The sequence below is a fragment of the Taudactylus pleione genome, unplaced genomic scaffold (assembly GCF_031769625.1).
Source record: "Taudactylus pleione unplaced genomic scaffold, aTauple2 ptg000268l, whole genome shotgun sequence".
In the NCBI taxonomy this organism is placed as follows: domain Eukaryota; kingdom Metazoa; phylum Chordata; class Amphibia; order Anura; family Myobatrachidae; genus Taudactylus; species Taudactylus pleione.
Window position 1 is genome coordinate 2401463 of NW_028284670.1, and position 72089 is coordinate 2473551.

Here is a 72089-nt window from a genome sequence, read left to right on the forward strand (position 1 = left end):
ATTTCCAAATTTTCACAGCTTCAACTTTTTATTATTCTTGTTCCTGATCATAATTTACTGTGTCACCATATGTGGTAATATTATTATCATTGCTTTGGTTTCAATTAGCAAAATACTTCACTCTCCAATGTATTTCTTCATCACACAAGTGTCTGTACTGGACATTCTGATGACCACAGACATTCTCCCTTACTTGCTTTAGATTGTCCTATATGAAGGGGTCATTACAGCTTGGTCATTAAGTTCCTTGTTGTCATTGAAGAAGTAAATAGATATATTTAAATTTTACTTTTGTGGACCAAATGTTATCGATCATTTCTTCTGTAATTTATCTCCTATTCTTGAGACTTCTTGTTCTGATACTTCACTTATTCGAACTCAGACAACCATTTTTGGCATTATTTTGATAATATGTCCATTTTCAATAATCATTGTTTCCTATATGTATATTGTCGCCACCATCCTAAACATCTGCTCCATCAGTGAGAGACAGAAAGCCTTCTCCACCTGCAGCTCCCACCTTGATGTAGTGTGTATATTTTTTGGCACTCTGGTTTCTGTGTATCTGGTTCCAGCCAAAGGACATTTATTCGCCACCAGTAAAGTATTATTACTGCTTTACACTGTGGTGACACCTATGGTTAACCCATGTATATACAGCCTATGGAATAATTACTTCAAGGAAACTTTTGAAAAATGTTAACTTAATTTAATTTCATTAAAATTCAAATCCATTCAGAGAATATCATTAATGTGAATAGAGTAAAAAATATTTCCTTTTTTTTTTTTTGCAAATACCCAAATGTAAACTTAAAATAAACTGTTCAGAATAACTCTAGGTATACCTTGTAATGTAATAATCTTTTGTTCTGTGTTTTTTTCTTAAGTTTTTTTCTGATAGTCTAGCACAAGTCCATAGGGAGAATCTGAAATAAATTATGCAATAGGCTTGTGTGTGCAATACAGTAAAATAGAATCCATTAAAAAATTATTAAAACCACATTAAAAAAACATGTAACAAAAAACATGTAACAAATAACCAATTTTAAAATATGATAATGAAACGGCTGGAGGTTTGATCTTACTAAGTAACCCATTAACAAAAGTACAAATAAAGCACGTTTGCCCTGTGCTGAATGTACAAAGAAGTACATCTTTGTACAGTATATGGTTAGTCCAAAATATTTAAACACTGTGATCTCAGTAGTTCTATAAAATTAGACAATATAGTCCTTATAAGCAAGGAAAAGAGAACAGGTGTCTTGATAGCTGGTCCAAAAGAAATGAAGCTGTTGCATAAGAGAAAGTCATATTCTCAATAGGGGTGATTTACTAAACAGCAGGATTAAAATGACAGTGGGTTTTATTGAACTCATAACTAAATTTGCCATCAATATTTTTACCACTAAAAGTATAGAGACAAAAGATTTACTAAGCATCAGGTTTAGAGCTTGCCACAATCCCGCCCCAAAACTAACAGAAACCATCATTATTAACATGGGGGATCTGGTCAATATTCCGGCAAAGTGGATGCCGACACTTAGAATTCTGGTGCTGAAATCCTGACACCTTTCATAATACTGGTACCGGTATTCTGACAGCAGGCATACTAAAGATAAGTAGCGGAGTTAGGGGGTGATTAGGGATAGGATAGAATTAGGTACTAGGGGAAGGGTTAAGGTTAGGCACTGGGGGAGTATCAGGCTTAGGGTGCATGGATGGGGAGGTTAGGTATAGGCACTAGGGGAAGGTTAAGTTTAGGCACCAAGGAGGGGGTGGTTAGGGGTAGGGATAAGAGAAGGGTTAGGGTATCTACCAACAGGTGTCAGTATCCTAACCCTGTTGGATGCCAGCATCAGGATTGTGACCACAAAGATCCTGAGCACCAAGATCTTGTACTCAACCCTAACCAGGGACCTGTGCAGGCTTGTATATTTAAAACATACACAAATTCACAAACAGTTTTTCTTATCTCTTCTACTAAGGTGGGTCTGGTACAATTAGGCAGCAGTTTTATCCAGTTACACAGTGTCTTTTCTGACTGTTGCTTCAATCATGCAAATAATAACCCCTCTCTTCATCAGATGCCATGTGTTGTGTTCACACTGAGTGCCTTTCTCACTCACCTATCCTTGTGTATCAATGCCTATTTCCCTATAGACTGTAAGCTTGCAAGCAGGGCCCTCTTACCTCTATGATTGTCTGGTATTACCCTGTTCTGTTCTATAAATGTTTCCAATTGTAAAATGCAACGGAATATGCTGCGCTATATAAGATACTGTTAATAAATAAATAAAATGTGAGTCTTATTCACATTATCAAAAACACACGAGTCACTAGTAAAGAAGGGGCTTAATACAGTGACTTGGCTTCACACCAAAGTGCAAAAATAGTTAAAGCTTATCTAATAATAACTGCTAAGGGCCATTTTCCAGATTACAATAGTCATGTTAAAACAGTTTAAAGTGTATGCCTCGAGATGAAGGAGGGCAAGTATGGTGTATTTTGTTCACAAACACTTCTGTTATACAATTAATAATGCAGACATATAACAAGAAGACTCAAATTAGCTTATCTGATAAAATGTGGATTTCATCACACAGGACAATGTAGCATCATGCACAGTAGAGACATGACCATAAATAGCAAACTGGGTTTAGTAACATTGGAAAATATAAATTACAATCTGTATAAACAATAATAGCTATTTAGAATACACCAGGGGGTAAACAAAAAGATACATTTACCTGGTTTAAATACAGTATTTTGTAAATTAATTTCATCATTAGTTACATGTGAAGAAAATGGAAATACATTGACCTAAAACATGATGATCTAAACCCTGCTAGAGTGGCACCAGACCTGACTTGTAACAGTCTAGTGTTGGTAATAGAAATTTCAGGAGAATTTTAGGCTCATTGTCATCCAAAATTGACCAATACCAGCCCCGGCTGATGGTTTGACATGAATGTGACTCTACAAATTTTCCCATTATTTATTTATTTGCAAAAACTTTCAAGAAACATGTGATAATTATGTTGATGTTTGGATTTTTAACCCAAGACACATCACCAGAATCTTGGCTCACAGACTCCAAATGCCAATGTTAAGGCTAAATTGAGTTTTTGTTACTTAAAAGTCACCTGAAATATGTAAAACTGTAGGCATTTATCATAATTTTAATTATATTTTTACTTTTCAAAAACAAATCCAGAAATATATTCTCGATTTATATTTTCTGTGTTTAAACTCATTCCCATAGTTTAAATGAATTCATACACTGAAACAAATGATCATTTCTACACCATGATCATGTCCTCTATATATCTTTAAAAAAATATGATAACTAAATTGTTATTTGTATATATTTTATTATTTTCCAATATAATTAATAAAAAATTGGCAAAGCTGGGCAAAAAAGCCACACATAGCAGTATCACATACAATAGGTGGGATGCAGTAAAGCAAGAAATGCTGTCAAACTCCAAAAATGTGAGTTTGACTGGATTTCTCATATGCACCAAGCCACAGAATGTGAGGCTTGGTTGCGGTAAGTAATGCCATCTTCCTGATGGCATTGCCATATAGAAGCCTATGCGCTTCTATCTGGAGAGTGCTGTGGGAGGGATCCAATCAGATAATTCCCAGCACCTCCACAGCACATGCATCCTTCTGCTCATGAGCAGATGGATGCCAGAGGGGCTTCTTGGTCATAGATCTGGAAGTCCCTCCTTCGCAAAGGGCCACACTTATCAAGAGAGCCATCCTTTACGGTGTTCATCATGCATACTGGCATTGCTAATGCCAGCATACATGTGAAGGGTAGCAGAATACATCACATCCCAAACCCAATTTATGCATATTAAATGTTGTTTAAAATAAAATTAATAAAGATAATTAATTTACATAAAAAATCTCAAAAACCATTTTTGATTAACGAGTAAATTTAATAAATAATTTCCAGAACTCTTTTATCCACTTACTGTACTATATTTTATTGATTTGAATAGAGTGTGTACATCAATTGTAACCCATTATAATTTGAAAAATATCTTTAAAGCTAAGGTGATATATTTTAGGTAGGATGGAAGCTACCAGGGTATACATAGGAATTATATTAACACATATATATCCTGGGTAAGTGGTAAAAAAATTAAAATTGAGATGAAATCGAATAATTATTTTCTACTCATTCTATTTGTCTTCTTTTATTTCATAAAAGCTGTAGGTGACACACAAAATCTTATGTAGGGTAATGTTATATGTCCATATAAGATTGTATCCTGTATCATTCAATAATCCAGTTGCTTTATTAATTTAATCATACTTAATTTTTCAACACTATCCAGACCCTTTTTGCCACTTCTTTCATAACTAGATCATTTGTTTCTTATGTTTTTAGTTCCTTATATGTAGATTTATATACTATGTCTTGTAGATCTTTCGGTACCAGTTCATAATTTCAATACAATTTATTAACCATTGATTAGTAGGGATACAACTTTGTACCTGGTCCCAAGGCCAATTCAGATGTATTTAATATTTTATATAATGACTGTGTCTTTTTTTAGCAGCTCCACTTCAGTGTTATTTTCCTTATGAAGATAATTAGGTCTAAAACTTCCCTCAAATATATTGGGTAATCTAGAGGGTGGAAAGAAGAATCCCTTACCAATTACTGTACTTTCTATACTTATTATCACTTGTTTTGTAATATTTAGAATGATTTGTGCAGTCTTGTTCACCGTACTCAATGTACAATTTTCATTTTTGTATAGTTCATGTTATACCCTTTATTTACTTTATATTTTGTAATCCTTTCTTTTTAGAGGGAGGCTATCTATTTTTCACTTTCTTGATATAAAAATATCAATAACTATCACTATTACTATCTTCTGTTTCACTCAGTGAAGTTGTAAATCTTCTTTTATTGTATATGAGTAGATATGATGCCATTTTTTATCCAAGATATTTCTTTCTTTTAGAATATTTTAAAGGATCTGAGATCTTCTCTCTGCAATTGTTCTTGTTATACTATTGACTTCTAGATCATACATGCCTATTAAAACTTTCAAACCTATTTTAATTTGTAATCACATAACAACTCTCTCAGGTGTTACCACTAACCTCCAACACTGATGACTCATGTGGAGATTTACCCATCAGTCAGTCACTATATTAAACTGCTCAGTGCATTTCTCCAGTGCCTGAGAATAAATTGTGTTCTACATAGGAGCTCCCACTCCAGAACTATAATCTCCAGTAAAGTTTCCTTCCAGTGTTGTTTAAACACGTGTCTGAGTTTCTTGACAGCAGCACATCATTCCATCTGCATTGTTTCTAGGCAAAGTCTTCATACCAGCTAAGTACTTTGTTGATTTCAAAGTGGGAACCTACAGTACTACCAAGAATTAGGCCTTAACTGAGTAAAGTCCAGGTCATCTTGCAGGGATTCCTGGTGAAGTGGAGTGAGGGTCTTAGATTATTTAGTCATGCTAATTTCACCTTTTTGCATTTATCAAATTTGTTAACATTGAGGCCATATGTACATTCCTGTCTCAAGATCCTACTATGTCTATTGAAAGAACTGACTTTATTTGTTAGTTTTTGAGATTTGTTCTCAAGTATTATTACTTTTAATTCTTAGATGAGTTGTTCCTTCAAGTGTGGGGGACCACTATGGACAAAATTTGTGCACCTAGTCTGGCGAACTTGTATATGTGCAAATGGCAGTCTTGCACTTTATATAGTGATAGACTAATACATATCCTCTTGTCTAAATGTTACATTGACAATATTTTGATAATTTGTGAGGGCAAAGAGATAGAGTTTGATGATCTTGTTAAAGATCTTAATATCAACTCGTATAATTTAACTTTTTCAACCAATCTTCAAAAGAAGTGTTGAAAATCTCCCTGTTATATACCATATAGAGACATCCACTTATTTTAGTAATAGTTATTTGGATTATGCTAGTTTCCATATTCCTCCTTGGAAAGATAATATCCTGCATTCTGATATTTTCCGGTATTATCCTTCTTTAAGGCTACATTTGCATGCGTTGTTATGTGTAATGGTAAAAATAATTTTTTTTATTTGTTTTTTTTTCTTTAAATACCTTTATGTACTGTTATTGTTAACAGATTACTTTGGGCATATGGATCCCAGGATTTGTGTCATGCAGAGACGAGCAGCATTCCTATAAATCTATGGACAATCATGTGATTGCAGTTACATTCTATAATAAGTGTTGATGAGCTGGACTATTTTAGTGCCCACAACAGTGGTAAAAGTACCATCCATCAATTTTGTGTATATATACAATAAAATACTGTGTCCTTATCCCTCAACACTTAACCCAATACTGTACCCTTATGCCCTAACCCTGCTACCAATATTGTACCCTTACCCATAACCCTGCACCCAATATTGTATCTTTACCACCAACCCTTCACTCACTATTCAAATAGGGGAGCCACAACAACTGCCAGTAATGTTTGGGAGCAATTGGGATGACAGCTGTTGTTTGAATATTAACTGTATTAGAGCCACAATAAGACAGTCAGGAAGGACATTGCATAGAGGTAGAAAATATCTAATACATCCTTCTTAGTGGGCACCTACTATATATCATGGAATAAAAGTTTGAGCTGGGCATTGATGTGTCAGTGAGTCAGGGCATATTATTATATAAAACCATACAAAATAAATACACTGCACTACTTTATATCCTGCTATTATTTATTTCCAAAAATACTTAATCTATTCTAACAATATATTTATATATACTGTATATAATAACAATATGGTTTAAATTATGTATAGTTTAGTGTATTTATTTTTTTAAGGTTTTGGGGCTGCTGAAGGTTATGAATCTGTATTTTTCAGGAAAGTGATAAATAAGCTCATCAAATGTATCTGTATGGTTCCTGAGTAATGCAACCGGAATTCTCAAAAGGGACTGTAGTAAGTAAATTTATATTCAGTAGCTGGTTTATGTACTGTACCTCTAAGTCATATAACAATCACTATGGTGCAATACTGTATATATAATTATACACAGTATACTTCTAACACAATATTAAATGCCAGTAAAGACAGTGGAAAGATAAGGCCATATTCCGATGTTAGCACTCGTCACATTTCATCATATAATATCATTAATTTTTTTACTCATTCTAACATGTCAAAAGTAAATAACCCAAATGGCCAAAAAGTGTTTTTATTGAATTTTCAAGAAAGGGAAACAAATGCAAACATTATTTATTACAAATAAATATTTTGTGATTCTTATTTTGTCAATAATATACCTCTCCAAAATAGTAAAATGCAGGATTGCATTTGTAGGATTTAAAAATGGAGAAAAATAGCCTTAGCACAGTATGAGAAAACACTTAGCTGTAAAGGAGTTAAACATGCTAGCAGTTTGAAAGGTTTGTGCAGCTTTGAAAACACCTCACAATTACATTTTTAACCCTCCTATCCCTAATACAAAAAATCTGTTGTCTTTGAGAACATAATTGCCCGGTGCTGTATAGCAATATGCAGTGGTTTTAAACCAGCTTAGAACAGCTCCTGATTGATACATCTACACCTATGTGTTACTTATGTTACACAGAGGTCGACAAACTCAAGAAAAGTTAAAAAGTTGTTAAGTTACAAAATAAAATATATAATCTATATCATAACTAATACATGATTCTAAATATATTATAGTTAATGTTGATTACAAAACTTGCTCTCATTCATGGTTACAGGACTTTTTTCAGGCTGCACCCAATCTGTGGACTGCCCTCCCACACAAAATAATTTCCTCTAGTCTCCAAACATTCAAGCATTCCCTGAAAACTCATCTCTTTAGACAAGCTTATTAAATCCAAAAACCACCCTCATAACCTCCATAAACTTACCTCCCCCATACACAGTCCATACATAACTCTACATACTTTCTCTTTCTTCACTTTCACATCATCTTGACCCTAGGCCAAGAATCAATTGTGACTATATCATATAGCCCATCTGCAATTGGCTGGGCCAATATGAAATAGGTAGCACCTATCCTTGTGTATCAAGGCCTGTTTCCCTATATAATGTAAGCTAGCAAGCAGGGCCCTTTTTACCCAGACTTGTTCTATTAGTGTTTGTTCCCAATTGTAAAGTGCAGCAAAATATGCTGGCGATATATAAGTAACTGATAATAAATTATATTGCCAAACTTCATTAATAATTTGTCCTCCATAGTTAGTATTGTTTCAATTGATCATTATTTAAGTCTCAAAACATTTCTACAATCATTGTATTCTCTAAAGATTACTTTCTGTACATCACCCACAAGAGGTTCACGTTGAGGTCTCCACAGATTATTCTGTAACTAAAAATAGTACCAGCAGTGTATAAGAGAAAGCTGCAGCAATGTGCTATGAATTGAGCCTCATTTCTGCTTCAGCATTATTACACTTCTTTATAGGAAATTCCATGTCTAATATAGAAGAATTTTCTTACAGTTTACCAGGTGAGTCAGTAAAGCCTAATATAGTAGGGATATGATATTTTCAATATCATTATACTTCAGAGTGTTGAATAGAATCTGATATTTTGAATAACATATTTATTTATTTAGTTCTCACAGTATTTTCAAGTTTAAATTATTTTATTATTTTATTTTTCCTTCTTTTTTTACAATATTCCAAAGTACATAATAGGTACAGAAAAAAAGAGAAGTAATGTAGGTAGGGAAAGGTGTACAAAGGGGAAATTGCAGACTTATAATACTTTAAACTTTCAACACTGTATAATAATATTTATTATTTTAAATAATATTAATTTTATGTATTAAAGTTATACATTGAATATTTAAAATAAAAACTATGAACATTATATGTTCTTGTCCATGGAATATTTATTTTTTCTATACTATTTTTTAAGTTGTGGATTTTTTAATCACTTCTCTTGTTGCTATAAACATCTCACTTGCTCCATTTTTGGTGATGATTATGGTGATTTTTTTGGTTTCCATTTCAAAACTCTTCTGCTAATATTTGTGCTACATAATGTTTTTCAATGTTATGATGTCCAGTTATAGTACATACTTTTCATATACTGTAAAAATATGTAAATTTGCTTCAATTTCATTGTACAGTATCACATGTAAAAATCCTGAGAATGTGAATAAAATTTATATACAATAAATCAAATTATGTGCCCATTTTAAAGCTAGTTATTTTAATAATTATATTATTACATCAATAATTTAAAATTAGATTCTAAATCAGTTTAGCCAAACCTAATACTGAGAGACTGAGGACCTGATTCAGAGTCGCTCGTAAGCGGCCGCTCATTTGCTCCGAGCGATGTTCGCACATCTGCGCATGCATATGGGTTGTAATGCGCATGCGCCAACCAGTCAGTGCGGTCGGAAATTGTGTGCTCACAAAATAGCGAGTGCCTGCTAATATGAGTAACAGGATGAGGCGTTTGTGGGTGGTAACAGGGGAAGGTGCTTGAAAACGGGGAGTGGAGATCCGAACGCAGGCGTGCCAAACGGTCAAAACGGGTGTTTTAAGGGTGTGCATAATTAACAAAGCAGCATCATCGACCACGTCACTTGGTTGTCTTTTAGCCTGAACTGCTCGCATGATTGCGGTAGGAAAATGCTACCACAAGAATAGCGAGCAGTTCATACGCCTTTCGATGTACTCAATTAATCTAATAAATAGCAGAGATGATGTATGATTCGAGCGGCCAGGGGGCGTCTTTACAAAATAGCGAGCGCATGTTTTGTTCGCTCGTTCAGACATAGAGGCGTCAACAGACTGCAAAGAGCGAGCGCTCTATTTAAATATCCGGCCCCTTTTTCAGAACGACTGTCCACAAATAGCGTCCGGCTCTGAATCAGGCCCTGAGTTCATATGTAAAGTTTATATTATTTTATGCTGGTAGCAAATTTACCTTGGGGTATGTTTCTTAATTTATCTTTCTTTAGCAAGGATCCAGAGTAAGGGGTGCAATACTAATGTTCGATTTGGAGTTTTGTGTGATTTGACATTCGATTGCATGTGGTTTAATTCGATTTTGCCTTTGGAGATTTACTAAAGACAAAATCAAAAGTCAAATCGAACACACACTGAATTCCAGTCAAATCCCACAGAAAATCGAATATCGGCACAACATTGGTACTTTTACATAGACCAACATACAAATCCCATGTTTACTAATATTCAATTTGAAAAGGAACTTCAAATCCACAAAATTATAGACCTGCTTCATGCTGGTGATTTTAATATGAGCAGGTATGAATTACACAGATGCATGCACAGCTCAGTGAGATACATGCATGCTTCTGTGTATGAAAAGTTTGTAAAGTGTTAAAATCACTTCAATGGTGAGAATCACTAAGTAACCTTTGGTAACCTAGCGGTTCTCACCATTGAAGTCAATTGTGAGGACTATTCATTGGCTGAGAGAGGTGGGGGCTTGCCTCTCTCAGCCAATAAATGCTTAGCCTATGCATTTCTAAGAGAAATCCTTGAGGAGGTACTGTCCGTGGGGTCCGCTTTTTTTGTTTTTGTTTTATGAAGATTGTGGATGACTATATGAGGAAGAGGACGTGTACAGGGATTGTAGGTGAGTATGTGTGTGTGAGTATAATAAAGTTATACTTTCATGTGTGTTAGTCTTGTCTTTATATTAATATTTATTTTGCAGGTGAACTAGAGGCACCAATGGGCCATTAGTTCCCTGCATGCTGGTACTTGTGGTCCTCCAAGTACCAGCATGAGGGGGAGGCTTGTGGGACCTGTAGTTCTCCTGTAAAAGACAATGTTATTGACTCTATTTTTACACAATCAACTCAGCACCCAATTGCCAGTACTGCCTGGGGACAGCCCTAGGCTATCATCCCAGTCCGGGAGTGCCCTGGATAGGGGGAGCTCCTTTATTGGGGGTTCACCACCTTCCCATGGATCCCTTGCCTGGGCTGACTAGCAGTCAGGTATAATGCTTTGGCCAGGGGACCCGGTGAAAGAGTGCAGCCCCGGTTTGGGAAAATACCTAATATACCCTTATGTATTTTGTACCCATATTTTCACAACCAGGACTGACTCAGAAATGCCCAGTGCTGGTAGTACATCATTTTTTATTTTATTTTACACTTTTTATAGGTTTTTCCACTCAGAAACATGCACAGATCTCATGGATCTGTGCATGTTTCTGTATAACTGGCACCTGCTCATGCTAAAATTGCCAGCATGAAGCAGGTCTATTATTTGGGGGATTTTGTGTTCAATTTGGTGTTTGATTTGGACATAGGCATCCAAAATCAAACAAGAAATCACTAGTCAAAATTAAACAAATTCAAATTGGATGTAGAAAAGGCTTACAAAATCACATTTTTGTAAATGTGGGATTTTGACAGGGATTCTATATTCAGTTTAATTTGATTTTAGGTGAGCTAAATCGAACATAAAATCGAATGCAAAATGGAACTTTGATAAATATAACCCTAGATCTTTTATCAGAATTGTTATATTTAAATTATATTCAAGTCTCACCCACAGGTTTTGTGGTTGGTGTCAATATTTTGATCTAGCAGGCAATTTATTTTAGTATTTTGTATTTTCTTTTAACTATTGTATTTTTTTCAGATAAAGGTAATGTTTATAAATTTGTTAATGAAATTGAGTGGTAGTATAAGTACAAAATTCTTTATAAAGTATGATTCCCGAAATAGCAAAATTTTTATACAAAATATTTGGTTCTGCCACAAAACCACAGTTTACCCCTTCTTTACTAACAATAATTAATTTTGTTACTAATAGAAGATAATTAAAATCTTTCATTTTAATCTTTGCCTTAGATTAGAATGAATTTAGAATTTTGATTGTATTTATATTTAAATGTCTCTTTTAGCTGGCTGAGTGTTTCAGGTAGAATGTTAATATGAATTGTCATTGATTTAACAGTATTTGATTTATAAAATGAGGCTTCTGCATCATTTCTTAATTTTGACAGTGAGATCTCACGGTTGATCTCAGAAAATATTATTATTATAAACAGACTTTATTTATGCACCAATATACCTTTAACATTTTCTGTCAGCCTTTTTATTTCAGCTAGCAGTTGTATGGTTAACACACATATAAAGGGAAGTGGGGTGACAGGGTTTTTCCCTGCATGGCCCATTATTTATGACAAAGTTTAATAATAAGAAGCCATTAATGAAGAAGTGTAGAAGGTCCTAAATACAATGTCAGAGTTTGCACCAAATCCTCTCTCTTATGTCCCCAATGAAGCATGTGAGATGCTATCTTCAAATCCAGAGAAAAGAATTAATTGCAGCCTTTATTTACAAATATAGGATCATAATAAATTAAAGACTCATATATATTGTATTATATCCTACAAATCCTTCCTGGTCTGGTTTTATTAGGTTTGAAATAATGGTGCACAGCCTGTTACATATAATTGTAACATACATTTTCACACTACAGTAGCATTTAATAAGGCCTTTGGGTATTGATTTTGATTTGACATCATATAGATTCATACCTCCCAACATATTGGGGTTGGAAGGAAGGACAGTATGTGCGCACCCGAGGAGCATGTCAGGGGGGTGTGGCCAGTGTTTGTGGAAATGCTGAGCTGCCCCCATGGGTCCACTCTCACTGTGTCCATGCGCAAATCATCTATACACCCGTTGCTCTGCCATGCAGAGAATGCATCCCCTAACTCCTTCCCACTGAACACTGTGGCCCATGGGTGGGATGATGTGACAGTGCCTGATCAGCAGGACTAAAACTGTCAAAGTGGGATGATTGGGGGGTATGCAGATGCTATCTACTAATGTGTGTGTAAAAGCCATAGTGAGATTAAAGTATGATGCCACTTTATTCTTTGCGGTACTTTAGAATGGATCTATCTATTTTAGGATCAAGAGCTGCTGGATATTATGGTTTTAATTACTTTGCAAACTTTTATTATGAAGGTAAGTTATCTCACAATGGGAGTGTACATTCATTCCATCTTTATTGTCCAGTTTTCTTAGCAACTTAAAGACCCTACAATTTGTATCTAATGTTTTAAACTCTAATGTTAAGAAGTTGTTCTTATTCTCAGAGCTGTATCAGATTTATGAAGTGTCTGCTGTCTGGGTAAGCTTGTCACTTGGGATCTGTGGAGATGTTTGGGTTTAAAAATGTGTTTCTTGTATCAGTAATGTTTGTTCTAGATTCTTCAAGTAGTTTAAAAAGAATTCAGCACCTACAGTAGCTAATCAAATTTCATAGCGTTTGGCTCATTTGAGAACAGCATTAGCTGCGTTTTCAGGTAAGATTTTGTTAATCTTTTATGTTTGCTAGAAAAAATGTTTAGAGGGACAAATACACAAAATGGATGTATAACTGAAATAGTTTTTGTGCAGGAAAACATGTGACAAATAGTGTTTGTGTGATAGAAGTGGCCCTGACCACACTATCCCAACAGTCAGGATGCTAATGGTCAGAATACCAATAATACCTGACAGATTACTGTAAATTGTTTAACTCTCCCCCTAAACCTCCCCCTAACCCACCACTCCCCCATTATAACCCTAACCCTCCCATCCTACAGCCTTACCCTAAACCTTCTGTCCTGAAACCTAACCCTAACCCTCCACTTAGTGCCTAACCCTCTCCCTAACCCTATGTCTCCCTATGACCCTTATACTTACCTCCACAATATGTTGGAATTAAGACCATCGGCATCCTGACTGTCATTTAGATGTTATATTTTAGTTTCAAGTAAAAAGTTCAAGTAGAGAAAATTTTCTTTTTCCTTTTCAGATGCTCTATGTAAGACGTGATATAAATATATCTTCTTCAGCTTAAAATTCAGTAAAAAGTCTTGTTTCCTCTAAATAGGATGAAGAAGATTCTAACAGTCTTGTTACAGTTTTTGATGTTTAATTTACTAGAAAAAAAATAAACAACTATGGAGTTCTATGGATGCTCCATATGCTTGTCCTTCAGGATCTGCTCACATAATGCATGAGAGCAATATCTCTCACATCTTTCTCCTGGGATTTCCAGACCTTCACAGCTTCAATATTCTATTGTTTTTTTTCATGCTCCTCATTTACTGTGTCACTATATGTGGTAATATTATTATCATTACTTTAGTATCAATGAGCAACAATCTTCACTCTCCAATGTATTTCTTCATCACGCAAGTGTCTGTACTGGACATTCTGACAACCACAGACATTCTCCCTTTTTTACTTCACATCATCCTGCATGAAGGTGGCACCATGTCACTTGCTGTCTGTATAACACAATTTTATGTGTTTGCTAACACAGAGTCTTCAGAGTGTCTCATCCTAACAGTGATGTCTTACGACCGATATCTGGCTATCTGTAACCCCCTGCGCTATAGCTCTATAATCAACAAAACATTTTGTGTGAAATCTGTCATTGCATCATGGTCTTTAAGTGCCTTGGTGTTGTTGATCATTGAATTAGATATATACAAATTAGACTTCTGTGGACAAAATGTCATTGACCATTTTTTCTGTGATTTCCCTCCTATTTTAGAGCTTTCATGTTCAGATACATCACTTATTCCCATTCATACAACATTAGTTGGTATTATTGGTGTCATAAGTCCATTTTTAATTATCATTATTTCCTATGTGTATATCATCGCCACCGTCCTAAACATCCACTACATCAGTGGGAGACAGAAAGCATTCTCCACCTGCATCTCCCATCTGACTGTAGTGTGTATATTTTTTGGCACTCTTCTTTCTGTGTATATGGTTCCAGCCAAAGGACAATTATTGGCTACCAGTAAGACATTATCACTGCTTTACACCATTGTAACACCATTGCTTAACCCATTTATAGACAGCCTGAGGAATAAAGACTTCAAGCAGGCTTTTCAAAAGCTGAAACATCAGATGATTTATTTTAATAAAAAATACATTTTCAATTATAATTTTTGTGAATACTGTAGACAACAATATTTTGAAAATGTATATAGTACTATGTGTTTGCTTTTTGAGAATACTGTCTGTCATAGGACTGGGGCTTGTATATATTATAGCAAAAATATACAACAGCAAAAATTTTTTTACATTTTTACATAAACCACATGTAAACTTAAAATAAACTTCTAACAGTTAACTTTAACAAAAATGCTGAATTTTATTTTGTGAGAAGTTTATTAATGTATACACTGTAGGCCTCCCAACATATCCCCCCTCTTTTGTATTCTCTTTTTCTAAGCTAGTCTTCCTTTTTCTTTTTGACCTGTCTTACTTTAAAAAAAAAGATTCCACATATGTGGATCATTCTACTTTTGCCCTTAACAATTTTCATGACCTTCGTTTATACTGGAGTTTAATAACCTGTTACTTTTATGTCTCAGCATACTGTATATGTTCCACTGTGCTTTTACTTTTGTTATTAGGGACGGGGGCAACAATTCTGAGACAATTTATTTATTTTGATGAAAAAGTCAAAATAAATATGCACACAACATGTTAAAATTATATTTTAACTGAATAAATGATTCTGAGAACTCTCCTACAGATTTTTAAATATAAAATTAATTCTGATAGTTTGGAGTGGGTTCCATAAGAACTCTTTCTTTCAACCTCTTATCTAAATGAAAGTACAGTATAACTGCCCATTTCATATTCACTAGACCCAAAAGAAGTAGTAAAATAGTAGTTAAATGATTAATGCTAAAGGGTCCTAAGACCCTAAAGTGGGCAACAGGCATTTTGTACAACTAATCCAGGGAACACAGCAAACATATTGTTATTAAAAGATAAATTCCTCAATTGATAATTGAAAAATATAAAATGCTTCATATAAACAACAGCACAATACATAAAAGGGATGTAATTGCTGATAAACAATATATAGAGACAATGTAGATATTCTTGTATAGTATCAGATATGACACTACAGTGTACCAATGTGAATCAGCCACTTTCCTCAAAATATAAAGTAAAGCATCCGATTGACCACATAAATGCTTCAAGAATTGTGCTATCAATTGCTCACAGGGATCCCTCTACTTGGCAACATCAGCTCAGTGGCCATTAACGGAACTACATATCTTGCAATCTGCTAAAAGAAGTCTTTCACGCAGCATTGCAATATTGTTGAATGTACAGTAGTTCTGCAAATCACCGATTGAGCCTTAGTCAGAATGCAGAAAATTAATAATCCACAAAAAAACTCTAAACTCCCCCTTCTGGCTCCCCTTGCTTCTTCAAACATAACTTTTATTCCACATTTGCCTGACTGCTAATATTCATTATTTAACCTGACACTTATAGCATCACTGCTTTCCAAGAAATCACAACGCTACAGTTATCTCTATGTTAACAATGCACTGAGTACCTGGCATATAGAGAAAACCTAGTTAGACTCTCTTTCTTATAGACAGTACTTTCCACGTGTGAATATTTATTAAATAATAGCTTATGGCATTATATTAACACAGATACACTGTACATAACACACACCCCTCCTGGTGGTGACAGTTAAATTAAATAAATGAAAGTTAAAAGCAACAGCCCGTGACTCTGAGCCACAAGATATACACTATATCTTACTAATTTCAATACATCCCTAGATTCATTGATCTCTATGTAAAGGATGTACTTGATACGTGTGGTTTGCACAGAAATTAGACCACCTGCTGTGACTTGTTGGTGCAGCATTCCCCATGAAGCCATGCCCCAAAGCTATGAGGTTACACACCAACGGAAAATCCAAACCCCTTAATTTTGGACGTGCAGCAGCACTTTGTGCAAAGGTCCCTCTTCCCAAGGTAAAGGAGTTGGGTAGCAGTCCAGGTGAAGGTGGATACTAAAGCCACTCAGAAGCAGCTGGAGGAGGCAGCATTAGGAAGTGAAATAATGCTGTACAGGCCAAATTAATTTGACATAGATAGCATGAAGGCAGGCTCACTATCTCCAGCAGCTGCAGTGAGACAAAGAGACATTTGAAATGCAAAGTAGAGAAGAGGAGGAGGAGGACAGGAAAAAAATGGATGAGAAAGAGAGGTAAAGCAAGTAAGCAGAAAGAAAACACACAAACAATAGAAAAACAAAGAAAAATATACACAAATTTCATAGAGAAAGTCAAATATACATGAAAGAACATAATTACTTCACTGGGTATGAGAGAGAGAATGTGTAAATAAGTCAAGACAGTAAAATAAGTTAATGAATAGGGGGAAGAATAGGGGAGAACAGGATGAATAGGATGAAGGGGTGTGTTATTATGACTGGTCAATATTCTGAAGGTTGACATCCAAAAACTAAGGGATTGACAGGTTTTGATTGTTGACAGTAAGAAGGTCGACATGGTCATTAGTGTAACCACCAATATGTAGACATGCATTTAGGATGACATGGATAAATGGTTTACACTTTCAAAAGGTCAATATTTAACATATATTAGCCTTATAATCTGGTATTTCTTTTTCAGGGACCATAGGGATCCGCAGAGATACCTTGGGGGTTTAGATGGAGGTTAGGAGCAGACACCAGACAGTTAAAGCTGTCAAGTCCCAGGATGCACTTGTCCTTCCCCCTATATCCTGCCCCCAAACCAGAGGCCCTTCAGTTAGTTCTGGTGTCTGCATGAGTCAGATCACCATTTAGACATTGGGCTGCTTTAGGCAGCTCATAAGCTTTCATTTATTTGATTTACTAGTTTTTATTTATTTTACCACTGAGTGTTCAGCATTAGACTTTCCATGACACATCTGTGCTGACACTCCATCACCCCTCCAGGCATTGCAACTCCAGGTCCATCTGGTACTCTTGACATGCTCCCAGGGACTTTGCTATCTGGCCCCTCGGGATGACCAAAGACTGTAACTTGGAACTTGGGGGGCAGGTAAGGTGGTTTGCCGCTTGTGGTAACCCACATGTGGGCAGTCTCAGGGTCAGACAGGAGGATGCTGAGTGTTTACACTGGGGTAGTGTGCATGCTCCACTAAGACCACCAGGGTACATATGGTGCAGGAAACCAGCATCCCTGGGGTCAATAATCAGCCAGGGGAGGCCAGATTTCCCTATTTAAGTGTCCCCTCCCCCAGCTCCGAGAGCCATTCTGCAGGGTCTAAGCAACTATGAGCTGCATTTCTCTATAGCCATGCCCCCTCAGAGGTCTCCAGCAGCCATCTTCTCCAAGGCTCAGCCACAGCTCTCTCAGAGAATGCAGGGTTCAGGTCCGCCTAGAGCCAGGTTATGTAGCTCTACAGCCTACCAGAAATTAGAGTCTGAGTAGTTGATTTTAGTGCCAACTGTTCAGTTACTTTTCTGCATTGTATGCGATCTGCTAGTGCTGTGTGTCTGATATTTTCTCATGCTGTCAAGCTTTTCCTATCACTTTTTTTCTCTCTGTGTCCCTAACAATACCTGAGTATTTTGGGTCCATATACACTTCATTTCTCATTGGAGTTGTGAAGTTATCACATACTAGGGCAGTTGCACTATCTTGTATTCTATACATAGTGCCATAAATGTGCTTAAATTCTACAGCTTAATACAAGCTTGAACAGGCTCTTTATATTGCTTCCCCCTTGAGTTTGGCTTTTGACACATACTCAATGGTTGTTTTCTACCTCATACCATAGTGCTATACTACTCTGCAGTATGTCTAACAAAGGCAAGAGTAACAAAATAGCTGCTGCACCCACACTTCTGTCATGTAAATCATGTGCACCAAGATTAAATGAGAATGATTTAATCCAAGAAGGACTTTGTGTTACCTGTTATAATACACCTGGCCCATCAGTTCCCCCAGCCCTTGTCCAAAAGCCCCCTGGGCTTCCTTTACTCATGAGCTAAATACACTTGTGGACTGCCTAACAGTCCTGGCAGTAGTTCCTCCTTTGGGGTTGCCACAGGAGGTACAGGCTGTAATTCCCCCTGTGGGGTTGCCACAACAGGTACAAACTATACAAGTGCCTCCTCTGCCTGCTACCTTAGAGATGATGGTATCCAAGGCTGCTAAAAATATATTACAGGGTGAGAAATTACTACCCAGTAAAAATACGTATCCTCTGGTTTCCTCTCAGACCATGCTCCTCTCAGATTCTGAGGTGTCCTCTGAAGAGGCAGGAGAGCTGATTTATCTACTACTGAGACTCCCTTAGGGGAGGAGGAACTGCAGCCAAAGATTAATATTCCTGCCCTAGTATGAGTGGTTAGAGATATATTTCACATAAAAGATGATGAACCCACTCCAAAGTCAAAGTTTAATTATGCAGAGTTCCCTATATCCGATCAGGTAGTTAAACATGTGGTGGCTGCCTGGCAGATGTCCGGTAAAAGGTTTCAGCCACATAAAAGACTGACCTACTGTTATCCTTTTCCAGCTGATCATTGTACAAAGTAGAAGACTCCACCAGCAGTGGACTCTCATATCACATGGTTGATCAAGAGTTCTACCTTACCTATTCTGTCTGCTTTCTTGCTGAAGGATCACACAGTTAAAAAGGTAGAAGCTGGTATGAAATGTATGTATTCTCTTTCAGGAGCCTCTGCTTGCCAATCCATGGCTATTGCTTGGGTGGCTAAGCAATTGAGGGCTGGACAGATGCCCTTGAGGAGTTCCTCCATGAGGATGCCTCTAAGAACATGCTTTCCCTTCTTGATCACATTAGAGATGCAGCTTCATACATAGGGGATGCTACGCTGGATGTGAGCTTTTTAACCTCCAGAATATTTTCTATGTCAGTGTCTGTCCGTTGCTCTCTGTTGCTGCAGTCCTGGAAGATGGATGCAGACTTTAAGAAGGCCCTATAATTGCTCACTTACATGGTGTACATTCTTTTTGGTTCTGACTTGGACAAGGTTGTCACCTCTTTGGCGGCCTCTAAGACTGATTTTCTGCCATCTGCTATGACTGCTAAATGGACAACATATTTTAAAGTATTTTGTCCCTAAAGAAAACCTCAGTCCTTTCCTCAACAGCAGGCTTCCTCTAAGTCAGCCAAACCTAAGCCCATGCATGCCTGGGCCACCCACCATCCTGCTGCAAAATCAGAGGAAAAACCATCCTCTTTGGGATACCAGGGTAGAAAGTTGATTTCTTCAATTTGCCCAGTGCTGGTGTCAAAATCACCTCAGACACTTGGATAAAGGAAATGGTCTCTTACAGGTATCAATTTCATTCCTAAGACAAACACAGCACCAGTTTTTCTGCAAAGGCCCTTACTTGGACCCAATCAAAGCCCTGCTTATACAAACAGCTATTCATTCATTACTGCAGATGGGGTAATTGTTCCAGACACTCTATCTCAGAGAGGGACAGGTTATTGTTCCACCTTGTTTCTGGTTTAGAAGCCAAATGGGTCTTACCAGCCTATTCTCAAATTCAAATCCCTGAACAAATTCATCAGGGTACCCAGGTTTTTTATCTAAACCCTGTGCTTTTTAGTCCTAGCAATGGAGCCAGGGGACTTTATGGTGTCACTGGATATTCAGGAGGCTTACCTACATATACCTATAGTGCCTTCTCACCAGAATATTCTCATGTTTGCTGTTCTACAGCAACATTTCTAGTTCCAGGCTTTTTTGGACTTCCACAGCCCCTTGGTTTTTTACCAAGATTATGGTGTTTATGGCAGCTCACCTTTGTTGTCAGGTAGTCAGACTGCTACCTTGCCTGGATGACCTCTTGCTATTAGCATGCTCCCCAGAGGTTTTTAAACAACATCTTCAGGTTACCACTTCCTTTCTGCAGAATCACAGCTGGTTAATCAATTGGAATAAATCCTCCCTGGTTCCTTGACAAAGAATGGTCCATCTGGGGGCCCTCCTAGATTCTCATGCTCAAAGAATCTTCCAAGCAATGGACAAGATCTCCACACTGCAACATGTGCGCAGACTACTCCACCATCACCAAGTGTCCACTCACTCAGCAATGGAAGTCCTGGGATCCATGGTCTCCACCTTTGATATGGTGGAGTATGCCCAATTCCACCCAAGACCTCTGCAACTCCTGGTCCTCTCCAGATGACATGGATTGCCTGATTAAAGTCCCAAACAATGGTTCTCTCTCCAAAGGTTGATCTGTCCCTCTCATGGTAGTTATAGATGTCTCACCAAACCAGGGGATGCCCCTTCTGGGTCCTGGACTGGGTGATCTTGATGACAGATGTCAGTCTCTGGGGTTGGGGCATGGTAACTGGGCTGCACTCCTTCCAGTGGTGCTGAACACTGGTTGAGACAGGTCTACAAATCAACATAGCCCTCACTCTGGTGCAACATATTCTGCACGAAAGATCTGTACAGGTACAGTCTGACAACGACACAGCAGTAGCCTACATCAATCACCAAGGAGGCACTCGAAATCAGGCAGTCATGTAAAAAGTGGCTCACATTCTCACATGGGCAGAAAAACACCTGCTGGCAATCTCAGCAGTGTTCATTCCCAGAGCTTTGAATTGGGAAGCGGACTTCCTCGGCCTTCATGATGGGAAATCGTCTCTCTACCCAGAAGTATTTCAACTCCTTGTGGACAAGATGGGCCCACCAGAGGTGGACCTCATGGCCTCTCGACAGAATCACAGCTTATGGTGTATGGATCAAGAACAAGGGATGCTGCGGCAGCCTTTGCAGATGCATTGTCCATAAAGTGGACCTTTTGGTTGGTGTACCTGTTTCCTCCAGTCTCTTTCCTGCCTCAAGTCCTTTGAAAGTTCAAACAAGACAGATGCACTGTCCTTCTGGTGGCTCCAGTGTGGCCCAGACGACATTGGTACTCAGATCTTCAGAGCCTACCCATTGATGCTCCTCTTCTGCTGCCTCCACAGCCTGATCTGTTATCTCAAGGTCCTTGACTACACCTGGACTTGGGTCATCTGTCTTTGATGGCATGGAGCTTGAGACATCCCTTTTAAGATTGAAGGGGTTTTCTCAAGCAGTAGTACAGACTATTCTCAGGGTACATAAACCGACTTCTGCCCGGATCTATCACAGAGTGTGGCATACATACTTTCAGTGGTGTAACACCAGAAGTTATGACCTGCATATTTTTAGGGTCACTAGAGTCCTTGTCTTCCTTCAGGCTAGACTGAACCTTGGACTTTGTCTGGCCTCACTTAAAGTTCATGTCTCTGCTTTGTCTATCTGGTTCCAATGCAAAATTGCTACAATACTGGATGTTCACACCTTTATACAGGGTGTTCTCTGCATTCAACCTCCCTTTGTCCCTCCTGTGGATACTTGGGATTCATCTGTGGTACTTCAGGCTCTGAAGTGCCCTCTGTTTGAACCCCTGGAATCAGTGGATCTCAAATAGTTAACAGTGAAGACTATCTTTCTTCTGGCTATTGTCTCTACCTGTAGGGTGTCAGACTTGGGGCACTGTCATGGTGCTCCCCATCTCTGATTTTTCTTCCAGATAAGGTGGTTCTTCGTACTTGCCCTGGTTTTCTTCCCAAGATGGTCTCTCAATTCCATAGCAAAGAGGAAATTCTAGTCCCAGCCCTCTGTTCACCCGAACTTTCAGCTGGTGAGGCTTCCTTGGATGTGGTCCATGCCCTTAGGATCTATGTGGACCATACCTGTTCTTTTTGCTATTTGTCCTACTGTATATGGATTCCACAAGAACAGACCAGACCCTGGCCAGATGGATTTGCATGGCTATCTCACAGGCTTAATGGCACATGGGTCACCCTCTGCCAGCTGCTGTCACTGCTCATTTCACTCACTCTGTGGGATCTTCGTGGGCAGCATGCCATGGTGCCTTGGCTGAACAGCTTTGTATGGTGTCCACGTGGTCTTCTGTCCACACCTGTCTTATGTTTTATGCCTTTGATACATTTGCCTCTCAGGATGTTTCATTTGGGCTCCGGATACTCCTGTCAGCTCAGGAGCATCCCTGCCCTTGAATACTGATTTGGGAAAACCCCAAAGTATCCCTGTGGATTGCTATGGACCCTGAAGAAGAAAATGAGAGTTATTGTAAAACTTACCTTTGTTAACTCTCTTTCTTTGAAGTCCATAGGGTCCACAGGGTGGCCACTCTGATGCCCCTGGCTTCTCTGGGTTGGGTATACTGGTCACTGGACTCCATCTCCCTTGTGTGAGAGTGTGTTTCTTCTGTGTAAAAGGCTTTCTTCTCTCCTGAAGGGCCTCTGGGTTGGGGGCGGGGTACATGGGGAAAGACCAGTGTATCCTGGATGTCAACAGCTTTAACTGTCTGGTGTCTGGTCCTAACCTCCACCTAAACCCCAAAGGTATCCCTGTGGACCCTATGGACTTTGAATGAAGAGAGTTAATGAAGGTAAGTTTTACCATAACTTTCATTATTTATTCATATGCAAACATATTGGCTGAAATTGTGTACAGATCCTCAGAAGAGAGGATGAATACTTAAGCTACATATAGGTTTCACCCAAGTCTTTATTAATTTATGAATCAGTGTTTAATATAATATTTTTTCTCTTTCCTGTAGCTAGCCTAATTATTTTGGCACATGAATTTCATTCAGCAAGATTCTCTGATAGTGTGCTCAGATCCTTGCTGAGGGTCTATTTTAATATTCTTTGTTCATAGATTTAAATTTATAGATTCCACTTCTTTGGAATATCATTTCTGAGTTTTCATCCAGATTTAGCTAAATATTATGAAGAAACTGTGTTACAGGTATTCATAGCATAATAATACATTCTCAAAATGTATTGGTTGTTTATTACCTATAGAATTTTCAAAACAGTGTGTCAAGTATACTGTACCTATCCTTTTAATGGTTACTTGTTATAAACTGCAAGTTTTAGCTAAGGTTGATCACTCTGAGTGTTCATATCGATTCTTCTTAATTTTTTGTTATAGCTGCTTCAAAAGATCAGTGTGATAGTTTTACCCTTTCATGGTAGTCCAACAGCAGTACTCCTTCTGCATCCCAGAAGATGGAGGCAATCACCTTTCAAGCAGACAGCCCTGACTTTGCCTTCTTTGGAGCAAGAGATCTCAGATGCTTCTACATAGAAACATAGAATTTAATGGCAGATAAGAACCACTTGGCCCATCTAGTCTGCCCCATTTTTAAACATATTATTACCTCAACCCTTATTGATCCTTACTTCTTCTGAAGGATATCCTTATGTCTATCCCATGCATGTTTAAAATGCTCTACTGTCTTAGCCTCTACCACTTCTGATGGGAGGCTATTCCACTTGTCCACTACCCTTTCTGTGAAGTCATTTTTCCTCAAATTTCCCATGAACTTACCACCCTCCAGTTTTAGAACATGTCCTCTTGTTCTAATACTTCTCTTTGTTTGAAGAATGTCTCCTTCCTTTACCTTGTTAAAACCTTTATAAATTTGAACATTTCTATCATGTCCCCCCTATCCCTTCTCTGCTCCAAACTATACAAATTAAGATATTTTAGTCTTTCCTGGTACGTTTTTTGGTGTAGACCTTGCAACATTTTAGTTGCCCTTCTTTTTACAGTCTCTAATGTATTAATATCCTTCTGGAGATATGGCCTCCAGAACTGAACACAGTATTCGAGATGAGGACGTACCAATGACCTATACAGTGGTATTATCACTTCTTTCTTTCTGCTACTGATTCCTCTCCCTATGCAACCAAGCATCTGACTTGCCTTCCTCATTGCTTTGTTACAATGTTTGCTTGCCTTTAAGTCATGTGAAATAGTGACTCCTAGATCCCTTTCCTCTACAGTAGTTTCCAGTATAGTGCCATTAATAGTACATTTAGCCTTTGGATTTTGAGACCCAAGTGCATGATCTTGCATTTTTTGGCATTAAACTGTAGTTGCCAAGTTCTTGACCATTCCTCTAGTCTACCTAGATCATCAGTCATTTATTTTACCCTTCCTGGTGTGTCTACCCTGTTGCATACCTTTGTGTCATCTGCAAAAAGGCGTAGTTTCCCTTCAATACCATATGCAATGTCACAAATAAAGATATTAAAAGGCACTGGTCCAAGTACAGATCCCTGAGGTACTTCACTGGTAACATTTCCCTATGAAGACTGCACTCAGTTTACTACAACTCTCTGTTTCCTATCCTGCAGCTATGATCTTATCCATTCAACTATCTTTGTATCCAATCCCATGCTTTCCAGGTTATTTAACAGTCTGTGATGTGGAACAGTGTCAAAAGCCTTACTAAAGTCTAGATAAGCTATATCTATGGCCCCTCCTTTATCTATTTCCTTAGTCACCCAGTCAAAAAAGTCAATAAGATTTGTTTGACATGATCTCATTCCAGTAAATCCATGCTGTTTGGGATCCTGCAAATTGTTAGATTTGAGATAATCTATGACTCTTTCTTTTAAGAGTGTTTCCATCAATTTCCCTACTACTGATGTAAGGCTCACTGGTTGGTAGTTGCTTGCCTCTTCCTTGCTTCCACTTTTGTGCAGTGAGGCAATGATTGCTCTTTTCCAGTCCTCTGGAATTACTCCAGTAGCTAGTGACTGGTTGAATAATTATGTTAATGGTGTTACCAGCACCCCTTTAAGCTCTTTCAGTATCCCTGGATGAATCCCATCTGGCCCCATTGATTTATCCACTTTCAGTTTTGAGAGTTCTGTTAGGATCTTCTCCTCTGTAAATGTGCTCTTTCCTACCTCATTTTTCTGATTACACCTGCAACTTAACTGTGGCCCTTTCCCTCTCTCTCAGTAGTGAATACTGAACAAAAATAATTATTAAGATGATCAGCTATTACATTGTCTCCCTCAACAAGACTCCCTCTTTCTGTCTTTAGTCTTTTTATTCCACCTTTTGTTTTTCTCCTTTCGTTTATATACTTACAAAAAGTTTTGATCCCTTTACCCAGTGACTGTGCCATTTTCTCCTCAGCTTTTGCCTTTGCACATCTGATTACTTTCTTAGCCTCCTTCTGTTTTACAAGATACTCCTTTGCGTCTGCTTGTATTTCCTAATGGCCATCTTTTTTGCTTTCACAATACTTGTTACCTCTTTCCAAAACCACACTAGCTTCCTTTTCCTTGTGGTTTTCCTAAGCCTTTTGATACAAAGGTCTGTTGCCTTTAATATTGCACTTTTTAAATTTTCCCACCACACCTGCACTCCTTTCAAGTTCCTCCACTCTGCCAAAGATTCACTTAAACATCTTCCCATCCCTGCAAAATCAGCCTTCCGAAAATCTAACACCTTTGTTTTTGTATGGGGTGAGTCAGTATCTGTCTTTATTCTGAACCATACTGCTTGATGATCACTGGATCCCAGGTTTTCACCCACTTTTACATCAGATATTCTGTCTCCATTTGGAAGAATAAAGTTTAATATTGCATCTTTCCGAGTGGGCTCCCTCACCAATTGCTGGAGGGAGGCTCCCTGCAATGATTCAGGATGTCACTACTTCTAGTGGAACTTGCCACAGACACCTCACAGTTTATATTGGGGAGATTAAAATCTCCCATGGTTATAACCTCTCCTTTTAATGCCAGTGATGTCCTGCAGTATTTTATTGTCCAGTTCCTCTTCCTGACCTGGTGGTCTGTAGATCACCCCAATATGAAGAATCACTTTCTCCACTGTTTCTATAGTCGCCCAAAGGGACTCATTTTTTTCTTCAATACTATGTATGAACATAGTATTTATGCTTTCCTTGACATACATTGCTACTTCTCCACCTACTCTTCCCATTCTGTCCTTCCTAAATAAAGTATATCCTGGTATAGCTATGTCCCAGTCATGATTTTCATTGCACCATGACTCCGTAATAGCCACAATATCCAGATTATCCCTTGTCATTATTGCAATTAGTTCAGGGATTTTATTTACTAAACTCCTAGCATTTGCACTGTTTTCATTGTTCTTTAGTCTCTGGTTCAAAGTGATACACCTAAGTATCATCAATGTTAAAAAAGTGCTGAAGAAACCTCTCAGGATCTGCATCAAACAGAGCCTAATTGGTCTTGGAGAGATGTTGAGACCCATGGAGCTCAGACCTTTGTCATTTGTAGTTCATTGTGAATAGCAACATGAACATGTTCCTGGGAGATGCACAGATTTTTGACAATGTAATGCTCTGTTATTCTTTGATCTTGCAATATCATGTCATTGATTGTGTCAATGGTTTCTTGTGTGGCAACGGTGATGGGCCTCCCAGGATGGGGATTATCTTCAAGACTCTCCCTTCCTTGTTTGAATTCTGCTGCCCATTTCTTAACCATGCTGTAAAAAAGAGCAGCCTCCCCTAGTGTCATAATCATGTCCTCATGGATCTCTGTGGGTGTTAAACCCTTTATGACGAGGTAGCGGATGACTGCGCGATGAGCAATCATGACAAATTTTTTTAAATCTGTCCATCCTGTCCATATTTTCTCTGTGGTTCAGTGTAAACCGGCCCTTTACATGCAGCTGTGCAAAGTTATTAAGCTGATGTGAGCGACAACCATACTTTTTGTTTGTAGTTTTGAGAGGCACGAAGGGAGCCAGCATTGGGAGGATGTGTTGGTACACATATTGCCATGTGGAGGTTTCTGGGGCACCTCCTAGGTGAGCTGCTCTTGGCTTATACATGTGCTTTTATTATACAGTACATTAATTTGTAATTATATGACCCAGAGTGGGTGCTACTATTAGGAAGCAATAAATATTTTGGGGTGAGCATTTGGGTGTGGGGCCCCCGGAGGTGCTCTGGCTGGGCCTTTTTCAGGGCATCACCACTTAATTCACATAGAGACGTTTTTATTACCTCTCTATTTATTTGTTTATTATTTATGTCATTTTAATTCTTCCTTATTTTATTAACACTTTTTGATTATCTTTACACATCTATACTTTACACTTCACTATCACCTCTTTCCCCTTTTTGTGTGATACCCTGGGGATGGTCCATGGCTGGAATTTTTTGGGGAACCTTGCACCTCGCATGTGAACCCCTTAATGTTAGGGATGCCAGTATAGAGGAGTCTTGATGCTGGCCTGGTGCTTATGCATATATTTGCAAATGTATGTAACTAATACCTCAGAATTTCTATTATCATTTAGGATTCAAGTATTTTTGTTGATATTGCTGCAGTGTGCTGGAGGGAATCTTTTTTTCTCTGTGGTTCAGTGTAAACTCTGCCCTTTACAAGCTCCTGTGCAATGTCATTAAGCTGATGTGAACGACCACCATACTTTTTGTTTGCAGTTTTGAGAGGCATGAAGGGAGCCAGCAATGGGAGGATGTGCTGGTCCGTATAGTGCCATGTGGAGGTTTCTGGGGTACCTCCTAGGTGAAGCTGCTCTCGGCTTATACATGTGCTTTTATTATACAGTACATTAATTTGTAATTATATGACCCAGAGTGGGTGCTACTATTAGGTAGCAATAATTATTTTGGGGTAAGCATTTGGGTGTGGGGCCCCTGGAGTTGATCTGCTTGGCCTTTTTCAGGGCACCACCACTTAATTCACATAGATACTCTTTTATCACCTCTCTATTTGTTTGTTTATTATTTATGTCATTTTAATTCTTCCTTATTTTATTAACACTTATTGATTATCTTTACACAGCTATACTTTACACTTCACTATTACCTCTTTCCCCTTTTCGTGTGATGCCCTGGGGATGGTCATGGCTGGAATTTTTCGGGGTACCTTGTGCCTCGGATGTGAACCCCTTAATGTTAGGGATGCCAGTATAGAGGAGCCTTGACGCTGGCCTGGTGCTTATGCATATATTTGCAAATGTATGTAACTAATACCTTTGAATTTCTATTACCACGTAAGATTCAAGTTTTTTTGTTGATATTGCTGCAGTGTGCTGGAGGGAATCTTTTTTTCTCTGTGTCTCAGTGTAAACCCTGCCCTTTACAAGCACCTCTGCAATGTCATTAAGCTGATGTGAGCGACCACCAAACTTTTTGGTTGCAGCAAAATGTGTACTGTGTAACATGTTGGTAAGCAGTTCTCAGATAACACTGACTCACAGCAACTGCAAAAATTTCAACTGTTCTACAGCTTCAATTTGGATAGTCAACATTTGGTCTGCCCTCCCTCAGGAATGCTGCTGTATAGAGGATACAATACCATCATATGATAAGAGGGCAGCCAGCACATAGCTCATTATCCATGTTTCTTTAGTGATTGTCATCCCTCTCTTACATTATTATCCACAGTATTATAGGAGATTTGCTGTCTGATGGAGGTTTGATTCTTTGATTGTATGACACATGTTGTGGTTTATCATCTATGTACACTTACAGCAGATTTAACATTTGTTTTGCCATTTGGGGGAATTTGTTTTCAAACCTGAAAATATATATTGGTGGTCAAATTATAAGGCACTCATACTAAGTGAACATCAAAAGGCTTAAAAAAGTGCAGTTGCATAATGAGGGCAGGGTGAGTGGGGCACATGCCCTGAACACCATGACAGGCCTGGCAGTGTGGGGCACCACCAGCCAGGGCAATGTACAGTGTGGAGATGTTCTCCACTGTAGCAACCAGTGCTGGGATAATGTGTGTGATCCCAGTGCTGGAAGTCAAACAGCCTGGTGAGATGTGTCCCCAGTGGAGCACATAAGTGGCTGGGTCTGGGACAGTGTATTTGTTTCCAGCAGCATCAAGTAGTATCAGAAAGCAGTGGTGGGTGACATTTGGCACCAGCCACAAGCTGAGTGCAGCTTGCAAACTGGCAGCCATTAAAGAGTGGCAACAATTTGAATTTGGCACTAGCTGCAAGCTAACCACGCTTCGTGGACTGGCAGCCAATAGAAAGCAGCTGTGATGAGTAGCAATTAGCTGCCAGTCATGGTTGACCCTGCCCAAAGCATCTGACAAGAGATGCCACTGCGTGGAAGAGACAATTTGGTGGCGGGAGAAGAGCGTCACATGAAGAGCTCCGAGGGCTGCAGAAGAGGCCAAAAGATGCCGGGCTCAAGAAAGAAGAGCTCCGGTAGAGGCACCACTGGCCAGGACTGACCAGTGGCATACGAATGTGGCTGAGGACCACAGAGTGCTGCAGTGGTGGGAAAATAAAAGAGCTACGAAAGCTAGAGGTGGTAAGAGACCAGTTTTTCAGTGGTGCCATGCATTGTTTTATTGTCAGGGTCTTCAAAAACAGGATCTTTTTTATTTTTATTTTCATATCTTCTTTCATATATTTTTATTACATATTCACACGTCTTGTTGTTTTATTGTGTTTGAACAAAATGTGTTATTAGTAAAGATTGGTCTACAACCTAGTGTTTCCTTTCCCTTTTTTTTATGCTGTTTTAATTTGTGTGGTTCAGTTCCTTAGGACTGGAAACATAAATACATTTTCAACAATTTTAATAAATATATTTCCATGACATTGTGTTTAATTTGTGACTTTAGTTTATTTGCTTTGTCTGCTTCCCTATACACAGCTGATTAGCTTAGATGCTCTGTTTGGCTTCTCTGAATGCAGCCCTACCCTATATCTTTCCAGCTGAACTCACTTTAAAAACATGTGTTAACAGTTCTCTATCTCTCTATCTTCGATCTTATTTTTTTCCATACATCATACTCTGTCATGTAACATACTATCATCTTGCTTCTTTAGAGACATCTTCAATAAAAAAATATTTGTTGGATATATCCCCAGGAAAAAAAAAACATTTTAGTGGTATGTGCAAATATTAAGGATGACCTGTATTTAACAAGGAGGAATCATAGCAGATATTCTGATATCTGCCAAGGTCCCACTATTTCCAACCACAAAGCAGCCCCAATATATTTCTAAAGGGTCTGTTACACACTCATATTTCTCAAGCTCTGGAATTCAATGCATTCCAGAGTTTGTCCTCTGCAGCTAATGCCTATTGAAGATGGTGTTAGCCTATGGTCTACATAATCAGGAATACTTTCAGAGAGGGTCCTCTGGATCTTTCTCCATTGTCCCCCACACTCTGTTGCCTTGACACATGCACAGATGCTGAAGCAGGGATGATAGCCTTTCCAGCTCTTCACCAGGATGGGTTCTTACATTTTTCACATTGCAAATTTGGGCATAAAAGGAATTACATCCATGTTAAAATGTGGATTGTTATAAATATTGCTCTTAATATTGTGCCAAAACACATAATAAATACATTTAGTGACTTAAATATTTTATTGCAATACACAATAATTATTACACATAGCAGATTTTTTTGAAAATACATATATCTAGATAGAACAGCATGATAGTACAGCAGTTTTCTACACATGTTCAATTCATAATTTCTAGACCAGATTAGTGAATTATAAATTATCATGCATCTGAGTAATTTCCCTAATGGAGCATGATTTTCACTAGTCTCTATCTGGTGGTGTTTCATGAGATTTTGAGAAAATTTAGTACAAAGAAGAAAATTAACTTTTTGTGGAGGCACTTTAAATTCACTGAAATGAAACATAACTTTAATTATCATCAAAATAATTCAGAAAGTATTCAAGGCATTACTACAATACTACTGTAGGTACTCAAAACAATGTGTTAAATATACAATTATTTCTTAAACAAAGTAACACATATCAGTGGTAATGCATGGAAAAACTAAGTAGAATTGTATAAGTTACATTAAACTATAAGTGTATAGCAATAAAATAACTACCTACACGTGCAGTAATTGCTACTAAGCTATGAATATGAAATCACTTGAAATACGCATAGTTGCACCCATGTACAATAAAATATTGACAATCAATTTTATCTAAAAGTTACCCAAATCAGGAAAGTAAATTAAAGAGGAAAAAGACCCAGGTCACATATGCTTGGTTTCTACTTTTTGATGTTTGTCAAATGGCATTAAACAGCAAATGAGTGAACCAGATCACATTGTTCAGTGAGTATTATAATATGAATATAGGCTATTATATACTGTATATTGGTTCAAGTTTAATGATCACATGCAAAAACTAATGTTGTTCACTGGCAGGTAAATGATAGTGTGGATTGAAAAGTCTCAGAGAAAATGAGCCAGATATCTACTGTTTACCATGTGATAAGTAGCAGTGAATGGTAAATGAGAGTAATGCAATTGCACATTAATTTAATGCTGGACACACATTTTGCAATATATTGATCATCATATTGATGAGCCTCAGTTTATGTGTATATACCCGATAAGTCTGTGAATGAAATAGTTCACAGATATATAAAATGTTGTCCTGTAGAATATATCTGGAAGATATATCAGTGCATCTGCATGTGTTTATGGGTGTTCCACTGCCCGCCCATACACTTGCTTCAGGTTACATCAAAACTGACATTTCAACAGGGTGGGCATATTTGAATTACTGCCTAGTTGTGATGTCAGACCTGACATATCGAGCAGATGATTGGTAAGTGGTTATAGTTTACTAATCTGCCTCCCAGAGAGTGGATTGGTCTGCTGACTGATCCATCATCTAAATGTATACCCAGCATAAGTATATCAGAAGGGTCTGCATCTACTGATGACTGAATATAAAATGCGGTATTGATAATGGTGGTGATCCAGCCAATGAGAGTACAGGACAGTACAGTGAAAGGTGCTGTACCTGTACTAGTAAGTATTGCAGCTACAGGGTCCATAGTGTAGTGGGGTCCCAAAGTGTGCACAGTAAGAATCCTCTGGTGTCCAAAGCACATTTCTCTCTTCATGACTTGTTCACAGTCAGTTCCAGTTCCAAGTTCATATGTTGGTATTGGTGTATGCTCAGCCAATCATGTACATACATTTAGAGATAGAGATAACTATTGTCCAATCAGATATAGGATAATGTCTGGGGACATATTGAGATTTTAATCAATGGGCAGTTATCCCAGTGTCAACAAAGAGGAGGGATTAGAGCCCCCATTAATTTTATAGCCTGCTAGTTTGTAAAACCATAAATGTGGTGATTCCCTGTGTATGTGCCTAGAACAGCTGTTAATAGTTATTAATTAACTGTATATGGGCAGGACAGACATACTGTACTGCATGTGCCCTTTTTCACCCATAATTGCAAATGCTGACATTTTATACAAGAGAGTCCGCTGGAGGTATATGAAAAATTAGAAGCTATTAACTAATAAACACATGTGATCACCAGTACTGCTGAAAACTTTAATTTTCAATAGACTAGGGAAGAAACATTGTGCTCTATATTCCACAAACTGACTCATGCACACATGGTATCACTCTAATGTGAGGAGTCTACTCTTTTAGACATTATTCTTCATTAATACTTTTATATGATAACCAGAAAATTACTTAAATTGCACACACACAAAAATAAAACAAATGTCCGAATAGCCCAGATATCCAGCATAATTTGTTAAACAAAAAAGGGGCCCCCATTTAATGCAATGTGTTTCCTACTGTATTTAAAAAAATGGTAAACCTACATAAGTTTAACATTTAAATTGAGATGACAAAAACAATTAAAAGTCCAGAATTAAATGTGAAAATCTACATGTAACATCCTGCTGGTTACAATTTTGGAACAATGAAGTCATCCTGAAAAATAAAATAAATAAAATCATAAAATACTTGTGTTTTTTTTTTTTAAATCACATTTGTTTTTTTCTCACTTTCTTTTTGACCATTTTGTTTAAAAAATTTACATGTAAGGAGGAGCAAACAGACTAATGGTATTTTATAAAAATAAAAAATAATCAGAAAAAAATGGGTCATTTTTGTGAGTATTACATACTGTAAATTATCAGTGATATTAATGTTGGAATGAAATGAGTGGAATTGCCAAAAAATGGCCTTAGCACAGGTTGAGAACACAGTGAGCAGCAAAGGGGTTAAACATGTCAGCAGTTTGAAATGTATTTCTTTTTTATTACTTAACAAAGGGTATGGTTCTGAGGTTGACATGGTTGGGTCAGCTGTGTCTATGGCCCTGATTCAGACCCACTCACAAGCGGCTGTCCGCTCGCAAGTGGGTCGATGTTGTGCACTGCGCATGCGCATGACGGCAGGAGCTCCGTTGTGCGCATGCGCCAGACGCGACGAGCGAAGGAAAGTCCTTCGCTCGTTGTGTCTGATCAATGGGGGCGTGCTGTCGATGTTGATTGACAGCACGCCCCCTTTGGTGGGCGTGCCATGGGCGTGCCTCCCTGAAGGGGGCGTTCCCAAGGGAACGCCTACCATCAGAAGCCGGCCCACTGACATCACTAGTGATGTCAATGGGAGTGATTTTTGCTCTGATAGAGCCAATATCACTCCGGGCCTTGCAGTTGAAAACCTCAACCGCAGGCTCCGGCTCGTAGTTTCGATGGTCCCGATGGTCACGACCATCGCGGCCATCAAACTGCACGCTCGTATAGGTTGTGGGTGGTGACCCACAGCTATACGAGCATCCAGGAGGACGCTCCATAATTATGGAGGGCAGCCCTCATTCAGAGCGTGCGCTCTGCTCAGAGCGTACGGCTCTGAATGAGGGCCTATGTGCGGAGATAATCAAGATTAATGCATGGTGTGACTTGGATGCATATGCAGTACAAAAACATTGGTCAATTGTGTGTATCTTGGCTCTGCCTCCACCTCTGAATCAAATGTAAGTTTTAACCCCCAAAAATCTTATACAATATATCTGGCAGCTTTGAGAATAAAATTGCCCTATAATGTTCAGCAATACTGTATGCAGAAGTTTCCAACCCAAACAACTGCCAATTTTCCCCTATGTTATATGTATTATATAGAGGTTGACAAACTCAGTAAAAGTTAAAAATTGTTAAAACAAAAAATAAAATATATAATCTATGCCATAACTAGTTAATGATATGACTTAATAGTTATTTTTTTTACCAGAACCCTTAATAATATGCCCTCCATAGGTAATATTGTTTCACTTGATTATCATTTAATCATCACTACAATCTGTATTCTCTAAGGATTACTTACTGTTGATCATACACATGAGGTTTATGGTGAGGTCTCCACAGATCAACCAAATGTGACTGAAGATAGTACAGGCAGTGTATAAGAGAAAGCTGCCACAGAGTGCTGTGACATGAGCCCTGTATCTGTATCCACATTATAACACTGCTTTATAGAAAATTACATGCCTAATAGGAAAGAATTTGCTTAGAATTTACCAGGTGAGTCAGTAAAGCCTGATTTAGTGGAAATCTGTTATTTTCAATGTTAATTTACTTTAGAGTATTGATTAAAATTGTGTATTGAGAATAAAATATTCAGTTAGTCCATGTTTTAAAGTTTAATTTCTTTTAATTTTAATTCTTTTTATATGATATTCCAAATAACATGATAAATACAGAAAAGATGAGTAGTAAGTGAGGTAGGAATAGGTGTACAGGTTGAGTCTCCCATATACAAAATGCTTGGGACCAAGGGTATTTTGGATATCAGAATATTCCGTATTTTGGAATAATAATTGCATATCATATTGAAATGTTTTAGCAACAGGGCCCAAATCTAAACACATAATGCATTTATGAATCATATACACCTTATACACACAGCCTGAAGGTAATTTTAAACAATATTTTCAATAGTTTTGTGGCTCAAACAAAGTCTGTGTACAAACATAAAATTAATTTATGTTTCATATACACCTTATACACACAGATTGTAGGTAATTTTATACTTTATTTTTAATAATTGTGTGCCTTAATAAAGTTTGTGTACATTGGACCATCAAAAATCAAAAGATTCACTATCTCAGTCATGCTAAAAATATTCCGTATTTCAGAATATTTGGATATGGGAGACTCAACCTGTACAATGTTGCAATTGCAGAATTATACAGCTTTAAACTGACAAAACTATATAATGATATAGATTATATTAAATGACGGGATGTAGTCGGCAACCCGGCATGTGGAATGCCGACAGTCTAAATACCGGTAATGAAATCCAGACATGGTCAGGATCCTGGCACCAGTATCCCGACAGTTGGCATCCTGAAGGTTAGTTTCAGTGTATTAGTGGGAGGTTAGGATTAGGGTACAGGGTTATGGTTAGGAACCAAGGGGAGGTTAGGTTTAGGCACTAGGGGGAGGGTTAAGGTTAGCCATCAGGGAGGGATTGTTAGGTTTAGCGTGCGGGGAGGGGGAGGTTAGGTTTAGGCACTAGGAGGATCATAGATTTAGGCACCATGGAGGGGGTGTTAGGTTTAAGGTGCAAGGAGGGAGAGGTTAGGCTTAGGTACAAGGGAGGGAGGGTTAGCGTAAGGGTAGGGGTTAGGAAAATACTTACCATTTGTTTCTATGAGTGTTGGATTTTTGGCTATCGCAATACTGCTGTTGATATTCTGACCAGCAGCATCTTGACAGCCAGGATTTCATACCCAACCCTTAAATAACATTGCTTTTATGTATTAATAGTTATTGAAAATGAAACATTACGCACAGGATAATTGAAAAAGAAAAACTACAAACATTATATGTACTAACTTGCCTATGGAAAATTTGGTTTTTCAATACTACAATATGTGGGATGTTTAGAATATTTTCTGTTTTTTTTACTAGTGGTGGAATAATATAGTAGAAAAACAAGTGTCAATTTGGTTTCTATTTTATTTAGTTGTGTTTTTTAAATCACTTCTTTTGTTGCTGTAAAACATCCCACTTTTTAAATTTTTTGGTGATGAAAGTGATTTTTTTTTGCTTTCCATTCAAAACTCTTCTGCAAATATTTGTACTAGATAAGTGGGGTGTGAGATTATATAAATGTTATGGTATAGCTTCCCTTGCAGTAGTGAGGCAATATCCAGTAAAATATTTTTTCATATATTGAATTGGTCAAAGAAAAGCAATGTTGAGGGCAATGTGAAGAGATTTGATCCAGTTACTCATTTAAAATGGGTGCATAGCTGTATATATATATATATATATATATATATATAAAGCATCATTACAGACCCAATATGTGACATAGATCTACAGACCCACCCACAATCCTGCCATAATTTTTTGGACTTTCCTGGACAGATCTTATGAAGGTATAAATGTATCAAATGCATTCAATCTATAATTTATATTAGCATTTCAGAGATAATAATACATTATGATGTACTGTACAGTGGCTGTTTCTAACTTCTTCGCACTCTTCTTTTGTGATAATGTAAACTCGATTCCCATTTTATTTGTGTTGCAATTTTGTTCGAGTGATTGGGTAATAAAATTGTAATACTCTGTAACTTATTTTTGATTTTAGGAGAGAAGTTTCAACATTATTAAAGGGAAGTATGTAACATTGAGAATAATATGTATTTCAACTTCAATTTTAATCTCTTTCATGTAAATATTTTTAAAAAATCCCAAGAGGGTGATTACAATTATATTGAATACATCAAATTATGTTACAATGTTAAAGCTAGTTATTCTGACTAATAATTCCATTAGTCAATATTTAAATTTATTTTCTTAATCAGTTTAGCCAAACCGAAAACGGAGAGTCTGAGGACGGTAGGAATTTTCATATGTATAGTTTATAATTGAATTAAATGCTGATAGTGCATTTATATTTACTTTCAGAGTATCTTTCTTAATTGATCTTTCTTTAGCAGGGATGCAAAGTAGGGGTGTATTTACTAGAGGGTGATTTTAATAGATTTTGATCATACCCAACTCACATTTATACTGTAACAAATATGCCTTGTGTATAATGGTATATTTATTGTTTACTCACAAGAATATTAATGGACATACCCCACTCATGCTGCTAGTTAAGTTGTCATTCACATAAAGGTATCTTTTCCAAGAGTGCTAAAACTAAAGGACATACCCTATGGTGCTCTCATATTCTAATGAGCTGTAACTTTATGTCGGGAATTCATTGAGTGTGTGGGTGCTTTTGTGGGTCAAGCCTTGAATGCTACTTGATTATCCCAACTGTGAACAATGATCGTGACCCTTGACAGGACATCTCGGTTTGCTTACATTGATTTCTGCTTGTGACCTTAGGAGGTGTAAGCAGAAATCAGTGAAGGCAGCTTTGCAATAATTACTGGTCACAGCCCAAACCACATAGCACAAGGCTTTTACAAAGTCTGGTAAACAAATTGTATATCAACCCAAACATTTGTTTAGTTAATAGTCACTGTGCAAAAAAATAAACAAATATTATATTTTGAATTCTTTCTAAAGGTGGGTTCACACCTGACAGATATATCTGCAGATGATGATCATACATACACACTGAGCGGCAATCATCTGTGTATTGCTGCAGGTCCCGGCCACCAAGGGGCATGTCAGTGGCATGTCCTGGTGGGAGGGTGGAGTGTCTCACCCCCTCCTCGCAGCTGCTGCTGTGTGTCTATGGGCAGTTTGCAGACAGCTCGTACACATTTGCCGATGGACAGATATGTCTGCAGACATATCTGTCCATTGTCTGTGCAGCACAGCCAATGCAATATGTTGGTGAACGTTGATGTTCACCGACATATCACGGGTACACACTAGCCGACGGGCAGCAGATATATTGGCCGATCAATTGATTGGCCAATGTATCTGTCAGTGTGTACCCAGCTTAACTGCTGCTTTAATCTCTTTTTCCTACCATCATTGATTCTTTATTCACTGGAGATTGGCCTTTAGCTATTTCACTTTTTATGATGTTCCAATCCTTGACTACTATATGGGCCATTTGTACAGATTATGTTATGCTCTTAATGCTGAAGTTTTTACGTAATAAATATATTTTTGCCAGTGTTGCACTTATTGTGACTTAGAACAATTGATAACCTCCCAGTACTTTAACTTTGACTATTCATTCATGCAGTCCATTGAAAGATCTGTATCTTATTTAGATTCGAGTAGTGTGGTAACATTATTCATTTAATATACTCTTGGTTATATTTTCTGGTATTCAAGAAATGTGAAAATAATTTTTAGATATCTTCATCCCAGAACTTTCACCTTATTGTTGTAGCATACACTTCTTTTAGAGCTTCATGATTTGTTATCAGCTCATTGTGCCAGGCTACCTGCTCCTGAATCTTACTTTCTATAGGATCTGTGTTTGTGTTTCTTTGATTCATTTCCTAAGTAATAAGTGCAGCACAAATGTAATGTCAGCTTTTATAGTGACAGTAATTTCTGCATTGTGCAGAAGGGTTGTGGGATGATATGTTGACTTTCAGAATGGTCACAGTCAGAATATCAACACCAAATTGTTGACATGTTATAAATGCTGACAGTCATAATGTAGACATGATGGACATTATGTCAACATGTTGACATACAGAAATGTAGACATGGTCATAATGTCCATGTTTGTTATGTCGCGACACTGTCAACAGTCAAAATAAAATATTGACTTAACATTTTTCATTATTTTAGCCTAACCCTAACATTATTCCTATACCTAAACTGAACCCAAATCCTAAATTTAACCCTAAACCTAACTCTAGTTCTATCCGTCAATTTAACCCTAACCCAAAATATAACACTAACCCTAGTGCTATCCCTAAATGTAACCCTAAACTTAACCCTAAATGAAGAACTATAATGCTTGGTTGTCAATTTGATTGTAATAAATTATGGATGAATCTCTCAGTGAATAGCTAGTGTAATAAATGATGGATGAAACTCTCAGTGAATAGCTAGTGTAATAAATTATGGATGAATATCTCAGTGAATAGCTAGTGTAATAAATCTTGGATGAATCTCTCAGTGAATAGCTAGTGTAATAAATCTTGGATGAATCTCTCAGTGAATAGCTAGTGTAATACATCTTGGATGAATCTCTCAGTGAATAGCTAGTGTAATAAATTATGGATGAATCTTTCAGTGAATAGCTAGTGTAATAAATTATGGATGAATCTCTCAGTGAATAGCTAGTGTAATAAATTATGGATGAATCTCTCAGTGAATAGCTAGTGTAATAAATTTTGGATGAATCTCTCAGTGAATAGCTAGTGTAATAAATTATGGATGAATCTCTTCATAAATATCTGCTGCATTCATGTTGTATATTGTTATGTCATTATTGATGTAACTTTGATGAGTGTGTAGTGAAATTGGATGTAGCTTCATTTTATGAGTTTCAGTATTTTCTGAGTTGCTTACTTATATTTTAATGTGAGAATAGTAATAAGGTTATATCTAAGGGCGGTATTCAATTAGTTTCGCACCAGCGATAAAGTTTCGCCTGCCAGAGTTTTTGACTACATTGCATCTTTTATCCACGAAAACTTATCGTGTGCGCCCCTGCTAATCGCCGTATTCAATTCCAAAGCATGTGCAAATGGAGACACGCAAAGGCAAAAGACACGAAAAGTGGTGTCAGAATCGGGGAATTCAGCCTGTACCCCCCAAAAAGATGCAGAAACAGTGCCTGATTAGCCCTAATAAAACTATTTGGGGTGCATAAGTTTGCACAATTGCTACTAATTTGCATCTTTCCACAAGTGGTGAAGAATAGCATAAAGTAGTTTTTGTGAGTGAAAAAAAACTAGTCCTGTCAAATTTGTGGTACCTGAAAATGGGTACAAGCAAGTTTAAAAGTTACTAAAGATAACTTTTAAATAAAGTGAGGTTACACCCCCAAAAGACTTGACCCCTTTTTAGTGCACCCCCAGAACCTTACTTCGCTAGTTTGCGAACGTGTCCCCCCACTTTGCACTTTTTCACCCCCAAATTCAAAGTACTTTTTTGAGGTGTTCTTAAGTTTTTTTTTTAGGATTTTTTTGACACAGTTGTCCTTTTGGGACCTATTCCATGGGTTCTGAGTGGTTTCCCCACCTTTGCATCCCCAATCAAAAATTTTGCACTATTTTTGTCCAACTATTCAGAGGCAAATCTATTTTGCCTATTACATTGCATTTCCATGTACGCAAAAAGCGAATGGAATTGAATACGGCAAAACTTTTCCAACAGTCAAAAAGCAAACGGCGATACTTTTTCACGGATCTCGGCTTTTTGCTTCTATTAGAATACGGGCCTAAATGTGACTAAGTTATTCTTGTTTTGAATGTTTCCAATAAGTGTTTGTCAAATTTATGTTTAGTTGTTATTTTTTTAAATAGTGTTTTTTGCATAGATCAAAACCCAGGACATTGACCAAAACTAAAAAGATTCAAAATATAAAAGCAGTATACACAGTTAATAACAGGCCAAATCTAATAAACTATAGATTCAAGAGTGATCCAATTTTCTGTATAACAAATGGAAAGGGAACACCCTGGTATAAAACTGGGTGGCAAACCATTAAAAGGAAAAAAAGAGAAAAAATAAGGAACAAAAAAAAAGAAAACTAGATTACGAAAGAAGATCAATGGGATGAAACTTCTATTTAAAAAGCTTTTTAATAACAAAAATTTGAAACTGATAGTTATCAGCTAAATGGAGAGTGACCAACCATGGACTCCATACTTTATCAAATGATTTCTCCAAATTATTAATTATGCTAGTCATGTACTCAATGTTATAGATATATCAGATGTGGGAAAGGATTGACTGCATAGGAGATGGGCGGGCGACTTCCAGTCAGCTGAAATTTCACAAGTAGTAGCCGAGACAATATTGCACATTAACTTATTTTGGTGTCTGAATAGTGCTGGAAGACCCAGGAGAAGAATAAAGTATTTAGGGTTGAGTGGGACAGGAACATTAAATAATTGTGAGAGAAGGTTTGTGACTTCCTACCAAAGGACTGTTAACTTTGGACAGGACCACCAAATGTGGATAAAGGTATTGTAAGTAATAAGTGGAGTGGATTTGCACTTTTCTATACAGATTCTATTAATGGGGTTTCTTCATATAAGACTCATTAAGAAGCAAATGTAAAGTGCTTGAAATGCAGTAGAAAGTCTTGTTTCTGTTAATAGGATTAGGAAAATTATATTATAAATATAATTTTTGATGCTTACATTCCTAGAAAGAAAGAAAAAAAAAGAAACAATTATGAAGTTCTATGGATGCTTGTCCTTCAGGATCTGCTCACATAATGCATAAAAGCAATATCTCTCACATTTTTCTCCTGGGATTTCCAGACCTTCACAGCTTCAATATTCTATTGTTCATTTTCATGCTCATCATTTACTGTGTCACCATATGTGGTAATATTACTATCATTACTTTAGTTTCAATGAGCAACAATCTTCACTCTCCAATGTATTTCTTCATCTCACAAGTCTCTGTACTCGACATTCTGATGACCACTGACATTGTCCCTAATTTGCTACATATTATATCACATGAAGGTGGAACCATGTCTCTTGCTGCTTGTATATGGCAGTTTAATGTGTTTGTTAACATAGAGTCTTCAGAGTGTCTCATCCTAATGGTGATGTCTTATGACCGATATCTGGCTATCTGTAACCCACTGCGGTATAGCTCTATAATCAACAAAGGATTTTGTGTAAAATCTCTTTTTGCATCATTGTCATTAAGTGTCTTGGTGCCATTGATCATTGAAATTGATATATGTAATTTAGAATTTTGTGGTCCAAATGTTATTGACCATTTCTTCTGTGATTTGCCTCCTATTCTAGAGCTTTCTTGTTCTGATACATCACTCATTCCCATCCATACAACTTCAGTTGGCTTTATTTGTGTTATAAGTCCATTTATAATGATAATTGTTTCCTATATGTACATCATCACCACAATCCTAAACATCCGGTCCATCAGTGGGAGAAAGAAAGCATTCTCCACCTGCAGTTCCCATTTGACTGTTGTGTCTATATTTTTTGGCACTCTGCTTTCTGTGTATCTGGTTCCAGCTAAAGGACAATTATTGTCTACCAGTAAGGCATTATCACTGCTTTACACTGTAGTGACACCATTGCTTAACCCATTCATATACAGCCTGAGGAATAAAGACTTAAAGGATGCATTTGAAAAACTTAAACAGTATTTGATTTAATTTAATCAAAAATACATTGAAAAATATATTATTGTGAATAATTTAGACAACAATATTTTGAAAAAAATCACATGTTAATGTTTTTGTATTTTTAGAATACTGTTTGCTGTAGAGCATAGATTTTACTGATTGCATAGAGTTTGGGGCTTATGCATATTATTTTAACAAAATACAACAGCAAAAATGTAAATAATTTAGCATAAACACACATGTAACCTAAAATAAACATCTACAAGTTAACCTTAACAAAACAAGTAGCATTTTATTTTGTGAGAAGTACATTAACTTATACACAGTACCCATATCTGACCCCCTCTTCTCTTTTGTTTTGTTTTAAGGTTTTTCAGCTGCCTCTGTCTTCCTTTTTCTCTTTCTTTTCTGTCTTACCTTAAAATGAATGATTCCACATATTTTTGTCATTCTACTTTTGCCTTTCGCAGTTTTCACAACCTTCATTTACCATATACTGGCAGAGTTTAATACCCTGTTACTTTTGTGACTTAGCATATCTGTACCACTGTGCTATTACTTTTATTATTTTTCCTATAAAAATTACTTTTAAAATTTTTTATAAATAGTGCAAAATACCTCGGAGTGATACCATATTTTGGAAAATCTGTGGATTTGTCTTAGTGCTCCAACAGTCCAAACCTACACTTCTGTATACTACTAAGGTGGCCCAGATTTCAACATGCATTATATACAGTAGCTATCATAAAACTCTTTTTATAAACAAAATCATACATATTGTGTAATTTTAAAAAATATGAGGCATTTTTAAAAAGTTAAATATTTCAGTTTTCCCATCCTAAATGTAAATATAAAAATATGGGGTGGTGCAACAATTCTGAGATGATTTATCTATTTTGCTAAAAAAAAGTCATAATACAAAATATAAACTCAAAATATTAAAATACATTTTAACTGAATTAATGACTTAATGACTCTTAAAAATCTCATTAATTTTATTAAATATAAAATAAATTCTGATAGCTGGGAATGGGCTTCATAAAACCTCTTTGTTTCAACATGTTATCTACATGAACCTATAACTGCCCAATTCATCTTCACCTGACTAGAGAAAGAAGTGAGATTGTGGTCAAATGGTTAATGCTAAAGGCTCCTCAGATTCCAAAGTGAGTAATACGCATTATATAAAACTAATCCAGCATACACAGCAAACATATTATTTAAAGATAAATTCCACAATTGATAAGTAATATATATATATATATATATATATATATACATATAACAAAAATATATAGATAGACAATGTAGATATTCTTGTAGGTACTGTATCAGAGATGATAGTTCAGTAACCAATGTAATTTAGCAGTTTTCCTCAAAAAATAAAGAAAAGCAGCTGATTGACCAGAGAAATACATCAAGGTTTGTGCTATGAATTCTACATAAGGATCTCTTCACTTGCAACATCAGCTCAGGCTCCATTATTGGGCCTACTATACATGTACTCAGCTAAAAGGAGTCCTTTATACAGCATTTCAATATTGTTAAAATAGCCACTGGAAGTCTGTAAACTAACAGTTTATTCAGAATGTAATTTTGCAAATCACCTGAAGACCTTGTCAGAATGCAGAAACTACTCTATCCACAGTATGTCCCTAAACTCCCCCTTCTGGCACCCTTGCTGCTGCTGACATAACTGTTATACCACGTTTGCCTGACTGATAACATTCATTGTGTAACCTGAAGTTTACCCCTGTTTAACAATCAACATTAAGGCATGGCTACATAGAGTATACTCCTATCTCCTAGGACCATTATTGCTTTCCGTGAGAAAAAACACTAGTTATTTATATGATAACAATGAACTAATTACCTGGCATATACAGAAAACCTAGTTGGACTCCCTTCTTATTGATAGTTTATAATTACCTATTATGTGTGAAAATGTATTAACTAATCCGCAATATATTCAGTTTAGCACAGGCACACTGGACACAATTAACATCCCTCTTGGTGGTGACAGTTAAAGTAAATAAATGTCAGTCAAAGGCAAAAGTCCATGGCTCTGGGAGCTGCAAGACATACCTCCAACCTACCTTCCTCTCCCATCTCCAAGTGGATTTGTCACCCTCTCTACTGTCAAGTACTCTGGATGCTGGCCCACAGGAGTTATATACACCATAGTTATTATTGCTGAAGATGCCAATGAGGGCCACCTGGTCCAGAGCTCAGTAGCCTGCCCCTATTAACTGCTCTGTCTGAAAATAGCAGGTCAGGTAAAGGTAGATACTGAAGCCACCCACAAGTAGCTGGAGGAGGCAGCATTTTGACTGGATCAAGAGAAATAATGCTGAACATAGGCAAATGCAGGGGGGGTTGCGTCTGCCTGGAAACCCCCCTCCCCAGCCCACACCATGACCACAATAGAAATAGTAATATAATAGAATTTTACAAGTGCTGCATGTTCTTCTCAGTATCACAAATGAAATAATTAGCACAACCTGTGGATCTTTTAACATGTATCAGCTGGTAATAAATAACCTGTGCATCAACTAGGAGATCTGGAAAACATTCATTGTTAGGGATGTGCTGCTATATAGCCCAATATGTATATATATGTCCAGGGTAGTGCTAGGTTATTCTGCTGCTCCCAGACTCCTGGACTTGCTCTAATAATCTGGAATGGTGCCCACATCTAAAATAAATACATTCCGCTTAGGTAAGATAGCCCTACTGCCACATCTAATGGCTTAGTGTGATCGCTGGTCCTGTATATGCTGGAATTATGAAACAAAGTGTATTGTGTATGACGCATATTAAAGCTGGTTAAGTGCTAATTCTACCAACTTCATGGACTGGCCACACTCACTCTAAAATCAAGCATTTGGAATCCCCCCTCTAGAAATCCTGCGTTTGCCACTGCTGTACATACCAAATTAATTTTATCCTACACCTCATAGATAACAAGAAGGCAGACTTACTATCTCCAACAGCTACAGTGAGACAAAGAGACACACAAATGTGTCATCTGCATACGCCATGTGGTGCGAGATACCTGGTACAAGTGAGCCATCAGATCCCGTGCAATTCTACTTAAGCTGGGCATATTTTTTGCCAAGTTTTTCCCAAAAAATGCATCTTAGTCTCAATGCAATGTACTAGGATGGACCAGTGCTAATTAATTTGATATGCAAAACTTATATATCTGTGTGTGACTGAGTCTGTAAAAGAAGCTCAATGGAACTTGGCGTGACCACTGCATTATAGGACACACAGATACACAAATGTCACAGAAAAAATTAATCAGCACAGTTGCTAACATAGTCACATGAGACCTGGTGCACCATGAGGAGCTGTTTGGCACAACTGCAGCAATAATGTATGAGAACACATCTGTAATTGACACAAGCAAGACAAGAGGAGGTGGAGAAGCAGGATGACAAAAAAAGATGGAGGGGAAATTAAGGCAAAGCAGGAATGTCATAGGAAAAGCACATACACAGTAGTAAAAACCAAAGAGACAAGAGAGGACACATGTAAACAACTTTTATAGAGAAAGAGTCAAACATACATGAGAGAACAAAATCACTTCACTGGGAATGAGAGAGAGAAAATTAATAAATCAGAAAATACAGTAGAAAGATGTTTATAAATGAGAGACACAAGGGAAAGGGAGAATAATAGGAAGGAACATGAAGTAAAGGGAGAAGGGGTGTGGTATGACTGGTCAACATTTTGAAGGTCACTATTCATAAGGTTGACACCAGAAATTCCACAGATTCTGAACTTTGACAGTCATAAGATTGGCATGGTCATTAGGTCAACCATGAATATGTAGCCATGTACTTAGGTCAACATAATAAAATGGTTAGCACTTACAAAAGGTTAACATTAAACATGTCAACACAAAAATTACATAACTAGGTGAGTTGAGTGGGACGCCAAAGTACTGTAAAGGCATCAAACAAATTCAAAGTCTGAAGTCAAGGTTACAAGAATGCATAATAATTAGGAGACAATCCAATTTCATTGTAGTCAGAAATGAAAGCAGAGTCCAGGAAGCAAGCCAATGCCAGAGTTGGCGATCTCACAGTAGTCAGGTAAATTATCTGTGTTTAGGTTGCAGAGAGATCATGCAGAATAGCAGGCTAAGGCCCAATCACAAAGACATGTATTATAACAGCACTTATTTTGCTAATATCCTGCCTTTTATGCCTACAGCCTGCAAGAGATTGGCTGTGGCCTCGAAGTGGGTGGAGATTTATATTAACATAATTAAAGGATTTGAGAGCTATTAAAATGACTATCACATATTATTGGCAGTGAGGAGTGTACAATTAAACCTGTGTTACATATTATATATATTATATTTGATCATATGTTCTTGTTTGTCGGACACCCGTCTGAGATAGCTATGATAATTAGAGTCTGATATGAAGATGATATGAATATATAAATTATACCAGATATCACAAAAGTGGTAAAATAGATTTTATTTTTTAAATCTTTATTTTTAATGACACAAAGAAATACATATAAAAAATTTAAAATATAATATAGAAAATACAATTAAAATTATTTAATATTTTGCTGATCCTATTTAAAGGATTAATTAAAAACTATGTTTTGTCAGATAACACATTGATTATAAGACTTGACATGGATTTATTAATTGTCCGTGAGTGCCCCAACACAGGAATATTTTATTCTTTTCTTCGTTTGTTCATGTATTATTATTATTATCCTTTATTTATATGGCACCACAAGGGTACAGCAGCGCCTTACAAAGTACAGAAACAAATGAGCACACAAGACAACAGTTATTGACAGTACAGACAATGCAGGACAAGTACATGATTTATAAACAATGCTGCATAACACTTAAATAAGCAGCAGGGTGTCAGTAAACAGTTTTAGGTGCCATTGTAAATGAAAGTAAAGGTTAGGCAAGAAGAAGCACGTGAGGAAAGAGGGCCCTGCTCGTGAGAGCTTACATTCTGAGGGGAGGGTCAGACAAACAGGGGTGACACAGATGGGCTAGATAGTGAGGAAGGAGCATAGAGTAGTGGATTAGGATGAGTGCTGGAAAGCATTGAGGAAGAAATGGGTCTTGAGGGCCCATTTGAAGATTAAGAGCCAGGAAGCCAAGTGATGGAGGAATTTTGCAAGAGCAGTGGTGTCAGAGGGGTAAATCCAGGGTTTGGTGATGGCAAGGAGAATCAAGGCATTGCAGATGAAGTGCTCATGAACAGAGACCAGTTTATTATAGACAAAACTGGCTTTCCAGAGGGAACAGGAGAGAGGGACAGAGTTAAGAGGCGAGAGGAGAATGAGATTATTAGGGTTGATGTAGTGTGGAGGTGATATTGATCTAGAGAAGGGGGATAAGGAGTGTGGGGTTATGTGGCTGGCTTCTGGATGAGGAAGGGTGACAGCAGGTGGTGGGTAAGGTGGAGGTTTAGTGTGGTGTGGGGGGGGAAGAGGACAGGTAACTTGGAGAAAAGAGGTTTAGTGGTGGTGCAGCAGGACCATGGTGGAAGAGAAGTGAATAATACTGGAGTTGTGGCAGATGCAGTGGAGAAACTTATATGTGATGAAGAGAGACAGAGGAGGGGAAGGAGGGGGAGAACATAGAGGGGACTATGGATGGAGAAAAGGGGTGAAAACTGGTGGTAGAGGAGAAAATAATGTAGCAGCTGAGTGAGGGAGGAGTAGAAGAAAAGAGACATTGTTTAGATGAGGCAGTTGGGGGGGGAAAGTCAGTAGTAATAATGAGTGTGAGATGAGGAAGCAGTACAGGTCAAAGGTCAAAATCAGATTAAAGGAAGAACAGTGCTGGAAGATGTAAAGGCACAACTACAATACTATATTATAACCAAAAAAGGTGTATAGAGCTGTTAAAGTAGCAAGACTTGAGAATTAGTATACAGTATGAATATATATAAAAAAATTAAAAAAGGTATAGGTGTGAATCAATGGTAGATACTACAGTGGTATAAAGATAAAGTGACAGTGGTACTGGAATGATTTAAACAATGCAGAGAAGAAACACAAACATACAAGAATTAAATGTTCAGTAAGCAGGTAGTTGCTTGCAATGCTGAAGCAGGGTGTTGGCAAAAGGTGTGTCCAGGTTATAATGGAAGCTGGTGGCTGAGTGGCAGGGTTTCCAGAAGCTCAGAAGATCCTTTGCATTTTTTCCAAGTTATAGAAAGTTCTTTTAAAATGTCGTCCTCCTTCTTAACTCCTGACTAACTCTTTAAGTTATGCTGTACATGTAGTTGCACTTAGAAAAAAAAAACACTTTGAAATAAAACCTAGCAGCCTTGTACAAGCCTAAAGCCTTGTAACCTACTGATTATATAGTTAAGCATAACATGTGTAGTCACTGATTACACCCACCCCCAATACCCTCACCCACACCAGATACAAGTCATAAAATTCTAATACAAACAAGCAGAGCCAAAACAGCATCCCATGAAGCTAGGAGATAAGATCTGACTATATAATAACAAATTTTAAGTTACTCTGGAGTAGAGATATTAATTAAAGACAATATACCTAGCAAATCAATGAATTCCAGACAGCATTGGTATTTCAATAATAGATGCCAGGTGCAAATATATGATTACTTTGAAATAAAACCTAGCAGCCTTGTACAATATTTTTATTCCTGGGTGCACCTCCCTACTGAGAAATTAAATGATAACTTATATTAAATCCTTTATGGGGATGGACAAAATATAATTATTTATGGTCTGTGCGGAATTCTTTCTCTGTATCTATACTAAAGTATGAAAGTATGTCAAATGTATCTGGGGATTCGATGCCCAACACCTGGCATCCAACCTGCTGCAATCTGGCAAATTATCTTGCTTGGGGATTATGTAAAAGAAACAGTTTACACTCTCAACGAGTTTCAATCATGTCACATTTTCTCAAGAATGGGCTGTTTTTCTTCATGCTGAGTATTTCACTTGCTCTTGTTAGTTGGAGTTTGCAGCTGAGGGTTCCTGATGGTGTAGTTATTCTGTATTGAAAGCCATTAGTGTGTCCATTTAGTTACTCCATCAGCCATTAGTGTGTCCATTTAGTTACTACTGAAATAAAGATACCATCATAAATTTTTTTAGAACACTCTGTATTTTAGATTGAAGTATCCTGATACTGAATTGATTTATTTGTTCATCTATGAGTTAGGATTAACTCTGTATTATTTTGTGTACATATCACTAAACTAATCCCTATTTTAAAGATTTTAGTATGGGGTATTTATATTCATCTGAGCATGTATTTTATATTTTATTTACATTTTATATTTTATGTAAAATATAAATACATTATCACTATGGGCCTTATTCAATTAGATGCAAAAAGCTGTTTTCCGTGGAAAAGTATAGAGGATAAGGGTTTTTTGCGTGATCAGAACTTATCTCCAAGTTCAATTCCAGATGGTTTTTGCCTACGCGGAAAGTCAATGTAATAGGGTAAAATCATTTGCCTAAGAATAACAGGAGAAACGAAGTGCAACATTTTTATTTTGGGGTTCAAATGTGGGTAAACCACTCAGAACCCCTGGGACAGCCCCCCAAAGGACAACTGTGTCAAAAAATCCCTGGAAAAAAACATAAGAACACCCAAAAAAAATACTTTCATTTTGTTGGGTGAAAAGTACAAACTGGGGGGACAAGCATAAAAACTAGCTAAATAGACTTCTTTGGGTGCTGTAAGGAGGGACCAAGTGTTTTTGGGATTGCAGGTGCATTTTTGAGGGTAATGTTTTATGTTTTTTAAAACTTCACTTTAGAGACTTTAAAATATGCTAGCACCCATTTTCAAGTACCTCAAATTTGACAGGACTTCTTATTTTCATCAAAAATACCGCTTAATGCTATTCTTCTTCACTTATGCAAAGATGCTAATAAGAAGCTATTGAAACAATTTAAGTGCCCCAAGCAGTTTTATTAGGGCTATTCGGACATATCTACATTGATCCTCAATGTTAGTGCATCTTTTTGGAGGGTTCAGGCTGATTTCCTCAATTCTGACAGCACTTTCCACCTGTTCTGACTTCGCCGCTTTCATGTGGTTTGTAATTGAATACAGCGAATAGCGGGGACGTGCACAATAAGTTCTGCATCCAAAACATGCAATGTCATCGAATAGTCCGGCAGGAAAACTTTTCTGTGGGTGCGAAACTAATTGAATACCGCCCTCTGTGTAATAAACTTGCCTACAGACTGAATATACATAGTGATCCATGCTGTTCATATTTTATATACTTAAAATCTTTTTTGTGCTTCTAAAGAGGTGTTTTCTGGGGACATTATATACAGATTATTTATGGTGGGATTCTGTATATTTACCTTCTGTGGATTTTCAAAGTAAAATGTTATATGCAGAAAGTATTATATTAATATTAAATATTGTCAAATATAAGAATGTAAAATAATCTTTAAACCTCAGAACTTAACAATACTTATAGGATAATGTGGTAAATAGAAATAGATCTAATGAGGTTCAACAAAATATACAACTGTTTACAAATATTGGAAATGCAAAATCAAATCATTTGAAATTGGTTGGCTTTATATATACAAAGTCTACTCTGATTTAACAAACTTTATTTAGAGTGATGTATAACAACAAAGTAGTAGAAAGGTCATACTGTGGTAAATTAGAGCATAGGACAACAAAAGTTAAATAGTGTGACACTGGAAATCAACAACTAAAAGGTAATGAATAAGTTCAATGAAAGGATAAATACAAAATGAAAGTGAAAGAAAAAAACATGAAGTATGTAATACTTACTAGCATGGGGCAGAAGGAAAGAGGGTGTGAGGGTGTGAGGAAGTCAAATGCAGAGGGAGAGAAATAAACATATATATCCAACCAAATAACATAGGGGCATTAGTAGCAAAAACCTAGATTATGGGATTTTAAATAAAGGAAATGTATGACCACTGAGGGAATCAGTATGAATGCCGCAGGCCCTATGGTTCAAATTCTGATGCCGACAGACCGACAGCAGTGAAAATCCTGACAGGGGATTTAGGTAAGTATAACTAACCCTCCCTTATGGTGCCTATCCCAAACCCCCCCTAAGTGCCTAAACCTACCCCCCCATCCCCGCAGCCTAAACCTAAGTCTCCCAGGGGGGTGCCTAACCCTAATCTCCCCATGGGAATGATTAACCTTAATCCCCCTTCCCCTAACCTAACCCTAACCCTCCCTGGGGGGTGCCTAATCCTATTTCCCCCCCAGGAGCCCATAACCTAACCCTCCCCCCCGCGGCTATCTGCGGCCACCACCCGGATTACCTTACCTTTGTTTGATATGCTGGGCATCGGGCTCCCAGCATAGGTATAATGACAGGTGTCGGAATTTCGATTTCTGTCATGAGTACCCTGCTGGGATTTGACAGTCGGGAAGCCAGTGGTCGGCATTTTGACCATCGGCTTCCTGACTGCATCCCCTACTGAGGGTCTGTATGATGTCATCAATCCAAGATGGCTGGAGTTGTGGACTCTTTTGTAGACTTTTTAGAGTGATTATATCAGATGGTTGTATAGAACTTGTTTTGTTCAGCATAAAAATAGAAATATAAAGTACTATTATACTGTTATATGATTATGACTATAATCATATTACTACATTTTAAACTAACTAATTGAAGTAAAATGTTTATTAAAACAAAATAAATCTACTTTACATGAGATTGAAAACAAAATTAAATGTTTTAAAGGTCATCATCAGAGTCTAAAAGTTACTTTTCAGCATTTGCATAGCTTTTGTTGTTATAAAGGTCTTCAACGCCACCACACTACCACAGTTCTGTGTGCCTCAGTGACTGTGATTGGCATTTACAAAGCACAGCACACTGTCCATTGACACAAGCACATCACCAGCTGAATTAGTGATTCAGGGGCACACGGAAGTGTACTCATAATACAGATACGTCCATCATCTATCTTCCATGCATTACTAGTTGCTTTGCTCAGAGCACATGAGCCAGCCATCTTTTTGTAATGCAAATGCATCTTATTCACTATCAAACTTTGCTGATTAAAATGATATGTGCCATGTGCATGTTCTGTGTGCATCCGTGGCTGTAATATCATCACAATGGAACGTGATGTGGAAAACAGCAGCTAATACTGTAACGTGGCATTTCATATACAGATACAGCTGCAGTCACACACAGAATATATAAATCCCACATATCATTTAATTAACAAAGTATGCAGTGAAAAAGACACATAAAGGGCGGAATTCAATTGTTTCCTGCCCCCATTGCGCCCGACGGAGCTATTCAATTGTTGCTCCTGTTGGGCGCGATCAGCTATTAGCGCTCTATTTCAGCTCGCAGCCCCATGGGGCGAGAGCTGAAATGTGCGAAAAGTGACCTGTTTGGGTGCCCAAACATCACTTTTCGCGGTCGCGACCAGCACTTTGGTCGGGGGTAGCTGCTTTACACGGCTAAACCCGACCACTTTTGGCACGATTAGTGCAAAAATGGCAGCAATTGAATAGTGACCCATGATCTCCTGTCACTTTAGACGGGAGATCCGGACCGCGTAAACAATTGAATTCCGCCCATAAAGTTGATTTCAATGAGTAAACTCCCATGGGACTAGGATTGATTAGAAGGGTTGTTTAACGTGACTGCATCAACAATCACAGAGGATACATCTGTAGCTAAATAATGATTCTCTTTCTTATCCCACCCAAATTGTGATGGCTCTGGGGGATTGATCAGTATGTTGCCATTACATCACCTGGAAATGAGTTTTTAAGATGTAATAGACTAGAGAGGATCTTGTTGGTGGTAGATTTTCACTTTGAATGACTTTTTTTAAACATCCAGCAGCTGATCAATATCTGAAATCTTTGCTCCTGATGAATATACATAACAAATTAATTGCTCTACCAACTCTTCATCTTCTTCTAGACTTCCAAGCTTTCCCAAAGCTTCAAGGATTTTGTTTTCTGATGTCTAAAAAGCTTTCCATAAAACTGTTTTTCTTTGTTCTTAGATCATCCAGTTATATCTGAGTTCCGGACTATAGACTGACAGTAATTAGTTAGACAATGTCTAGATAGACACCAGATGTTAGACAGTTAATAGTTAGACAAGGATAAAAGTTTGAGACAGACAAAAGTCAGATAACACTAAAGTTAGACATGTAAAAAGTTCGAACGGTACAAAAGATCGATAGGGTCAAAAGTTTGACATGAAAAAGATCAACACAAAAATGGTCGACATTTTTTTTTTTAGGGTTAGGGTTAGGCACTTACTGGAGGGTTATGGTTAGATACTTACCCCCACGGTTATGGTTAGGCACTTACCCAGACAGTTAGGGTTAGGCACCAGGAGAGAGGGTTAGAGTTAGGCTCAAAGGGGAGGGATAGGGTTAGGTTGAAGGTTAGGGCTAAAAAACAGGAAAAAAAAATTATCGACCATTTTTGTGTCGACCATTTTCATGTCAAACTTTTGACATTGTCGATCTTTTGTACCTGTCAAACTTTTTACATGTCTAACTTTAATGTGTCTGACTTTTGTATGTGTCTAACTTTTTTCCCTGTCTAACTTTTTTCCCTGTCTAACTATTGACTGTCTAACATCTGGTGTCTATCTAGACATTGTCTAACTAATTACTGTATATCTCTTATACCACACCCATTATATCACACCCTGAAAGAGCATGAATGCCTAATAATGCTTTCACTTTTGTAGAGCTTAAGTTTGAGCACACATGGTCAAGCTCTATAAATCACCTATTACTTCCTAAATCTGTCACAAACATGCTGTGTGATGGGAAAAAAGGGTGACCACCACAGCAAATAGACAAAAACATTGGTTCCATGCAAAAAATATACAGTAGTATAGTAGTAGAGTAGTAGCATAACGTGTGACATAAAGGGAGTGTAGAATTAATTTTATATCTCTTTGCTTATGAGTGCTTTGAAGGTCTGTAACATCATTCCCATCTACTGATTTTACTTCATTTCTTGAACCATTCACCAGGTTTCTGTTTATTCTCTGTGCATGTAGCATTGCTTTGCTTGATAGGTATGCTGTTAACTTATCAGAATGAGAAAAGTGGGATCTCATGGTTAGTTTTACTGGTAGAGTAACATTTTTCCTTTACATGTAGTTCTTGAGTAAAGTTTCTATGTAGGTGTCAAATACTAAAGTAAAAAGTGGGTCCCCTATTGTAGTAATTTGGGGTTCTAGTAGTAGTAATTATCAATTGTTTCCTTGATGGTCTATTTTATTGGATAATTGGACACATGTTGATTAAACTGTTGTATATTAAGTTTTTCATTTTCTACATTTAGATCTCTTTGTTTTGTTTTTTTCAATCTAAATTTGTTAGTATTTTTGTCTAATTTGTATTAAAATTTTTTTTACTTTTGTGTTAGTGTCTTCTAAATCTAGAAATGATTTTAATAGGATATTAAATGAGTCAATTTCTTGATTCAAATCTTTTAAATCAAGTTTCCTTTCTTTTAGGATACGGACAACTAAAGGGTGTGAGCAATTCTTTAGAATCAGATCCCAATCTTTTTTAAATTAATCTCTAGCTGATGAGAATGAAGGAGGTTTTGAAATTTGTAAACCCTTTGGTACCATATACATGGCTTGATAATGTTTAAGTGGTACAATTTCCCACCATACTATATTTTCACGTAACATACATTTCTCTAATTTATTTAATACTGTGTATAGGTCCTCATGACTGACATTAGGATCAGTGTTAGTATTACCTTAAAATGTATTTGTTAATAATTAATTATGGTTATCCCTGTATGCAAACATACCTGCAGCAAATAATTATAATCCTTAGTGTTTTCTGAATAATAATAAATATATGGGTGGATTGTGGGGTTTTGCAGTAAACAAAGAATATGCAGCAAATTTAAAATCACAAGGAAAGTAAAAACACCATTACTTCTTAGAATCATATAAAAATAAAGTAATGTGATCAAATATCTGTGCTTCTCTTTAAAGGATATCCACCTTTTTCAAGAAGGTTGGTACAACACTTGTTATATTTGAAAGATATCTTACATTTATTAAAAACTTTGTAAACATAAGGTATAAAAGTGACAGAGCATAAACCTTATGTAAACATAAATATACAATGCATAAAAAACTTTAAACATGAGGTAGTTTTAAAGTGATGTACAGTACTGTACAAATCATATGTAAACATAGTATACAATAAACTGAATACATAGTATAATATGAATATAAAATATAATACTATAATGAAACTAGTTTCTAAATAATATCAATTACGTAATAATGTACTATAATATACAAAGTTCCAGGAAAGAAAAAGACTCCAACTCATACATCGACATCACGAGTGAACATCACCAAAAGTGTTTGGAGGGAATCCCTTCAGGACAGGTAAAGAATGCAAGCACTACATCAATCACAATGCACTATTCACAAGGTAATTTGCATATATGCAAATTATCTTACCCACAATGCATCTTGTTTGTTATTGATGCCCTCTTTTCTTTTCCTGTGTTGTTGACATATACAAATTAATAAACAGTGCATTGAGTGTAGTAAGTGTTATAACTGAAAAAAAATATATATATATTATTATATATATATATATATGTATATATATGAAAAAAGTATTGTTTCCCTATTTCTACAGGCGTGTAAATTAAACTGCCCCCAGTGCTAGTTTGGTATCGTTATTTTCGCCTGAATGTGGGGGATTGGACATGACCCTTATGGGCTGTGTTTAAGCCTATGTAGGGAATTGGACAGGACTCTGTTGGGCTGTTACTGCTCCTATGTGGGTGATTAGACAGGACCCTTATGGGCTGTCTTCCCTGTAAATATCATTACACAAATGTAATGACAGTGAATTACATGGTGGATTGTAACTATAACATCAGTTGTTAAAAGCATAATGCTGGTAGCTCTACCCTGTGATCAAGCATCCAGCAAAACCAAGCCGTGTCAAGCCGTGGGCAGACCACATGGGGTGCATACGTGACCCGTATCCGCTGACTTCCTTCTCACACAGCTGGGCTCCTCCCGGAGTACAGCACGGGAGATGCACGGCAGGCACAACCAGTGGGCATTTCCTCTGAACATGTGGTAACTAGTTACATTCTGTTTCTTCTATTTCTTCGCATGGTTAAATCGCTCCAGGGAGGAATGGCTTGTGTATGCACTGCAATGCTCACAGCAACAGTGCTAACAGCCGTGTATCCCTGTTGCTAGATACCTCTCTTTCTTCTTTCATTTTGCTATAGGGACCCCTCAGACTCTCCTTCTCCACCCTATACCATATGGCAAGATGGAAAAAAACAGAGAAGAGGAGCCCCACAAAATAGCATACCATACTTTTATATCCCCCTTTGGTGCTAATCCACCACAGTACATACTCAGCTATATTCCTTGAAGACATATTTTTCTATGAATAGTAATATATGTATATGTACTCTGGTTTATGGTTCAATACCAGGCATATATAGCTCTGGAGAAGTGAACATTCTCTAGTGATTCACTACTGTATAGAGAATGTTCTATGCAACTGTTTGCCATGATTATATTTCAGGGAATACACATCTTCATGAAGATTCTTTATGTGCAAGTGTATCTGTAACTATATTCTTATGAAATATACATATATATGTGGAGAGTTTGATATTGACTGGAGGGTACTCCTCCATAATTGATTTGTGAGGCCACTACCCTATTGTATCACTTTTGGAGATCATTTACACAAGGTGCCTGCACAATATGGACCTCATTCTGAGTCTCTTGCTAGGGCACGAGCGCTCGCATCAGCAGTGAGCGAGAAAATGCAAAGCGAGTGCACGCTTGCAACAGACAGCTCAAGTGGGTAAACACCCATCACAATGAAAGCACACCTCCCGGACCACGTAACAGGGCAAGTGAGGACTACAGTCATAGTAATTTGTCGGATGCAGCCGTCAACCTACGTGACCATCGTGATATCTTTGCAATATCTTGTTTTCTCGTCTGCGCTTTCAATGGAACTTTTACTTGGTTTTGATGCGATTGCAATCAGCATTAATTTGCCCCTAGTTTTTTTGGGGGGGGTTTGTTTCATCATCTAATTTATATAGGCTGGAGTAAGCAAATTGGACTTCCCCCAACTTTCTTACACAAATGAAATATTGTTGTTTGCAATATATATAAATATCTACATATATATATATATATATACATAGAAATATATTGAGAAATATATATAGAGAGATAGATCTAGATATATTTCCAGACAAATATATCATAATTTGTAAATAAACATATATGTATATACAGTCAGATGCATAAATATTGGGACACTGACATCATTTTCATATTTTGGCCTCTATTCACCACCACGATGGCTTTGAAATGAAACAAACAAGATGTGCTTTAACTGCAGACTTTCAGATTTAATTTGAGGGTAATTACATCCAAATCAGGTGAACAGTGTAGGAATTACAACGGTTTCTATATGTGTCTCCCTCAAATTAAATCTGAAAGTCTGCAGTTAAAGCACATCTTGTTTGTTTCATTTCAAAGCCATTGTGGCGGTGAATAGAGGCCAAATTATGAAAATTCAGTAAATGTCCCAATATTCATGCACCTGACTGTATATATATATATATATATATATATATATATATATATATATAGATGTGTATCTTTATAATAGCTGCACATATATATATAAATCACAGGGCTCTGCACTCACCATAATAACTAATAATAATAATAAGCAACATAATAAACAGTGGGATTTTAGTTCATGAATTGATCAATGCATTTAAGCTTGCAGCCCATCGTCACGGGACCCCACATGCATTGATCAATTCATGAACTAAAACCCCACTGTTTATTATGTTTATTATTATTATTAGTTATTATGGTGAGTACAGAGCCCATGTGATTTCTATTTAAACAATGTGGTCACATACCATGTTGCACCCCAAATCTAGGATTGGTGAGTGCCGTGGATTAGTGCTTTTTGTTTATTTTGATTAATTTTTATAATTAATCATTTTTGTGATCACATTTTCTCATGCACCCCTTTTAACTAGTGTCATTAGCTTGTGTCAGCTGTTTTCCTAGGTGCTTTGCAACAGGTGTGCTTGGTAACTGTCTCACATTTAAAAGCAAAGTTGCTGTGAGCTTTAAATATTGATAGCATACCCTGAGTTTAACACTAATGTGATGGCTATGTCGATGTTATAATTCTGAGCAATAGAGTAGGGACTTGCAGTAAAGTGGGGTCCTGTGACGATGGGCTGCAAGCTTAAATGCATTGATCAATTCATGAACTAAAATCCCACTGTTTATTATGTTCATTATTAGTTATTAGTTATTATGGTAAGTGCAAAGCCCTGTGATTTATATATATATATATATATATATATATAAAAAAAAAAATTTTGTTTTTTTGTTTCATTTTTTTAACACCTTAAAAATGTACATGTCTACCCAAACATTGATTCCTATAGTTCAACTTTATTATGTTTTTTTATATGCATTTTTTGCCATGTATTCAAAACAACACTCATTTGTCTGGTCCAAATTTTTTATTTTTATAATGTTTGGAGGCCAAAAAAAAATTAAAGTGCATTATGTATCCTCCTAACGGCCTCATAAATGTGGAGGACACATTCTCCAATGCCGGCCACCTCCCTCCTAAGTAGGTCCCGCAGTGGCTCCTCTTCTTCAACTGAAATGTAAAGGAAATTGATTAAGAATTATTAAGTATTAGTTAATAATGCAAAACAGTTTTTAATAACAACCACCCACCATATGCCTGAATAATTGGTGTGTATCCCTTTGCCATATTGCATTCTTTTCTGGTTCCTATATGACATATACATTGCATAATGACATCTGTAACATATGTACCTTCAGGTACTTGGCCCAGCACTTCTTGGGCTGATGCAGCCCAATTACCACTTCCCACGGAGTAGGTGGGGGATCCATCTTCTAGGATGGGTGGGGAGGAGTGGGTGGGGGATCCATCTTCTGGGATGAGTGGGGATGAGTGGGTTGGGGAGCCATATTTGGTGATGGTTGGGGAGGAGTGGGTGGGGGATCCATCTTCTGGGATGGGTGGGGAGGAGTGGGTGGGGGAGCCATCTTCTGGGATGGGTGGGGAGGAGTGGGTGGGGGATCCATCTTCTGGGATGGGTGGGGAGGAGTGGGTGGGGTATCCATCTTCTGGGATGGGTGGGGAGGAGTGGGTGGGGGATCCATCTTCTGGGATGGGTGGGGAGGAGTGGGTGTGGGATCCATCTTCTGGGATGGGTGGGTGGGGGAGCTATCTTCTGGGAAGGGTGGGGCCTCAGCTTGCCTCCTCCTTTGTCTTCTTTGACGTAATCCTATGAATTTTTAAATTTGTTTTAAAAACTGACAATGTCCAAAAAACAACATATCCAGATCTCCCTGTTTTAGCAGAGCATAGACATGCTGTTTTTTAGTAAATTATTAAAAAAATGGAATACATAAAGGCACCTGTGTTACCCATGTGACAAGAATCCACAGACACAGCATAAAATGTAGCCTGACACTCAAATTGTCACACATCTTCTGCATTTAAACACGTGTCCTAAACCATGTGATTTTTCAAATAAACACACTCACACTCACAAACTCACACACACACACACACCTAATGACTACAATAGTTGTGCTTATTTTTAAAAAATAGTACTGAAATTATGGGTTGCAACTTGTTGGCAGCCATTTTGTGTTGGTTAAAAATTAGGCACACTTTAAAATGCGGATAAAAAACAGCCCTTCAAAGCAAAAATTAAGCATAAACACACACACCCACACACATACACATGCAGAAAGGCATACACAACACATAGCATACACGACCCAATGCATATACGCAAAAAATTACTTTGGTGGTTGCCCGCAAGCAGTTGCTCCAGGAGGGCCGGGGTCCACCTTCAGAGATCCAACCACTGATGCTCTAATTGGACCACCATCCGGTGGAATCCAAGGCATCCCTTGGACCTCCACGTAAGCCTGCATCTTGATGCGGTTTGGCACATGCAGGCCTACGGGTCCCAGGCGACAGTCCATGACCTCAGTCAAGATTCGGAGCTCCCGCCAGCAAAAGCTGGAGGATCTCATAATGGCAATGACAATATTACAGTGTGCAAACTTTATATAAACTATGGTGCAGTCTGATTGGTTAGTCATTCTAAAATGGTGGATAAACACAGGACATTTGTTGATTTAATACAGCTATAACAACACAACACCTATCAGTCATCATGTAACTCACCTCATTCCACAGATAGGATATGCCTGTGCGGACTTTAGGGCACTCCCAACACTACGCAGCTCCTGGGGAAAGTGTTTGGAATTGTGAGGGGTGCTTTTAAAGGATGTGTTAGTCGCTTGTGCATTGCTTAGTGCACTGCGTGGGAGTGGTACACAGTAGCAGGCATGTACACAGATTGCTATAAATAGCAGCGCCCAATTTTAAAACATTTGCAGTCATGGATTCAGAGGAGGCCAATGAGGACTGCAAGCTTGTTATACATGAATTTCTGGATGAATTTGGTTTAGGAGTTGCTTCAAAAATTGAAGTAGTGGATACACTTCTAGATGAGGCTGAAAAAAGTGTGCCTGATCCCACACCAGATGATCCTCCTCCAGCACCTACAAACACATCACCTTCAAATGTGGCTGGCCCATCAAATGGAATGATACAAGGTCAAGTTAAACCTTGTCGGGTTTCAGATACACTAATCCAGTTAGCACTAACCAGATTCACTTTTGGCCATAATATTCCTTTGCATGTTCGGAAAAAAATCTGGGTGAAATTTACAATGATCATCAATCAGAAGCACTCCACTCCTTTGGAGACCACTTTTCTGTGAAATAAGTAAGTTTATTGCTTAAATTTTCATTTTTTGGTTACTGTACAAAATGTTAAAAGTTCTTCTCTAGTTAAACAAACAAAGAAGTAGTAAAACTGAAAATGTTTGTAAAATGGCCTCACTCCTTCAAATATGTTTTGCCTTATAAATAATTGTAGCGTACTTTTTCAAAAGGTGGAGTAAACTTTGCAGTTGACTCAAATCAAAGCTGAAATTGCGGTTCCAACACTTTAATGGGCCAGGGGGTCCCCTCCCTGACATCTTGGCTTTGACCAAAAGCCAATATCGACTTTTGTGGGCCTTATATAGGAGGCTAGCAGTGGAGGCCAAAGTATACCATCAGGAGCCTCCACAAGATGACCCACATGCTGAGTCTGGTAATTATTTGCATGCACCTGGCTCTGTATCTGAATTTATTTATTTTACTTTGTATTAATTGTTTTTTTGTCACCCATTTTTTAGGCACTAACATGGCTGCAAGCCTTCAGATGGATGGGGTGACAGCATAACCTTCATCAATTGTGCCTCCCCCATCCTCCACTGCCACCCTTACCGAAGTCATGGATGGGCTTAGGGTGGCAGTGTTAAGGCAAGCAGCAGCCATGGAGGCTGTCCAGGCCAGCATGTTGGAGCAAACCTCCTATCTAAGGTCCATAAGCCAAGATGTCAGGGAGATTAAAGAACATCTGACTGGCCCAATAGAAGGTGGGGTGGACCAGTGCCCTGCTGTGGCTGGACCAAGCACCCAGCAGGGTCCACGACGGTCCACCCGGATCTGTAATTTCAGCTTACCAGAGACGGCTGCAAAGATGAAAAAATCCAATTGATGATCTTTAGTGAATTTCACCCAGAACTTTCCTAAATTATGTCCAAAAAGTGAATCTGGTTAGTGCCCCTGGAAGGCCCACAAGGACTATTTTGATTTTGTATTGTTCCATGTGATGTGCCTGCCACGTTTTGAGGTGATGTGTTTGTAGAAGGTGCAGGAGGATCATCTGGTGGCGGCACAGGCACACTTTCTTCACCCACATCTGGAAGTGTGTCACCTTCTTCATTTTCTGTTGGTAATCCTAAACCAAAATTGTCCAGAAATTCATGTATTTTTAATGAATTAAATAGTTAATTTAATTTATGTTTTGTCAAAAATATTCAAATGATGCTTTTGTTAAAATTTAAATCCCCCAAAAAACTGATGCTTTGGGAAATTATCTAAAAACCTTTAGAAAAAACAAATAAAAAAAAATACATTGACAAAATGTTTTTTGTTTCTTCTTCCAACATAAATTATGATTATGAAAATAGTATGGTTGAACAAATCCGGCCATGGCCTGCAACAGTATTGGGAAAAAAACATGTATTTACTCTGGAATGGCATGTTGGGATGTGCAGTACCACAAACAAAAAAGCACTATCACTTTAAAAACATGTATTTGAGAATTTTAAAAATACAGGGACTATTGTCTTGTAATAACAATTTCTCTGTGTTTGTAATCAAATTTAAGATCCAAATAACACACCAAAATAGACAAAAGAAAAGAAATCTAAAAATAAAAAAATATGCTAATTTACGCAATTACTTTGCTATTAAACAATGCAATGAGTAACACCTGTTGCTCTATTAATTGATTGCAAACATCGGCAGAGGCTGACACCATCGCCTGCACACGCAGTGCTTGTGGTAGACCCTGGGCTACCACAAGCACTGCGAGAAGTTCCATCGTAATGGATGCGATATGACGCCTGCTATGACGTGCACTTTAAATTATGCACGCCCTTAAAACACCGTTTTGATGGTCAGACATGCCTGCGTTCGCAGCACCACTCCCCCGTTCACAAGCACCTTCCCCTGTTACCACCCATAAACAGTACTATCTGTCACTCAGAACAGCGACCTGATAGTGGCTGACGGGCAAACAAAATCAACTCGCAAAGATTGACTTGTGCACGTGCACTGCGAATTATACGCATGCGCAGATGTGAAAAAATCGCTCATAGCGAGCTATCGCGCCCTAGCGAGAGACTCTGAATGAGGTCCTATATGTATGCAGAGATGCTATATAAAGGGAAATTAGATATATGCTTAATCCCCAAACCTCTAACAAACTCTGATGTGGATCGAAGGAAATAATCAGCCTTGATTAAAAATATTAACAGCGTAAGCCTCAGATTGCTTTTTTATGTACAATTCCCTTATGAAACAGTGTCAACTGTGATGATATTTAGAATATTACTGCTCATTATTTTGCTTTGGTAGCTAATGTTTTTATTGTTTACATTTTTGTAAAACATTTATCATTGGTTACAAACGGTTCATACTCTTTGACCAGATAGTATCTGGAATTTGTAACTGATATATATCAGAACGATGATATATGCAGTTTTGTCTTTTGCTTATATGAAGATAGCTGTGTGCCATTTTTGAGTCCATTTGTAACAAATGCATGACATCAATAGCACTTAACATTATATAAATGTTTTTTTTCATATTTGTGTATTATTGTTAGTGAATACATTATTAAATTTATATATATCTTTATTAAAAGTTAAGTTTTATACATATTCATTTGGGAGTACCGAGACACCTACAGAATCCATACAGATACTGCATACTAATTTTCCTTGATTTCTTCATTTCATTATAATTTCTTGGATTTTGTTTATACTGTGTCTATATTTCAAGCGTGCCCCCTACCTGAGTCCTTTTGATCCTTGTTTTCTCTTTGGATATCTTTTAGATTACAGAAGCTGGCAGGTGCCATCATTTTATACAATACACCTCATGCAGCATCAGCATATATATCCAGATCCATCGGCACAGGGATTGGATTGTCTCCTTTACTCATGAGGACTACATATCCTGTGCACCATCTGCTACTATCCAGTGACCTTCCCAGACACCTGAGTTATTGCACTGCTTTGTGGCTTAGTCAATCCTCTGAAACCTTCAGCCAGCACTATTCTGTGCTCTGCCTGGATTTCCCAGCAGTAGAAAATGTCTCCCTGTGCTAGGCTCACCATCCCTCCTGACATACTGCTGCTAGCCTTCCATGAATTTGCCACATGAGAGGCTGGCCCACCTGGGTGACGCCATTGTGGGAGAAGTGGCAGGTTGCCTACATGGGACCTGTTTCAACTAGTTAATATTCCTTTGGGCGGGACACCATTCACCTTACCTGCCTTATTGTTGGAATGGATACCCTCTGCATGTGGACAACACTGGTTGGATATTCTGTGAAGCACAGACCACTATCCCATATGGAACAGTCTCCCAAAGCCTCCCATCCTCTGCTGCAGTATACCAATTCACTAACTTTCTGCCAAATAATGTCAGCTCTCACCCTCTCTGCCTATTTGTAAATGTGTCCGTCTCCCTGACTATTGTGTTTGGTACCCTTCTGGGAGTGTGTGCAATTAAAAACACTGAGCTGCACACACAGACTTTTTCTCTGATTTTGTTTAATAATTTAGCCTCTATAACATTATCATTGTTGCTTTAATTTGACTCCACCCTACTGTCATTACTAGTATTGCAACCTTCCTTAGCTTTCTCCCTGTGGGACTGTGACTGACACTGTGTGGATGACTGCAGTATTGCATTTCTTTCTTTATGTTTTTAGTGTTGCCGGAGTAATTATCATGATGCTTATACCACTGCAGTGGTTCATCTGTCTTTACTCTCTGGACTTTATGTTATCTGATATGTGTTTACACAGTGCTACTGTACTTTCATTAGTTGTGGCTTCCCTCTTTTTGCTTCAAGGCAACACTACCCACTACCACCCTTCACATTCATTGCATCCTTTTACTGATTAAAAGGTTCCTTTTTCCTCCTTCTATTGAACCCAATATATCCTTGTTTCTCAACCTCTGTAGAGCACTCTGCATTGTGGCACCTCTGAGAGCTCCATCTTCCAGACTTCATCCCACCACAAGTGCATGGTGGATAAGACAGCCAAATCTTCCAACATGAAACCCTTTGATTTGTCTATGGTCCTTGTGTGACTCCTTGATAAAAAAACTAGTGAACATCAAATAAGCTTTTTACTCTACTCTTACTCAGCTGACCCACCACTCCGAGATGCTGGATGAGGTGAAGCAGCACATATTCAATCTAGAGGATGAAATTCATTCTGCTCAACAGTTCATTACTATCCAAACAAAATCTATTTCCTGCTTAATAGATGGATTGAATGACTTGGAAAACCACAGTCGGAGCAATAATGTGAGAGTAATAGGTATCCTGGAGACTATTAAGGTACAGAAGCTTTTGGGCTTTCTAACTGGATCCCAGAACTATTAAATTGTTGTTTAATCTCTGTAGGCTCTATGAATCTGAAAGTACAATGTGACAGAGTTTGGGATAATTAAAAGTTTTAACACACAGTACTGTATGTCTCCTGTAATTATTATGATTTTCACTAGATCAGCATTTAAGTATCAAAAAATGTATCTGATCAATGTCTTTGCTGAAGATTAATTACAGTGAGTTGCATTAAACGCTAGAGAATTTTAATGAGGTCTACAGAGACTAACAAGCTCGATGAAGATATCTCTGTTGATATATAAAAGAAGGTTGCAGTAATGATTTGAAAACTGAGCACTATCTCAGTTTTTTGTTTGATCACATTGCTTTGCTAAAAGTTAAACATCTTACAGAGAAGTGTGAGTGCATCCAGGTGAGTCAAGACATTCAGATATGTTGGTCACCTGTTTTTTTCATTGTTAGCATATTATAATGTTAACTACAGTATATTTAGAAGAGAAAATAACATAATTTTTTTTTAAGTCTACTTGATTTTGTTTTAATTATCAGTGATTTATTGTTTTCTCAAAGAAAATGAAGGTTTAGATAAAAAAAAGAGTAGAAGCAGGATAGAAATAGTTGTAAAAGAGGAAAATACTTTAAGAGAGTTAAACTGCTGGCTATAATGATGATTGGGTTCAATGACAACGACTATGGCCCGTATTGAATTTGAGGCGAAAAGTCCAGACTTTTTGCATGTTGGACTTTTCACCTACTTCGCCTGTTTCCAGGCGGAAAAGTATCGTGCGCGTGCCCGCTATTCCCCGTATTTAATTCCAAAGTAGGCGAAAACGGGTACAGGCGAAACTTGGATCAGCAAAAAAATACGGGAATTTTTGGGAAATAATTGTAGGACCCCCCTAAAGATGTCCAGACCTGGGGGATCACTATGGGTACCCCTGTTTTTGCCTGCAGAAGAAAGTTGGGCTTTTAAATAGCCGCGGCAGGTGTTTTTTCCCCGACTTTGAAGTAGTGATGCAGAAGAGCACTTAGCTTTTCTTTTTAATTTTTAAAAGTGGTCCCATCAAATTTGAGGTACATGAAAATGGGTGCAAGCATATTTTTAAGTCCCTAAAATAATTTTTTTAAATTCTGCAAAAATGCACCTATCGCTGTCACCCGTTTTGAAGAAAACACCTGCTGCTTAGTTCCGCCCCCCTCTGGAATCTATTTAACTATTTTAGAAGTGGTTTTTCCTATTTTTTTTTTCACCCCTTAATTGTAAAAAAAAAATTGGGGTGTCCCGATTTTTTATTTTTTGACACAGATCGTTTCAATGGGTCATTCCCAAGGGTCCAGGCTAATTTTTTTAAACCTGCACCATTAAACCCCAATTCTGCATTTTTTCGCCAGCTAAATGCAGGCGAATATTTATCCCCATTTTTTTACATTGTCTTTTTGCATCGGCGAAAAGTCAATGTAATTGAATACGGGTATAATGAAAATAGGCGAAAATGACGTAATCGGTAATAAATTTTCACCGATTCTGACATTTCGCCTAAAATTGAATACGGCCCTTAATGTACTAATAAATTCATAGTAAGCAAGTGGTATACACATGATAATTAATAAATCATCCAATTATCTAATTTGGGATATTTAGCAAGATGTTAGGTTTTTCTTGACAAATGATGGAGAAATATTCATTAGAAAGACCTACAATTCTTCCTATGTGCGATGCAGTCTCTATGTTGACAATCACCATGTCGACATTCATTAGGTTGATACTGTTTAAATGTCAACATTGATCATGCCGACATCTTCAAAATGTCGACAGGTCTACAGTGTCAAAACCTAAACTGATGACATTCTGCACAATGCCAACATTAGAGATGAGCTGCGGGAGTGTTAGGATATAGGAGGGGAGGCTTAGACTACAGAACAGAAGGGTTAATCAGTACAGGGAGAGGTAGAGCTGGGGGTAGTGTACTCACTGCCAGAAATGTTTCATCAGATGACAACGCCAGAATTCCATGTCAGATGATCACCGGACTGCAAGACACTGCTAAGGCAGGTTTGTGAAGCTGCTGCAACACCTGAACTGTTTTGTTAACATTTAATCATGTCAACGTTTCATCAATGTTGACATGAACAATGTCAACATGCTAACATGCTAAGCATATTGAGATACTATATATCAACATCCATGAATGTGAACAAAAATTACCCAACACTTCATACATGCTTATGACCAGGGCGAGATTAAGGTCTGTGGGGGGCCCCTGGGCAACAAACGTGTGGGTGCCTATATATATATATATATAAGTGTAGTGTTCACTCTAGCTCTGGCTACAGGCAGGGCGCCACGCGCAGCCAAAAAGGGGGCATGACCATTGAAAAGGGGGCGTGTCTATAAGATGCGTCACCCTTTTTGTAACTCTTGGGGGCGTGCCCGGCACTTATGTACATGCCGGGTAGCCCCCAAGCGCTGCTGACAGGGAGAACAGATGCCGGTAGCATGCGCCCAGCGTCCATTCACCGGTGGTGACCGGCTCACTGCACATTTCCCCACCTGCAGGACACTGCGACCTGCGGGTGAAGATGACACCCACATGCTGTGAGGGCAGGGAGCTTTTTGCTGTACATATATACATTACTTACTCTTAACTGCTTCAGAGGCAGGGAAAGGCATATTGGCCAGCAGCAGCAGCAGAAGGGGGTGGAGCCAAATATTGGGGGCAGGGCTTACTCGTGGGCCACGACATGCGACTCTGATAGAAGAAAAAAAAAGTTCATCTTGGGGATTGGGGCCGGGGACACTGTGTGGGGCCCCCTTTGTGTGCATGCCCAAAGACGACTGCCCCTGTCGCCCTCCCTTTAATATGGCCCTGCTTATGACATGCCCTCAGAACACATACCAAAACCATTTTCATACCTATTTATGCACAATAAGCTGCAAGGAGAGATATATTGTGAAGGGTTCTAAATCACCAGCAGTTGCTCCATAGTGCGTATGTTCTGGCACAGTTCTAAAAAACAGCAAGATACGTTTGCAAATCTATCTGGTGCTGATATCGGTTTTTGTTTTACCATGTAAAAGTTGTCAAGATGGTAAATGTGTAATTGGATTTGTGCAATTATTATTTTTGTAACTGTCTTAAATAAGTAAGGACATCATTTTAGAAGTAAATTTAAAACTTAGACACCAGAACATATTACTCTTCCATTCTTTAGTAGCGTCCATTTAATTTGGTTAATAATGGGGATAAAAAATTACTAAATAAAATAAAATTATATTCTGACATTTTATATTTTGTTTGTATTTGCATGCTTATATAATTTAGAGTTTTCATTGCCATATATGATTAAATTTGTATTAAACTTTTCTGAGCATTTCAGTCAGACTCTTAAAAGGGAAAACAGACATTATTTGTGTAACATTTCATTAATCTGTGCACTTTTAATGTCTTCTGTTAGTCTAATGATCTCAGTCAATAGTGCAATGGTTATAAAAATAATAGGGTATCAGGTGGAATCACTGGCAATTGTTGTAATTTCTTTTAGAGACATGTGGTTCAGTTTTCCTGAAAACCAAACACACACAATCTTTGGGGTTCTAAGGTGAATAGAGTCTCGGTTTGCAATCACTTTTGGGGGATGACAGTTGCATCTGTGAATGGGAAACCAGTAGGCTAGACAGCGTTCCACAAGTAGACTCATGGATGTTTGGCATACATTGGTGCATTCTCACTTTAGAATAAGCTAATAAGTAGGCTGCTGCCATACTGAAAAGAGTCTGCAGATGCATCTGGCACAGAATCAGCCCTAATGTGTCATCTTGTATCAGGCTACACTACAAATATCATATTTCCTTGGAGGTTCTTGTGCCACCATGGGCTCTGTAGCCAGGGTGAACAACAAGGGGAGGTGATGATAGACCCAGTCAGTGCTATTCTTGATGAGTATGCTCTCTGCTATGTGTTTGTTGGATGACACTGTATTTTGTGTGCACTAAATGGGAAACATTCAAATAAGTCTTTAATAGAGGATCATAATAACAAAAGATTAAGGTGGGTTTCTGAAGAAATTTACCATTGAACACAGATGCTTATTTAGTCACATGTAAGACAGTGTTTTGGTTGATTAAGAGGGTTTACTGATTCTACAAGTTCTTATTGTGGTTATGAATATTGTTTTCTAAATTGAGTTTTAATTTTCTATTTCACTCTTTAGTAAGCTGATAAAGCCAAATTTCCCAACCCATGTTTTCTACTTCGTTCTGTGACTTGATATTTAAATTGTATTCTAGTTTTCAATTCTAGAGAATGATATCCTTCTTTCAATTAATCTCTCACAGTGGCAGGTGGCAAGTTGGTCCTTCAACACCTTCTAAGATTGATTGACATAGTTAATGTTGGATCCTTGAAGGACACTGAAAAGGTTTTGGTTTGCTACAAAGTGAAAAACACAATGCATGTGAGTGCATTCTCATAAATAATGAGGAACTTTTGTGTTGTATTATATGCCTGGTGTTTATGTATAAGTTTGATATTGTGTTTTATATGCTATAATGTTATTAAATGTTATTACTGACAGGGGGTTTATGGAAATGCTTTTATCTGATCAGGGGCAGAACTATGGAAGACAATGGAGTCACCAGCTGCCAGGCTCCAGCACTGAAAGGGCATCTCCTCCATTGCCCACAATATATTCACCCCACAGTGCTGTAACTATGTAACTGGAGTGTAACGTCATGTCCGCCCAATACAAAGCACCTCTTCCTGGCACCAGAGAAGCTAGTATAAACTAGTGGAGAGCTCTGTGTCAGACCATCAGCTACCGCCTCTGTCTATCTGTAGCCTATCCCTACTCATTGGTTTTGATGCACCTCAGCAGCTTTTTTTGTCAGTGTGACACATCTGGTGCCCCCTCACCCACAACTCTCTGTTTCACTCCTCCCTGTCAGCAGCTCTAGCCACTCGGGCCTGTATAGTAGTCCCAGTGCATCAACTCCCTGCCTCACTCCTCCCTGGGGACAGCCCTAGCCATGCACCCATGCAGCCATCCTGGCACCCACCACACCTACAATCCTCTGTCCCACTCCTCCCATCCCTAGCCACAGCAGAGTCCTGGGTAGCTGGCCTGAGGATAAGTGCAGCTGCAGATCTTCTTTCAGGAGTTGGATGTCAACAAGGATGCATTAAACGAAGCTGTAGATAAGAGGGTATGGGAGGCGGGGGCCAGAGGCACCAGCAACTGAGTCTAGGGGGAAGATCTTTGGTGGAGCAACTTCCCGGCATGTGATGCAGTGGGCAGTAGACTGGGCATTTTGTTATTTGTAGTCCCACCACCGTGGCAGTCTTACAGTATCTTGGCTTAAACTCAGTCCTCAAAGCCCACCACATCAGGTGGCTTTCCCCTGCAACAAGGGTATCAGGAGGTCTCCCAACACACATCAGGTGGCGTTCATCTCCATCAGGAGGACTCTGTGCCTCATGCTAATTGCAACATACACGTCACTATGTTATCTGTGACTAATGCATACAGATGTGTCCACATACCTCTTTCCAATAATTTTTTTGTGGGAATTTTTCCCTTTAAATGTTTCTTTTTTGCACAGCGATGTGAATAGGACACACAAGCAGCTCCTGTGGCATGCCTATATTCTGTGTTCATCTGCGGGTTTATCTGCATGCAAAATGCTACATTACATTGTCAGTGGCTGTGATGGGGGGACACCAAATTATAACTTGCCTCCGGGCATCTGGGATAAACCTACGCCACTGTATCTGATCACATAATGTTTAAATAATCTAATTTGTAATAAAGCATATGTGAGGATATGGGGTTCTCTCAATCACCCAGACACCGAGCAGATGAAACCAAAGTGATGGTTTATTTTTCCACAGCACACAGAAATACATAATATGCCAGGACAAGTGGTAAATACAGTGAACAGGCAATAAACAGGTAGCAGTCCGGACAGAGGCAGTTCCAATAGAGTAGAACAATTCCACGAAATAGCTAGAGACCCTCAGTCCTCAAAGTAGAAACTATCACTGATCACACAGCAGTGATAAAGTATAGGTCCTTGCAGAATTTTCAAAGTATAAATCTGCACAGATGCGTTGCACTAGCACCTAGGCAGAGCAAGACCTCTTAGCCAAAGTCAGCGACTAACATGCTGAGCTGCCTTCGGGGACCTC

The 72089-nt window shown here is 37.8% G+C and overlaps 3 protein-coding genes across 3 annotated transcripts; 2 read left to right on the top strand and 1 right to left on the bottom strand.

Annotated features, from left to right (window-relative positions):
* The first annotated feature begins 14017 nt into the window (after nt 1–14017).
* LOC148513862 (olfactory receptor 11L1-like) lies at nt 14018–21643 on the top strand. Its single transcript, XM_088481285.1, has 3 exons — nt 14018–15004; nt 19401–19512; nt 21405–21643. Exons 1-3 carry the CDS (start codon nt 14018–14020, stop codon nt 21641–21643), a joined length of 1338 nt encoding a protein of 445 aa, XP_088337411.1.
* Nucleotides 21644–26958: 5315 nt separating this feature from the next.
* On the bottom strand, nt 26959–27300 carry LOC148513863 (protein GVQW3-like). The gene has a single exon (XM_088481286.1). It carries the CDS (start codon nt 27298–27300, stop codon nt 26959–26961), a length of 342 nt encoding a protein of 113 aa, XP_088337412.1.
* Nucleotides 27301–41840: 14540 nt separating this feature from the next.
* On the top strand, nt 41841–42761 carry LOC148513864 (olfactory receptor 11L1-like). Its single transcript, XM_088481287.1, has one exon. It carries the CDS (start codon nt 41841–41843, stop codon nt 42759–42761), a length of 921 nt encoding a protein of 306 aa, XP_088337413.1.
* Nucleotides 42762–72089: the final 29328 nt, after the last annotated feature.

Excerpts from the sequence above, each read along its gene's own strand:
- LOC148513863 (XM_088481286.1), bottom strand. The coding sequence starts at position 27,300 with ATGATTGCTCATCGCGCAGTCATCCGCTACCTCGTCATAAAGGGTTTA.
- LOC148513864 (XM_088481287.1), top strand. The coding sequence starts at position 41,841 with ATGCATAAAAGCAATATCTCTCACATTTTTCTCCTGGGATTTCCAGAC.
- LOC148513862 (XM_088481285.1), top strand. The coding sequence starts at position 14,018 with ATGCATGAGAGCAATATCTCTCACATCTTTCTCCTGGGATTTCCAGAC. Across the intron at positions 15,005-19,400 it reads GACAACAATATTTTGAAAAT|AAGACTCCACCAGCAGTGGA; the intron begins GTATATAGTACT and ends TGTACAAAGTAG. Across the intron at positions 19,513-21,404 it reads AGTTAAAAAGGTAGAAGCTG|AAAAACACCTGCTGGCAATC; the intron begins GTATGAAATGTA and ends TCACATGGGCAG.